Genomic DNA, 59963 nt, shown 5'->3' with positions numbered 1-59963 from the left:
GAAGCCTGAATTTATGTATATTATTGTATACGTGTATATACAGTGTTTGCATTTTCTCCTTGCGTGGTAAGTATTTTCTATTATTTAAAGAAGAATCAAAATTTTCATTTTGATTTAAAATTTCATTAGAAGAAGAGCGAATGAGTAATGTCTGAGTGAAATAGTTTCCGAAAAAGAAATGTTACCGATATTGTTTGCAACTTCATTTAAAGAATCGGTGGTAAAATTTAAAATACTATTCTGACTGTCAATACCATATGCCAGAATTTGCAAATAAATTTTGTTGAGTCTGATGATTTTACCACCCATTCTTTCCATGCAGAAAATTCCTTTAGCTAAGTTTCATAGAGAAAAACAACGAATCTAGAATCCTTTGAAAAACCCAATTTTACATGTCAAAACCGCGTAAAAATTCAAAGAACAAACACTGATAACTTCACTCCGGTTTGATTATTTCGAATTTAATTTGAAAAAATGAAAATTACATTTGCAGAATAACCAGAAGATCGAGAAAACTATATTTTATTGTCAAGTTTGGTTATTACCTTTGACAGATCAAAACAATTGTGGCTGCCAGATTTATGACAACAACAAAAGAAAATACAAAAAAAGCAATGTTATTATATTACAACCCATACTTAAAAAAGTGGGAATTTAAAAACTTAACATTGTAATCAACTATAAAAATAAAAACCGGACAAGTGCGAGTAGAACTCGTACTAAAACCGAGAGTTCCGTACCCTCGTTTAAAACTTCTACTTTTTTGATGAAAAAATATAAAGATCAACTCCAATATTTTTTGCTGTATTTTTTCTGTAATCTGCAGGTAAAAATAAATAAATAACCAATTTTCATTTCTTCAGATAAAAAACTGTGGGCGCTAGGGTAAAAAACACGCTTTTTTGACGAAATTTTTAAAAACTTTGAGTTTTTCACTGAAAAAAATATAAAGATAAAATCCAATCATGTTCGGTGTATTTTTCCTAAAATCTACACATGAAAATACATAAAATAAGGAAAACTGTAGTCCAATAAGCCAAGAATTGTAAAAACCAAGGGGGGGTACACACTTTTTTTCTAAATAAAAAAAATATGAAGATGAACTCCAATATTTTTTTCTATATTTTTTTTGTAATCTACACGTAAAAATAAACAAAAAAAAGGCCTACGCCAGTCCACTAGACTTAGAATTGAGAGAATTAGCATAGGTATAATTATTATCAAAAATTGAAAAAAAAATTTAGGTTTTCGCTCAAAACGCAATGAAGATCAATTCTAATCATTTCCACTATAATTTTTCTGTAATCTACGCGTAAAAATACAAAAGTGTACCAATTTTCAGCTCTCTAGGTAAAAAGCTGTGAGCGCTAGAGTGAAATACACGCTTTTTTGACGAAATTTTTAAAAACTTTGAGTTTTTCGCTGAAAAAAATGAATATCAAATCCAATCATGTTCGCTATATTTTTCCTGAAATCTACACACGAAAATACATAAAATAAGCAAAGCTTCAGTCCAATAGGCCAAGAATTGTGAAAACCAAGGGGGGGTACACACTTTTTTTTAAAAGAAATCTTTTTTTAGTTTTTCGCAAAAAAATATGAAGATTAATTCCAATAATTTTTTCTGTATGTTTGTTGAAATCTACATGAAAAAATAAATAAAAATGTATAACGCCAGTCCACTAGATTAAGAATTGAGAAAACCAGCAAGGGTTAAATAATTTTCGAGCTTGCAAAAAGAGATTTTAGTTTTTCGATGAAAACACCATGAAAATAAAATCTAATCACTTCCGTTATATTTTTCCTGTAATCTATGCGTAAAAACGAATAAGTATGCCAATTTTCAGCTCTTTAGATAAAAAACTGTGGGCGCCAGGGGGGGTACATGTATTTTTTTCGAAATTTTCAAAATTTTCGAGTTTTTCGCGGAAAACACTATGAAGATCAATACCAAATATGTTCGCTATATTTTTCCTGTAATCCATTTTTGAAAATGACGGGTTCCACGTCAAGTGACCCAGGTTCAAATTTGAAATGTTTGGGATCAGGTAAAAAGTTTCCACAAACAGTAGTCCTATTAGATACAATAAAAAATATCAAATATTATTAATTTATTTAAACAAATATAAAAACTGGAGGGGGTCAAAGTTTAAATTTTTGGTCTTACATGGAATATTTGAAAAATTTGTAGTTTCTTTAAAACAAAACGAAAAAACGTTTTCTATTTTGGATTTTTCTGCTGTTTTTCAACACTTTCTAATGGTGTAAACAAATGTAGAGAAAAAAAATTTTTTGACCTTAAAAAATTAAATTAAAAAATAAAATTTCATTTTTTTATCAAATGGACAGTTTTTATTTTTTAAAAAAAAAATTTATCATAAAGGTGAGGTTTTTTCCTAAAAAAAATGTATAGGTCAAAACGTGGGACAAGAACTTTTAACTAGTCAAAATAAACATTTACTTCTGCAATCCACCGCCCCTGCGCGTTGTTGGGCTGTATATTGTTTATAACAATTGAAATAAATTATTTTATGCTTTAGTAATTATCTGGATGTCATATTGGAAGAATTTGAATTGATTTAGATCATGTGCAGCAACGGAATAAGAAATTAAACGTCCTTTTTAAAAAAGTGTATTAATTTTTTAACTTTGATTAAAAAAAATTATAAATAATTAAAATCCCCAAAATTGTCCTCAAAGGATGTCTTAAGAATTTATTCCCCTTTAATTTAAGACAAAGAACACCCAAATCTGTTAAAAATTGTAAGCTGTAGACATTTTTTAATAGTAAATTGTAAAAAAATTCCACTGTGGGTCGGTGCACTGCAGAAGTAAATGTTTATTTTGACCAGTTAAAAGTTCTTGTCCCACGTTTTGACCTATACATTTTTTTTAGGAAAAAATCTCACCTTTATGATAAATTTTTTTTTTAAAAAATAAAAACTGACCATTTGATAAAAAAATTAAATTTTATTTTTTAATTTAATTTTTCAAGGTCAAAAAATTTTTTTTCTCTACATTTGTTTACACCATTAGAAAGTGTTGAAAAACAGCAGAAAAACCCAAAATAGAAAACGTATTTTCGTTTTGTTTTAAAGAAACTACAAATTTTTCAAATATTCCATGTAAATTTTTGACCTGGGTCACTTGACGTGGAACCCGTCAAATACATATGCATACCAATTTTCATCTTTCTAGGTAAAAAACTGTAAGCGCTAGGGGGGGTACATGCATTTTTTTGCGAAAAACGGCCAAAATTTGATGTTTTTCGCGGAAAACTCTATGAAAATCAACTCCAATCACGTTCGCTATATTTTTCGTGCAATCTACACGTGAAAATACATACGTGTACCAATTTTTAGCTCTCTAGATGACAAACTGTGCGCGCTACGGGGGGGTACATGGTCATTTTCCGTAACCGTTTTAATAGGGTTCCTACCGGGTACGGAACCCTAAAAAAGCTGACAATTATAAATTATTGACAATTTTTTAAAAATTATAAATTGTTGAATTTATTTATAACGATTTAAGACTATGATTAAAAAAATTCAAAATAAATACATGAAAACTTCTTACTCTTATTAAATTGAGAATTTTAATACTTTAGTTAAATTGTGTGTTCTTATTTATAGAATGTAATTATATAAAATTGTAGTGCATTACAATTTTTATTGAAAAATATTACTTTTATGGTGTAATATTAACAAAAATTATTTAAATTAAATTTTTTTTATAGATTTCCAAGTATATTAAATAATTTTAAGATAACATTGACTAATTATGTTTTTTCAGCTTCAAATATTTTTAACTTATTTTTATTTAATTTTAAAATTAATTATTAAATTAAACATTACAAGGTCATTAAAATACTGTCATTAATTAACTAATTAATTAATTTAAGAAAGTAATCAAAAATATAAAAAATTTCAGTGAAATTGACTGAATACCAATTATCTTAAAAAAATTATGCCTTAAAAATTGTTATTTGCTAGAAGCATTTAACAATTTTTGGTTTTACTTAAATATCTAAGTAATACATTATAATAATCGTAAGTTTCCTTTCCGTTAGCAAATTATCTGCATTCATTTGTTTGCTTTGAAAATTAATTTTTGTGGGTTATTGTCATTTTTTATGTTTTTTTAGAATTTTTAAAATAATGTAATTCCAAGAGAAAAATTATTACTTTTAAAACTGATTGAATTATTGTTATGAATATTCTTATTTATGAAAATAATGAATTTTCGGGATTAATTTTCATATTCGACATAATTGAATTCTTAGAAAAATTTTAAATAATATTTGATTTATTTAATTATTAATTTAAAATAGTAATAAAAAAATAATTGAAATTCTTCGATGAGTTTTATTATTTAGGAAAATAATTCAATTCATGCTTAGAGTTTAATAATTTTTTTTAATTGAATTTTCATGAACAATTTTATTATTAGTGAAAGTAATGGAATTATTGTGCAAAATAAATTGCATAACATTTTGTTAAAAAAATTGATTTTTTTAAAAGTTTTTTTTTGGAAAATTAGCGAATTAAAAGTAGTGGAAATTCTCTAAAAAAAATTTATCATTTATATTCTTTGTACAGAAAGTCAAATATATAATCATTTCTTTTCTTTCTCTATTCTTCAGAATAATTAAAATTTTCGTAATGAAAATTATTTTTAATTTAGGTATCAAATAACAATTTTTGCATAATTCAATTTTTTTTGTTACACTTTTACAAATAAAAAAGTTTAATTATTTTCAATTTTGAAAATCTGATGACAAATTTGAAATTATCATCAAAATAATTGTTAATGTTTTTTTTATATTACATTAAAGTTTGAAAATATAATATAATTTGAAAATTTAATTCTAATTAGTTTTTCAGTTATGTGTCTTAATAAGTATATTTTTTTAAAATGACTTGAAATTGTTTACAGTGCAACACAACATTCCCGCGCGCTTGCGCGCGGATAATTTGACTAGTTCTATAATAATTATAATATTTATTTTACTCTCTAAATTTAAATTAGTGATTGACTTATTGCTTTTGAATTGGTAAATTTTACTAATAAATAGTAATTTCCACTAATTTATAAAATTTACTTATTCAAAAGCAAAAAGTCAGTCACTAATTAAAATTTGTTTTTTTTTGCTTAGGGAATTTTGGAAAATCTGCCTACAGATACCTTGGATTCCGCACTCCAAGGTTATGTAGGGTTGGTATGAAAAATAAATAGAAGAAAATAAAACAAAATAAATAAAATGAAAATTGTTTAATAAGCTGGCGACCTACTGCCAGCCTTGACCCACTAAAACCCGTAACCCTTCTTTTGAAGCCCTTTACCCACCCTCGGAACTGTCGTAAGGCTTTAGCCTTCGAGGGCGGCGCTCCAACTCTGTCGCTATTGCGTCTTTGTTCTTTTCCTGCGGTTCTTTACTACCTTTATAGTTTTCCATGTTGATTATTAATTGGAATTTAACCATTTACATTGAAACTAATTTTCTGGATGATTATTTGATTTAATTTTTAAATAATGCCCTAAGTGCGAAAACCATCATGACTGAATAACGGCCCAACACTTGAAAAGTTGTCACCGAGACTTGGTAGACATTATTGGGACGACTTTTGTGGTGTTAATTGCGGTTGAACGTCGGCAGACATTAATGGCCCAATATTGACTGCCGTTTCTTACGCAGTATTGGCAAAATACAAAAAATAATATAAATAATTACATCTTTTAATTAATAACCCAGTGTGCACGTTCTGGAACTGTTCTGTAACAGTTAATGGAAATAAAGAACAGTTACAGAACGGTTCCAGAATTGTTCCGGAACGTGCACACTGGGAATCTAATTAATTTATCATATTTATACTGCTTATTTCACTCTGCTACTCTGACGTGAAGTCGAGAAAGCATAAATGTTTTATAAGCTACACTATTTACCGATCCCAATCGGTCCCAATATTATAAAACTGAAGTTAACGTTGTTTATTCGACGAAATTTCTACTTTAGCTAATTGCTTATTTTAATGTTAGCAGTCCTTTAAAAAAATTGCGAAAGGATCCAAGTCGGGGAAAGCAGTGATATCGATTTTGTCACGTATTTTCCATATTTCCCTAAAATTCAATATAGCAGCCGACATTATGGGTCCCTTCCCACCTAGTCGGTCCAATTTTAAATATATCCTTGATATTCAAGATCTTTTCACAAAATGGATCGAAATTAAACCCTTGCGAAATGCTACTGGAAAATTAATCTCAGATGCCCTGAGAGACCTTGTCATAAACCGATGGGAAACACCTAAAGTCCTCATAACAGATAATGGAACAGAATTTATTAATAATGTCCTTCGTTCTCTCGCACAAGAATACGGAATTTATCACTCGACAACTCGTCCCTTAAACACCTTAAAAAATTCCATATAAAAGATATTAAACCTTTTCTGTGTACTAATTTTGACTCTGATTTTTAGATCCGGACCATTGATAATCATTCACCCTGTCGTAATGGAGATCAACAATGTCAAGATTCTGCAAAACACCATTGTTTATCTCACTCGCCTAACCAATAAATTGGCTGTGGACCTAGATAAACAGAAGGAACTGACCAAACAGTACCCTAAGTTTCTCAAAGAAGCATCTGATTGCCTGACGGAGAAGGAAGCGGAAAATTCGAAGCTACTCGTGAAAGTCCACAAATTGGAAAGCGTAATCTAGGAATATCGTCAACCATCAGACCTCGACACTTGAGCCTCCGGAAAGTATAACCACACATAGAATTCTGACGCCCATTGAATTAGCATGGCGGTCAGAATTTTATATGTGGTTATACTTTCCGGAGACTCACTTCATGGAGTCCCGAAGACGAAAAGCGGAGTAAAAGTCAGCCGAGTTGACGCCCCCAGATCTGGCGAAAACCACCGCCACTGTGCCCGAAAATTTAAATTACTCCTCTAGTCATTCGTTTAGCGTCATTTCCGATGATTCGAATGATGACATCATAATCATCGACTCGGATACTTTTCCTAGGATTAATCGGTCTCGAGTTCTTTATACTTCAAGTTCTTCCATCCATAGTGATTTCACTATTATTCAGGAAGATCAATTTCACGGAGACCCCCCGGACAATTTAGAGAACGTGTCTGCATCCCCCAGACCTCCAACTCCCCTTGAACAAATCATAGACTCTTTATATGATATTATTACCGTTGACGTAAATGAAACCTCTGATGATCCAGATCCGGACCGCGACTCCAACTCTCTCTCAGGAAATTGTCCCTGAAAATGCCGCTAATCTTCTTGAAATTAATGTCGATGAACCGCTCTCGGACCCCTTTTCTGAAAATAACAACATACTTATCACCGGAGTTGACCTCGAAGACCCCTTGGCTAGTCCAACTGGTGATCAACCCCTCCAATCCATAGATGATCCCTCCTCTGAATCCGAAACCGAAGATTATATCGAAATTGAAGTACCGTAAACTGGGGCTATTAGGAACAAAATTCTGTTTTCGGGTGGAGTTGATTACTTGCTTTTGAAAAATTGTTGCTGCGGTAACTGGCAACACTTTTCAATGCAATAATTGTGATTATTAAATATTTTGTGAACAATAGTAGGTTGTAAGTGACTTAATGTGTTTTAGTGAAGTTTCAAACGTGGAAAACATTTGATTGCTGATGTAAGTTGTTTCATTTTTAACATCTTAAAGTGATTGTTTTTTAATAATGGGATTTCTTATGGTAAACTTTATTGAGTTCACTAAGTAATAAATACGTTTATTTTGTATTTACAGTAAGATTTTAGAAACAAAAACCAAAATTCACAAACGGCGGGTATACAAGGTGATCTGAAAATCGTATTCAAAATTGTAGAATTAGATTCAGAAAAAAATTCTAAGACAGCACTTTTTCTTTTTTTTATGAAATTCTAAATAGTTTTAAAATAAATTCAAATTAAATGAATTGAAAAGTCACGATAAATGTAAAGCATTTGAACACCATTTTTGTCATGCGGCAAACTTCTCTATAAAAAAAGTAAACAGAAGGAATGACTGACTTCTGCCTAAATGTTATGAAGAAACATTTATCAATTATTAGAGAAAATCACTTGAAGGGCAAAAGCTATTTTTATTTTCAATTACAGGAAAGAATTTAAATTGCAAAAAGATGTGCACATGAAATAAATATATAAATAAAATATTGGACTTTGTAAGGTTAGTATAAATTAGTAAAACAATATTAAAATATCATGCTGGTTGAAAGTATGGTTAACTCGTTATAATTTAAAAAGTTTTTTTTTTAAATTACACTGTGCGACACATTTTTCTCTCCCGGTTGTCTCTAGTGCTAAATGATAGTACAAATAAACAGTAATTTAACCCTCCAAGGGTTTTTGAAATAAAGCTTAAATTTATTTTTTATAAACCTTTGAACTTATGCTCATTTTTGTGAAATTTTCAAAAATTTTAAATCTTTTGCTATATTTAAGTAGAAATATGAATTAAGTAATGAGTAAAATATAAGTATTAAATAAATTCTAATTAAAAAGGTGTAATTATATTATAGTACTTAATTGGAAAAGTGATTATAAAAGCTAATTTATCGAATTTTTCTGTATTTTTTTAACAATTTTTTTATAACCATAATGTAAATAAATAATCATATTTAAATTGTTTAATAATTTTTCTTAGGAAAAAATATTCAAAACAATTTTTTTAAACAATCTATTTTTAAAATTATATATCACAAAAGGTGCAAGATTTTTTAAAAATATTATAAATTGTATCATGAACTTTAAAATTTCATAAAAATATGAAATGAACTAAGTTTGCAAAATCCTTTTGGGGTTTTATTATTGCATACATCTACTTTAATTTAAGCCTAAACTTATTTGGGAAAGAAACAATAAACCGAAAATTGTTGCACAGTGTTATAATTGACGTTTAAATCAATTGATTTTTAATATGGGCAAAAAATAAAAAAGTCAATAAACAATATATGATAAAAAATAAAACCAATTTTTGCAAATATTTTGAAAAAAATATTCCGAGACCTTTAAATGTTTTTTTTAGTTTTGTAGTACATTTATATTATTTAAGATACTGACATTTTAAAAAATAGAAATTTTGAAAAAATAACTTTTTGTGTTTTTTTGGTATTCAATTTGCAATAATGTATGACAATAATGCAATTTATAAAATTTACAAAATAATACAAAAATTGTAAATTCATTTTTGCAGATGCTTTGTTTTACTTTTATTTCACATTATTATTGTTATTTGTATTTTAGGGAAGGAATTTACCATTACATGATTGAAAGATAAAACATAAATATGAAACTGAAATTAAAGAATTGAGAGAAAAAATGGATCGTAAGAACTGTAAAATAAAGATATGCAGAAATTCAATGTAGAGAAGAGAAAAAGGTGTTCTTTAAATAATGTCCAACAGCAAGCAGAACTTTTTTTATCAACAATCGCTGTTTTCATGGACCATTAATGAATCGTTGTGCTTGTCGCAGTAAAATGTCAAGAAATTGTTATCACCATTAAATTTATTATAAATATTAGTTAATACTCATTTTTGTGTTAAATTGTCCGAAAAATTAAAAAAAATTCTTTTTTGTTAAAAAAATAAATTATAAATGAAATAAACATTATTTTTTTATTAAGCATTGATAGACAGACAGAAAAACGCCAAAGCAAACGCATAATGGTTTTAGCTATAGGCCACGAAGTCCTTAAAACGTACTTCAACAATTTTTTCTATTTGACAAGTATAACAAAGTGAACTTTAGTTTGAACTTTTAAATAAAATTAAGAATGAAATTTTTAAGTTTTTTTCTTTTTAATAGATATAATTTGAATATTTTATAAATATAATATAATACATATTATTAAGTATTTTAAATTTTCAATTAATTGTAACTTTTAATAACAATATACTATACAAATAATAATGAATTGTAATATCTGTTGTTTATTCTTGTATATCATTATTTTCTTCTTTATTACTCTTTGTTTCACGTGTGCAATTATCATTTTCTTTATTATCATTAATTTCTTCAGTCTCAACTTGTCCTTTTATTATTCTCATTATTTGGAAAATCATTTTACATTTCTAAGACACTATTCTCCTCTACATAAATTTTTTTAACATGGTTCATTTTATTTTTAACTTTCTCTAAACGTTTTTCTTTTAACAGAAGAATTTTTAATGTTTTAGAATTTATCTTTGTTGATTGCTCTTTTGGGTTCCTTATAGTACAACACGTATTATTTATTAATCTTACCAGGTCAGTGAGATCAAATTTTACGGATTTTGGTCTATTTTTTTCCACGTATGCTAGGGGAGAATGGGGAGTTATGAAGCACGCTTTGTTTATGAGTTGTAACTTAAAAAAAAAATTTCAAATTTTCTCCACTTGAATCTCTAGAGTGTCTTCAAATATGCTTACTGGTTGAAGAATTTGTATGAAATAAAATAAAATCGACAATTTTTTTCAGTTAAGCCAAAAAGCTGCTTTCTCAAGTTTTTAAAAATCATTGGGAGTTGTGAAGCACTACTAAAAATCACTGAAAATTATATTTTTTGGTAAATATTCTTTACTGAGATTTTGCATAAATCCTTTTCAATATCGAAAACCTAATCATTGCTGGTTATTATATGGGTGAACTTATCTTTTTGATTTGTTCGAGAATTTTGTAAGAATTCTACAAAAAGGAACACTCAAAAAAACTTTATAAACGAAAGGTTAAACAAATTTTCTTGAAAGATATGCAAAATATCTGCTATCAGAAAGAATCCAATTACAAAACGAAGATATTAGGTGAAAGAATATTGAGAGTAAGTGACATCTATCAAAACAATTACTATGCAAGATCTATGTCCGTGCTTCACAACTCCCCATTCTCCCCTATAAAATATTAAACATTATTATTAACTTTAAAATGTTATAATTCATTTTAACAATTTTTTAATTATTCATATTTTTGAATGTTAGAATTTATCTTACGTAAAGATGATAAATCAATCACGTAAATTCAGAAGTAAATTTACAAACTAACCTATTTAAATTGAAATGTGATTGTAAAAAGGCAAGTGCGAGTTGCATGTGCACTGAAATGGCGGGTTCCAAAAGTGGTTCTCAATCCAGTTCTTAATTCTTTTCCTAAAAAAAGTTCTCAAACTTATCCTAAAAAAGACGTTTAATCTGATACTAAAAATGTTACTCCTTAAACCAGTCCTTAATTCTTATTCTAAAATAAGTCCTCAAACTAGTCATCAATTCTTATCCTAACACCAGTCCTCAATCTGATACTGAAACTAGTCTTCAAACCAAACTTCAATTCTATTCCTAAAAGAAGTCCTCAAACTAAACCTTAATTATTATCCTAAAACAAGTCCTCAATCTGATACTGAAACTAGTCCTCAAATTAGTCCTTAATTTTTTTCCTAACAGAAGTCCTCCATCTGATACTAAAACTGGTCCTCAAACCAGTCCCCAATTCTTATCCTGAAATAAGTCCTCAAACTAAACCTTAATTATTATCCTAAAACAAGTCCTCAATCTGATACTGAAACTAGTCCTCAAATTAGTCCTTCATTTTTTTCCTAACAGAAGTCCTCCATCTGATACTAAAACTGGTCCTCAAACCAGTCCCCAATTCTTATCCTGAAATAAGTCCTCAAACTAGTCCTCAATTCTTATCCTAAAACAAGTCCTCAATCTGATGCTGAAACTGGTCCTCAAAAAAGTCCTTAATTCTTTTCCTAACAAAAGTTCTTAAACTGTTTCTAAAACTGGTCCTCAAACTAGTCCCCAATTCTTATCCTAAAGTAACTCCTCAATCAGATACTAAAACTTGTCCTCAAACCAGTCCTTAATTTTTATCCTAAAACTGGTCCTTGAACTATTCATCAATTCTTATCCTAAATCAAGTCCTCAATCTGATACTGAAACTGGTCCTTAAAACAGTCTTAAATTCTTTTCCTAAAAGAAGTCCTCAAACTGATCCTAAAACTGGTCATCAAACTAGTCCCTTATTCTTATTCTAAAGTAACTCCTCAATCTGATACAAAAACTTGTCCTAAAACCATTCCTCAATTCTTATCCTAAAATAAGTCCTTAAACGGATCCTAAAAATGGTCCTCAAGCTAGTCCCCAATTCTTATTCTTAAGTAACAGCTCAATCTGATACTAAAACTAGTCAATTCTTATCAATTCTTATCCTAAAATATTGCCTTTAAAATATTCATCAATTCTTATCCTAAAACAAGTCCTCAATCTGATGATGAAACTGATCCTAAAACTGGTCCTCAAACTAGTCTTCAATTCTTATCCTAAAAGAAGTCCTCAAACTGATCCTAAAACTGGTCCTTAAACTATTCATCAATTCTTATCCTAAAACAAGTCCTCAATCTGATACTGAAACTGGTCCTTAAACTATTCATCAATTCTTATCCTAAAACAAGTCCTCAATCTGATACTGAAACTGGTCCTAAAACCGGTCTTTAATTCTTTTCCTAAAAGAAATCCTCAAACTGATCCTAAAACTGGTCCTCAAACTAAACCTCAATTCTTATCCTATAAAACAAGTCCTCAATCTGATACTAAAACTGGTCCTCAAAATAGTCTTTAATATTTTTCCTAACAGAAGTCCTCAAAATGATCCTAAAACTGGTCCTTAAACTAGTCCTTAATTCTTATCCTAAAATAAGTTCTGAAACTGATCCTGAAACTGGTCCTTAAACTGTCCCCAATTTTTATTCTAAAGTAAAATAAAAAAAATAGTAAATAAAATAAAAAAAATAGTAAATTTTTATTCAATCTGATACTAAAGGCGCTTGTTTACCTCCCCGTTTCTGAGTATTTTTTTAAGAAACGTGAAGCAGTTTTCTATGTTGAAAACGAGTTTTCTATCTTGGAATCCGTGCTAAAAAATTATTATTATGGCGTGATGATTTGAATGTCAGTTCGTAATATATTGTGATTGGTGGAAAATATGACATTCAAATAATCCCGCCATAATAACAATTGTCTATTGCGGCTTTCAATGGCTTCCAAGATAGAAAACTCGTTTTCAACTTAGCAAACTGCTTCACACGTTTCTGAATATACTCAGAAACGGGGAGGTATACAAACGTCTTAAAACTGGTCTTCAAACCAATCCTCAATTTTTATCCTAAAATAAGTCCTTAAAGTAGTCATCAATTCTTATCCAAAAACAAATCTTCAATCTGATACTGAAACTAGTCCTCAAACCAGTATTTAATTCTATTCCTAAAAGAAGTCCTCAAACTTATCCTAAAACTGGTCCTCAAACTAAACCTCAATTATTATCCTGAAATAAGTCCTCAAAATAGGTCCAATTTTTATCGTAACACAAATCCTCAATCTGATATTGAAACAGGTTCTCAAACTAGTCCTCAATCTGATACTGAAACTGGTCGTCAAATTAGTGCTTAATTCTTTTCCTAACAAAAGTCCTTAAACTGTTCCTAAAACTGGTCCTCAATCTAGTCCTCAATTCCTTTCCTAAAATAAGTCCTCAAACTAGTCATCAATTCTTATCCTAAATCAAGTCCTCAATCTGATACTGAAACTAATCCTTAAAACAGTCTTTAATACTTTTCCTAAAAGAAGTCCTCAAACTGATCCTAAAACTGGTCCTTAAACTAGTATTTAATTCTTATCCTAAAACAAGTCCTCAATCTGATACTGAAACAGGTCCCCAAACTAGTCCTAAATTCTTATCTAAAAATAAGTCCTTAAACTGATCCTAAATCTGTTTCTTATATCAGGCCTTTATTCTTATCCGAAAATAAGTCCTCAATCTGATACTTATACGTGTCCTTAAACCAGTCCTCAATTCTTATACTAAAAAAAGTCCTTAAATTGATCATAAAACTGGTCCTCAATCTGATATTAAAAATGCTTATCTTTTTACCATAGTTTTCGATTGTTATACTGAAATAAGTCCTCAATGTGATCCTTTGACTGGTCCTCAATCTGATACTAAAACTGGTCCTCAAATCTTATTCTAAAACTTATCATCAAAAAATTTTTTAATCTGATCGTAAATCTAATACTCAAACAAGTGTTTAATCTCATATGATAACTTGTCCCCAAACATGTCCTCAATTTCTTTTTAAATTAGTTCTCAGTGATATCCTTAATCTTTTCCTGATAAAACCTTGAAGCATTTGAACACCATGTTTGTCTTGCTACAAACTTCTACATAAAAAAGTAAATGAAGAAATGACTGCTTTCTGCCTATATGTTATGAAGTGATATTATTTATTTTTTAAAGATATTCGCTTAAAATACACATTTTTATTTTCAATTACAGATGATAACTAATTATTGAAGATTTTTTTATTAAAATGAGTAAATTTTTTCATTTGAAGGTCAATATAAAAAAACTAACAAAATTATCAGATTAAAAGTATGGTTTTGTTTTAAATACGTAAAATACATAAAATTAAATATTTAGAATATTGATTAATCATAATTTGATTAAATTTGTTGTTTAAGGACAACAAAGTAGGTTTTTACATTTTAACTTTAACATTTTTTACAATCTGAATTATAAATTTTTGTATATCAACAAAAAAATTTGTAAATGAAATGGCTTATTCGAATTCGAAATATTTAACGTTTTGAAATTTTGGCGTACACGATTAGTCCAATAAATATTTTTTTTGATGCTTCAGTTTTCAAATTAATTTGCGATCCGGAAATGTCATCTATCTCAACCCAGCTATTATGTCGTTTGCATACTGCTGTATAGTGGCCCATTCTTTTTTGTGAAGCAGAATTTTTTGTGAGTTTCCTTCTTTTGGACTGCGATTCGAGAACATTGTTTATATTTCTGATAACACCTAATAGCACGTATTCGAATTCTTCATTTCCGACGAAGTCAGGAAAGCTGGATGGAATTTTTTCTAAATGAATTTTGTCATCATCTTTTTCTAATTCCATGAAGACAAATGGACCTAAGAATTGTTAGATTGCATTAAATTTTACTTTTTCATACTGGTATTTTATGTATCACAAAACGTATTCTCAATCAAACAATTTATTTACAAACATCTTTTTAAAAATTTTAAATTGTATGTAATTATTAACGTTTAATCAAAGTAGAGGAGAACGGGGCGAGGCAGCCAAGATTGCACATTTTGGTTTGCGAGGCAGTTATTTAAATAGGTTAATTTTAATATCGCGTTAGAAAGCTTGTCTTATTGGCTAAAAAATCGCCATAGAACATTTTGACGTAGATTGCACTTAAAAATTTCTACAACTCTTTTCCCAAAGGATCACATTTTGGCATTTTTGAAAAAACGTGGGGTGAGGCGGCCAACTATTTTAATAGTTAAAAAACATAACTTAAAGTTAAAATTAGTGAAACATAACAAGGTAGTTGTCCTTAACTTACTTTTATTTTGTTAGTAAACTTCAAAAATTTACATTTGAATAATATTATAATAATAACATTAATTAAATTCAATTTAACATTTTAAGGAAATATTTTGTTATTCTTACAAAATGGTTTATAAAATTCAATATTAAGTTTAAAATGTATTGGAGTAAGGAAAAAAGAGAAAACATTTAGAAGAACCAATAAAATCAACACAAAAAGACGAAAAATTTAGTGTTGGCTGCCTAACCCCACGAGTACTTTTTTAAGAAAATATCCACAAAACCCGTAATATTAAAAATATCGCAATTCCATTAACACCAACGTCTTCAGCACTAAATTCTGCATTAAAAATCACTTTACAAGAATTTTATTCGTGTAACTCTATTAACTAAAATCACCAAAATAACTCTTAGAAAAGTTACATCCAAAAAGTCTGTTTTCATAAATGATACTGTAATTGCTAAACTGCTGCAGCAATAATGCCCATCTGTTAGCAACTAAAGTAAACTACCATAAGCAGTCTAAATTATCAATAGCGCGCGATTTGAAAAAATTATGCAGAAATAAAAAGCAATTGGCTGCCTCGCCCCGTTGGCTGCCTCGGCCCATTCTCCTCTACAATGAAAACTATGCAGAACTTCTACTTTTCGGTATTAAAGGTTGACCGAATTTAGGCTGAACTCCTTTTAATTTCCTACACGGAGAAAAATGGAGTATTCAACTAACTATCTGGAGGGACAAACAGACTATATTTGAGGTTAAGTTTTTCGTAACCATCTCGGAGGGATAAATAGACACTCCGATGATTAATTTGACTCACTCGGAGGGAAAAGTTAACTATCCAGAGAATCAGGCTTGATACTCAAAACCTAACCCTCCAAGTTTGACTATCCAGTTTTCTCAGTGTAGCGGAATTTCGAAAAAGTGGTTCAATTTAACAATAAATTTGTAGCAAAAATTATTGCGTAGTTTCTATTAATTTTTTTGCGGAGTTTAAAATAAATTATTAAGGAAATTCTTTAGTAAATACGTGCAGAATTCTTTTGTAATTTCTTTCGGAATTTTAAAAAAATTATTTTAAAAATTCGTTACACCGAAGTAACGCGTAATATTAAACTCATATTACTCAGTACTAATACTTGGTTATATAACTGATATGTTACAGTTAAAAAATGTCTAATCTTTGATTAAAATGTCTACCTGATAATTTTACTATAATATTATTGTAATATTCTGTAATATTATACTAATATTAAATAGTTGTCATTTTGATAGACAATTATTTTGTTAAGACAACCATTGGTATATAATGTTATTATTTTTGTTAACATAAACATTATGGTAGTTTTTAAACTAACCGCTAGATTCATAGGTGCTAGTTTCAGTTCCCTGGCATTTGGAACATGTTCTGTCTGGATCAAAGAAGTTGAACAAACTTTGTTCGGAACTGGGATTTTCTAAAATGGTGTTCTTTAAAAAAAATTCCCTTTTTAAGTTTCTTTTTATCAGGCCGCATTTTAAACATTCTCTTCGTATTTGAGACTGAGGTAAGTTTTCGAACAATTTTTGTGATAAATAAAACGCATTTATGGAACATTCAACAGAAATTCTATCTTCATACGTAGTAATTTTTTTTTTATCCAAGTTATTAATAAGCTCCTTCAAAATAACTCCTCTTTTTTGATAAGCTTCATCAACCCCATTATTTTTCACGAACATGACTAAACTCATTGCTGCATTTACTGCTTCGAACTGAGAAATTAAGAAGTTGACTTTGAAGTTATCAACAGCTGCAACAATAAAAATCTGCAACATCGAATCGATTCCACAGGTGTTTGAAAATTCATGTTCCACGTTGTTTATTATTACATTCTAAAATAGAAAAAAAATTAATTATATGTAATAGTTTACTATATTAAGCAACGAAGGGCAAAAGGCAGCCATTATATTTTTGTTAGCGTTTGCAACCCGAAACCTCATGGTCTTAGAATTTTTTTCATGACACTTCCCTAGCTAAAAACACTATTATCTCTAACCTGATAAAATCATGATAAGGAATTCTTACCCATCGCAAAACCTTTGCTAAAGACACCTTTGTATTTGCCCTACCAAAAGCACATAAAAATTAATTGCGGACTTCTTAAAAAATTTTTCATGGGAAATTCATGACTAACCCTCGAGCGCACGATTTCGACATCTGGACTGCGCCTCAAAGGTAGGTTCAAGGACCCAGATGTTTAAATGCCACAGAAAATAAAATTTGACAGCAAGATGCTAAATATTTTTCATTTTCAATCCAATTTTATGAATATAGTTAGATAAACAATTTTAAATATTAAGAAGTAATTGATTTATAAATAAAATACTTTGAAATAATCGTATAATAAATTAAAAAAAAATTTTTAAGTTGACGGTCACCGGTGTTGGGTGTAAAAGTTTTTGAATTAAATATCAACTCCAAAAGAGAGAGGAGTTAACATAGGGGTGTAAAGTTTTAACTCACTCCACTTCAACTCCCTATTGGGTGCGACTTTTGTACAATCCCCTGGAAATTTAACTCCCTTTTTTACAGTGCACTTTTAAATATTGTTAATATTGATAATGTCCGAGGAACCCATCTCGAGAAAGGCGAAGCGCATGAGGAAATTAAAGAAACCAAAAGCTTGATTGTGATAAAAGCTAGACTTAACTGGAGTTTGTAAATGGAAAAGAAATGATATTATTATTTAAGAACCATAACTTCTTTTGCCCCAGTTTCGACAGTGTTGAAGAAGTGGTGTTTTACACCAGGGTTTATCATGTTTTATTTAGGGATAAAAATAATAACTTCTTTTGCCGTTTATAGCCAGACATTCCCCATTTTTTGGGAAATGACCATTGGCCTTGACACGACACAAATTACCAAGCGTTCTTCGTGTCGTGTCAAGGCAAGACACGACACGAATTTTTCGTAAAAATCCCTGTATAAGGGATGGTTTTTTAAAGGATTATAAAATATTATAAATTCTTGAGGATAAGACCTGAACTCATAACCATAAATATTAAAAATATACTTTAAATAATAATAATAATAATTTATGGTGAAAAAGTGTCCCACTAATTTGAAATTTACATTTTTTTAAGGTTTCCTATATATGCTAATTGGAATCAGTGGCATATTTATTGCTTTTCAGATTTAGAGAAGACTATACCTCCTGGTTAAGATTATTTCCATTTCCAAGAACTGGAACTTCCTTCAAACATCCTTGGAAAAGTACCTCTACTGAATTTTTCTTATTAATTGATTCGTCGCTTTTCCTCGTTCTCCTAACTTTTCTAGGAAAATTATCCTTAACTTCAACAAATTTTTCTTCCTTCTTCGATGCACTAATTTCATATTTTTCCATCTTTTCTTCCTTTTTTATTACTGTCGAATTTTCTAGTTTTATTGGAACTAAACGAAACATTTTTGTAGAAAAATAAAATTAAATGGGCACTAAATAAGCAAATAAAGGCGAGATTAAAGGACTAGGGACATTTCTGCGCCCGAGTTGAAACCGAGGGACCATAAGTGTCTCCGTGGTCCCTTAATCTCACTATTATCGCAATCCCCTTTGCGGATATATTGCGAACACCATTTTTTGATCTAACTACACGGAAAGTATTACATTGAAGACATGATCAGTAAATTATTTTCAATAGTAGTGAAGAAAACAGTTTGTTAATTGAGTAAAAACTGATTTATTTGCAATCGAAACATATTTCGATATATATTTAAGTGAGAGCTGACGCAATAGTACATTGTGCAACAAGTACAGAAAGAAGCTGTTTTCCGACACGTGGTCGGAAAATCTTCTTTCGTACGTGTTGCACAATGTACTTTGTGCAACACCTGTTTACCGAAAAAAAGAAATTTTTATACTTTTCTAATCAATAAATTATTTTGTGTAACAGCTATGTAGAAAGTATTTCTTTACTTGCCTGTAAAGTAGGCGAAAAGTAGTACTTTTTTGCACATGAGCAGCAAAGTAGTGGAGACCGGGGCGTAATAGCTAACTTTTCACTTTTTGTGGTTTTACTCGGATATTTTTGTTCTAATTGAATGTTTATCTTCCAGAAAAGTTACTCTGGTATCTCAGCTTTCTTTTAAGACTACAAACGTCCCGATATGACTTCTACTTTTTATTCTACAACAGTTTTTCTGGAGCAATGCAGAACTCCAAAATACGCCCCGAGCCGGGGCGTAATGGATAACTCCTGGGGCGTAATGAATAATGATTGCTAATTATTATCTACAGTTTCCAATCTTATTGTATATTGTAAATTAAGGTTCCTAGGTATTCCGTGAATGCTATTTTTATTCAGCAATACTTCTCCTATCGCTTTTTCAATAATATTCTGTTATATTGGCACTTTCTCAATTTTTTTTGTAATTTCTCATTAAAATCGTAGCTTGAAATCTACTATTTGTAAATTTTATACCAAAACTTTAAAATTTTGTTAAAAACACCTAAACATACTTAAACTATTTGTTTATACACTCGTCTTAAGACTACAATCTTGGCTATACAAGTGTTTGTTTACATCTCGTAAATTTCTCTTACAAATTTTTCCCTGACAAACTTAATACTAAATTTTGCGCCTACAGAGCGACTTGAAAATTAGGAGTACTCGCATTTGCCTGGACCACCCGTCTAATGGGTTTTCTCGCCAGTGGAGAGGGAAACTGTAGAAAACCTCTCCTGAGTACAACCGGTTTATCGACAGTCGAGTTCTAATGGTCTGTACCGGACAATAATCGACGGTGCACATCATTATACCTCGACGTCAAACCTCCCGCTCAGATTGTCTCACGTGCCGAAAAAATACCAAGCCGAATGGGCGCGAACCATGGGTACTCACCCTTGGTCGCGGTTGCACTGAGCCGCGTGGCAACCGGCGTGAGACGAGGCGCCCGGGACGCAATTTATTCTTTGAAATGTAATAACTCAAAAACAAAAAAAGGGCATTCTGAAAATTTATATGCCGTTAGGAAAAAACCTCAGCTTTCGTTTGCAATAATTTATTTTCAAAAAAACGGACCGATTTCTGGGAAATTGAAAATTAAATATTAATTATCAAAAATTAGGGTAAATTTTTAAAATATTAAAAAATAAAATTCACCATTGGAAAGAGGACGAAAAAACCTTTCAGAAACATATTCTAAAAAATTTTTCCCATTACAAGTATGTTCTGAAAAAATTCACAAAGTAGCCGGTGTTAGCAAAAATTGGTCAAATTGACCCCCCTCTACCCCCGATCTGGGAAGGTGTTTCATGCCATGATATGGCCTAGATATGGCAATTTCTACACGGGGTAGAATACCTGTTTTTACAGTACTATACACGTAAAAAACCACGTATATTACTTCGCTTCAAGTACCCGAAATGGTGTACTTTCCGAGTAGGTAAAACAAAAAAGTAATTTCGTCAACGTAGTAGCGCTAATTTTAGGTACCTTTATTTAAAAGAATATTCTTGATATTTTCTGGAATAAATTCAAAATAAAAATGATCATCTTTATCATCTTTGAAGTTGTCTTCTTCTTTATAATTCACCGCATAGTAATCAAAATCATCGTCATTATCATCATCATCATTATCATCATCATCATCATCATCATCATCATCATCATCATCATCATCATCATCATCATCATCATCATCATCATCATCATCATCATCATCGTCGTCGTCGTCGTCTTCATCATCATCATCATCATCATAATCATAATCACCGTCGTCATCATATTTTCGGATCTTTTTCGGCTGTCCTAATATTTCTCGAATCCTATTCGAGTCAGCTTCATCGTCCTTTTTGAAATTATAATCTTCATCAGGGTCGCTACGTACTTTTTGAAAGTTATAATCCTGACGTTGCCTTCTTGATGGCTGACATTTTTGTTTTAATTTACTTAACCTTTTATATTGATTACCTTTTTCTTGTAATAACTGAGAATAAAATAATAAAATTATAAAATAATTAATAATATGTGGACGTCCACATGAAAAGGGCCTATTCTGGAACTATTGGACTTATCCATATGAGTGAATTCCTTGCAAAACTTAGAGAATTTTGAGAGTATAAAGATTGTTATTATAATTTTATATATTTTAAAAGTTATAAATAAAAAAACTAAATGAGGAAACTCCTCACGATGCAACAGATGGAGGTCTAAGGATTGAATAGATGGCTTTTTGCAATACCTATTGATATTCGATAATTTTAAATTAAATGTTTATTGCATTTTTTAAAAAAAGCCACTTTCTGTCCCTTAGCGCACAATATACTATTTAAGAGTGTTAAGAAACCGAATGAATATAAAAATAAACTAAATTTATAATTGAGCGAAACCCTATTTTTATGAACGAATTTGTAAATAAACAAGTGTAAATTAAATAAATAAATTATTTAACTTAGTTCTTTTTAATGGCTACCTTCTCAGCGTGTATTCCTGATTCAAAAGTGGATCCATCATCCTGATCGATTTGGTTCAATGGAGGATACTTCAATCGATACTTATTTTTCCTTTGTATAGCTTTATCTCTTGTGCCTAATAATTTATATCAATGGAATTTATATTGGTAACCAATTAAATGTACAATATTTAATTTGACAATTTATAGTTGTCAAATTGTAAATAACAAATTTGTAAAAGTACCAATAACGGAACACTTTAAAATTTCGTCCCTATTACGGAACAGTATTACAAAAATTGAAATAAATGCAATTAAAATTAGTGGTAAGAAAATTCTAGTTATTTCAATAAATTTTACACAATATAAGAATTATTATTTCTGTATAGTATTTAATTTAATAAGAAATGTTTAATTTTCTACCAAAAAAATTGGCTTTTTAATTATCTATTAAACTAAAATTTGTTCATTGTATTTAATTCTTTATAATTAATATTTAAATTTTTGAGATAATTCAATAGAATTGTAATTACTTATTGAATCAAATAAAGTGTTCTAGGTGTTCCTTAATAGGGACATTCAATTTGGAACACCCGTACACAGAGAAAATGATCGTTCCGTAATAGGTACAGTGCAGAGTTTTATAATTTAATTAATATTATTCTTATTTCATAAAAAATAATCATTTCAGGTCTTAAATACTATTAATAAAATAACAATCTTTCAATATATACCCTAATTATTCATATTAACACTTCTAATTCCAAGATATTTATCATAGAAATTTAGTTAGGTTAAAAAGCGTTCCGGTATTGGTACCTTTATCTTATAAAAAATTTTAATTTTCTCATAAAATTTTTTTATCCGAAGTATTGGCAAAATCTAGCTAAGTAAGTTTTATAGCCCTGACTAAAGACTCTACTGTCTTTATTATTATTTTTGTACATGAATATTAGTTTTAATGTCAATTTTCATGTTAATACTGAGAAAAATATTAACCTTAAAGTGATTGAATGTGAAACTTTTTACCCTATTTTTTATCAAACTTTAATATGTATATATATGTTTGAAATGCAAACTGGACTAAATAATATATTTTTGAAAATCGAAAAATAACTTACTGTTATTCTCGATGAATGCAATTAATGCACGGCACCATTTATTTTCATTTCTGAAACATTTGGCTAAGTATGATTTGCATGGATTAAATTTCTCGGTATCAATTTGCACATTTGCTAATGGTATAATATAAGATTGGTTTTTATGCCCGGGACATTCTTCAATGTATTTTATACAAGCCCAATCCATTTTTAATATTTTAATAAGAATTTCAAGAAATAATTGAGAATCTGAATTTCATTTCGATAGTATCGATATCGTTGATAAAAATTTAATGCAATTTAATGTTACATTTCTTCGTGTAGCGAAAGATTTGGTTTATGAAATTAAAAAAAAAATATCGTTATGATAATTATCAATATATTTTTTTTGAAGATAAAGAGCCCAGAAAGAAAATTTTTTAAAAATTTTTTTAACCAAATTGAAAAACAGACTTTTTAATTGTTCGGAATCGAAAAAAGCATTTATCCAAAAATATTTCCTAGCTGAATTATTACTGAATTAAAGAAAAGTAATTGTTGTAAACAAGTATAACCATTAACAAATTCACTGTTTGGACAGTTTTTGGCGTAAGAAGGTGTTTTCTTCTGATAATTTGTGTAAATTGTAGTTATTTATAAAAGTTGTAGCGGTAATTTATAAAAATGTAATAGCGCGAATCTCAATTAAAAATTATTATTCAGTAATTTATGGAAATTTTTGCTATAATTAATAAAAAATGTTCCACATAAGTTACAATTAAAAATTTTTATTTTAGAACTCGAGGAAGTTAATTTTTACTTTCAATAAAGTAATTTTAAGTAAATTAAATAAGTTATTCAATATAATTAATTAATAATTAAATAAGCGTATGTTTCTTGTTTGCAGCTTTCGGATTTCAACATAACAGCAAGAAAAATAGTATAACAACAATCTTGTTCAATAAATGCGTTACTTAATAATTCTTCAACAATTTAAGGAAATAAAAAAATTGTCATACTTAAAAAAAATAAATTAAATTAATCGATTTCTGTTTTTAAAGTACTGTATTCTATGTACTGTAAAGTTTTTAAATAAAAAAATATAGCCTTATTCTAAAAAAGCATTTTGAAGTTGTATCAAAAAAGATGTTTATATGGTTTCAAAATACGTATATTTTATAAACGAAAAAATTTACAATCACATAACAATTAATAATAATAATAATAATAATAATAATAATAATAATAATAATAATAATAATAATAATAAACAACAAATAATAAACAAATCAAATTATAATCTAGGAAATAATTAATGTATATATGTATTATTTGGTCTTTTGGGTGTAAGTTCGTGAAGAAATATAATGAGAAGAAGAAAGTAAATAAGATGATGGAGAATCAAAAAAACCACAAGAAGAGAAGCTTTCCATTTTCTTCTAATTTTCAAGTGTACGTATGTACATGTGTGTGTTAGAGTAAGAAAGAAGAGAATATTTTATTGTCAGGTTGCATGAGTTCACACTTTAAGCCACTAAGTGATAGAAATTTGTTTCTGAAGATTCTACACTCTCATAAAGAAAAATTCTCTGTGCATCTATGGGCTTGGATTCTAGAAGGATATTAATTAAAGATTTGTTTTCAATTATCTGACAAGTTGTATCTGACATGCCTTGGAAGTAAACTTTCAAATGTGCGTCCTTTTGCTTCTATACAACATTTTGCTCTCCTGATCAAGTTCAAGCTGCATCTTTTTAACATTTCAGGAGTGACTGTTAAAAAAGCTTCTTTTATTCTCTCCCGTATCTGTTCTTGGTTTTCAACAGGTTTTGAATAAACGTGAGCTTTAACATGCCCCCAAAGAAAAAAATCGCATGGAGTTAAATCCGGCGATCTTGGGGGCCATTCTCTTTTTGTACCGAGCGCAATAATACGTTTTCCGTATAATGATCGAAGAGTCTTCAACGCCACTTTACTTCGGTGAATACCCGCTCCATCTTGCATAAATCTATACTTCCTACCTGCTGCGATTCCACTAGCTCTAACTAACCTAGGAACGTAGTTCTTTAAGAAGTCACTGTATCGTTTTCCATTCATGTATCCATTAATTTGGAAAGGACCGATCTGAAAATAAAGGAGATTAGTATCAAGAATAAAAAAGTTTAAATTTATTTACCATTAATATCTAAATTGCAGCAATATTGCTACCATCGATTTAAAACAAAAAATTTGCCTTAGTAATTTTTTGTAGTATTCGTGCGAATAAATCAGAAATTTTGTTCAGAAATCAGAAATTTTTTCAATAGGGGAGAGTGGGGCAAACCGGCCAGGTGTCAATATCTCCAAAATGGCGAAATTGGCAAAAGTGCTATTTAGAAATTTGAAACAACCATGTGTAGTATATTTTACTTTTGTTTGTGCAACGCTGGGAGTAAAAGTTTTTTTTATTTTTTTTACACTTTTACGAATTTTTTCTTAAGGAAATTCTAAGGAAATCGTGTAATATTTCCAAATATTAGGTCTTGGGTTATGAAGGTACACACCTCAGGAATATTTACCACCAAAAACTTTGATGAATTTGCAAAGCGTTTCTTTTAAACAAATATTTATTCTCAAAATGAGCCTGTGGGGCAAACCGGCCATAGGATATTTTCATTGTATTAGAGTTCCAAAAAAATTATTATTAATTAGAATGTTTTTTTCATTAAAATTTTTACTTTCAATGAAAAATAATTATCTTCCAACGAGAATTAGACCCTTTAATATTGTTTCTCTGATAATTTCAAACATTTTTTTCGGTTATTTAAAAAAATTATTTATTTAATTAAAATTCCATCCTGTATTATTATTTACATTATTACAACCATTGTTTGCATGATTCTTTATGTTTGTTGTTATTGTAGATTATAAAAATGCAATATTATAGATAAAAAACGTAGATGGCCGGTATACCCCAGGGGGTGGGGCAAACCGGCCAGTTTGCAATTTTTTAAAAAATTAACACAGCAACTAAACAATAAAAGATAAAGTTTAGGTGTCTCTAGGAAAAAGTTGCGCAATTAAATGATCTTTCTAACAAGCCATCGAAAAATGAAATCGGTTGATTCGTTTAGTCACAAGAGTAAAAAAAAATCGTGGGTATGGCCGGTTTGCCCCCTCTCTCCTAATTATAAACCACTTTTTTGTAAGAATTTTGTACAATATTCTTAAAAAATTGCTTACTAATGTTGTATGCATATTTATTAAAAATTCGTCAAATACTAAAACCGGAATCATTTGTTTTGTAGGACGCTTACCAATTGGCCATCTAGAATCCCAGCCCACAGATGCACAGAGAATTTTTCTTGATGAGAGTGTGGCATCTCCAGAAACAAATTTCTGTCACTCCAGTAGTGTTCATTTCTGTAGTTGAATGGACCTTCTCTAGCAAAACGACACTCATCGGTGAAAAGAATGTTATTTATAAAAGTGGGGTCACGCTCGTGTCTTTTTACAAGCCACTTGCAAAATTTTAAACGCCTTTTACGATCAAACCGGTGGCTTAGGGTGTGAACTCTTCTAAAGCTGTAGTCATGCAACCTGCCAATAAAATCAAACATTGATAAATAACATATTAAATATTTAATATTATTAAATATTTTATATTTTTTTAAGACAAATCTTTGGAACCTTTAACTTTCATATCTCCGCATATATTTTGATAATATTTTAATCGAACTTTAAATTTGAATTATTTTTTGACAGATTTTAAAAATTATTTTTTTAAGTTTACGAGTAAAATTTTTTAATTATTGTATTCCATTTATTATTATTATGCAAATTACAAAACTTTTTATTTTCAAACATGAATTTTTGAAAAATTTCAGATTCAAACTTTCAAAAAATTCAATTATTAACTAATTTAATAATTAATTATTGTTGTTTATAAATTCAAAATTTTTATTAAAATTCTTCGCGCAAGAATTCAATTATTTTCATAAATAATAACATTCTTTGTAAGAATTTAATTATTTTTATAAATAAAAAATTTTTTTGCAAAAATTGACAATACTTTTCAATAAAATTTTTCGAAGGAATTCAATTTTTTTTTATTTTGAATAAAATTTTTCGATAGAATCCAATTATTTTCTAAAATTTTAATAAATCCTTCTAAACAATTCAATTATTTTTAGATGTTATAGTAAAATTAATCGCCAAATCAAATTATTTTTATAAATAATAAAATTGTTCTCAGGAATTCAATTATATTCGATATAGTTTTAATAAACGTGTAAAAATTATCAAATATTTAATTATAATTATTACCAGACACAATAATTTAAAAAAATTGAAAAGAATTTTATTTAATTCAATTATTTTTAAAATTTTCATTTAAAATTATTTTAAAAAATTAAATTTGTGTCGAAAAGAACTTAAAGAAGTTCTTCAAAAAAATTAATTATTTACAAATTTCTAATAAAATTATTTAAAAGATTTTAATTTTTTATTAATAATTTTAATGAAAGTTTAATTATTTTCTATATTTTAATAAAATTCCTTGAATAAATTATAATATTTTATAGAAAACTTGAATTATTTTAAAAATCTGAAAGAAATTGTTCATAAATTTTAATTACTTTCAAAATTTCCAATTAAAATTATTAAAGAAACTTAACTATTCAAAAAAAAAATTGTTAATAAATAATTTAATTTTTTAGTAATTAGTAATAAATATAATAATAAGAATAATAATATATTACGTAATATAATTATTATTATTATAAATTATTTATTTATAAATTTATAAAAATAAACAAAAATTGTTTATTGAAAAGTTAAAGGTTCTAGATATACGATCATATAATAAATAAATTTAAATCCAGTATTATCTCTATTATTAAACTTAAAAATTATTTTAAACTGTTAATATCTATTTGAACTAACTTTGCTTCCTTTACTGTCGCCTGCGCCATGGAATAAGAAACACCATATTTTTTCGCAACTGCTCGTAGTCCGGTTCGAGGATGTTCGCGAACATATTCTAGAATTTTTTCTTCAACCTCAGCTGTTCTCCTCGACCTTGGTCTCCCTGATATATTTTTATTATCAGGTTTGATTGGTCCTCCTTCGTTAATTCGAATCATCGTCCGTGTAATAACTTGGTGCCCGGGAAATCGCTGATTGTCTGGGTACTTTTCTCTATATAGTTGAGCAGCTCTATGACAGTTACCTCCTGATAATGCATGGCATTGAATCATTTGCAAATATTCTTTTTCTGTATAAACGACCATTTCGTATAATGTGTCAAAAAAAGAATGAATGTTTTGTCACAATAACAAAATAAAAGAATACGCCAACGTTTACTTCACTTTAGTAATGTGAATTAAGCAGTAACTGAGAGAATATTAAAAAACTTTATAAATCCATATTTTAATATTTGCAAAAATTTGATTTTTTTATTTCAAATATACTTAGAAAAAAATATAAGGAAGGGTGCTGAGCACGACTAATTGAACTATTGTACGCTAGACAATGAAAGAAATTTATTTTATTTGTCTCATTGTTCAGATATAATTTATTTCTCAAATTTTACTCTGTTGCAAGTATTATTATAAAATTTCCAACTAGAATTGCAACGGTGTTACCATATAACATTCCCAATTATAATATTTTTCTAAGTTGAAATGAATAAATAGGATAAAAGGCTTAAAGAAGATTTTGATTAAATCTTAAGTATTTATTTAATTAAGAAGCAAAATATAGTACAAATATTCAAAAATAATAAATTTATATTCTGAATTTTCTTTTGACTAAAAATATAAAAACCTGCAATGTACTGCTCCGCGTGGCAGGGTGCGCAGGCATAATAATAACAGTTATTACTATATTTTTTAAACCAGAATTTAAATATTGTCGATTTTCGGGAACTGTTTTGTTATACAAAGATTATAAATGAACAAAAAAATTTTCATTTTCTTCTCAAATTATCCAAAAATTTTGTAATACATTTTTTGAATTCGTCTGTTGATAATTTCTGCGTACAGTTTTTAAATACATAGACTGAAATAAAAAATTGACTTTTTAAAAAAAAGGTTTGAAAAAATAAAATTTGAATTGCTTTAAAAAAAGAATATTTACTCGACTGTTTAAACTTTAAAGGTAAGTGAAAATAAAAATTAAATTAAATCAACACATTTTGCAAGTTATACAGAGTTAGCTTTTCTTTACTTGTACAATTTCAATAAAATAAATATTAATTTAATAAAAGGAACAATTAAAATAATTACAAAATTAATAGTTTTTTTATAGTTATTTTGATAATTTAATTATAAAAATCAATAGATTAAAAAAAATATATTTTTAATAAAATTGTTTCAAAAATTTTGATTTTTTTTAAGAATAAAAATTGATAAAATTAAATTTTTATTATTATTATTGTTTTACAAAATGATTAATTTAATTTGTAGGTAATTAAAATAATTATTCAGTTATTAATTACAATATTAATTTAAACAATCATAACTAATTATTTCATATAATTAATAAAATTAATTAATTTTTTTTATTCAATTTTATGAACTTCGTGTAATTAAAAATTTAATATTAAATAAAATAGGTAATTTCTATTACTCCTATTATTCTATTAACAAAAAATTTTATCTTTATATAAATTTATAGAAATTTCCCTGGCCTAAAAAATTCCCTGACTTCCCTAACCGTTAGATACTCTGAACAACATCGTTTATATTATTAGCTAAAATGTTAAGAAATTTAAAGTCATTTTCAAATTTCAATATTTTGAAGTTAGTTATAACAAACGAATTGCAATATTGTATTATTTTCAAAAAAGTTTTTTCATATTTACGAATTGTGTTTGGACATTTGCAAAATGTATTGTTTAGTACATTGGGTGACTGAAAAAACTGTTAGTGTTGTGAAGGAAAGTGAAATTCAAAAAAAAAATCAGGATCAGGCAACTGTTAAATGGGGAAATAAAACCTATAAAGCAAAAATTGTGGCAATTCATAGTTAGTATTATTGAGGTTAAAATGTTATTCTCATTTCATTTATTTCCCTTTCAATTACTTTAAAAATGTTGTAATTTTATATTTTACTTTTGATTATTATTCAATTCTATAAAATTTATTAATACAAAAAGTTTCCAATTTTTTATACATATCGAATCTGTCCTGAACCTTCTTCTTAAATCTACAAAAAAAGTTTTAAGATAATTGCTTTTTATTTCACAATTTTATTCCATGTCTTCTATTCTAACAACCAAACAATCTTTTTCACATTCAAACTTTAATATTTTCTACTTTTCTCTTACATTTCTTTTTAAATGCTTCATGTACCTGTTTTTTATGTTATGTAAATTTCTTTAATAATTTTTAGATGACGCAGAATGGCTTCAAAGCCTTATTGTCAATAAACATGGCATTATTATTGATAATACGTGTGAATCAAGTAACACTGGTAAATATTTTAAGATCATTTTTTATCTAATACGTACAAAAATAGTGCGCTCTTATAGTCAATGAAAGCGTCATTTCATGTTATTAGTCATCAACAAGAAATGTTAAAATTTAATACAATTTAATTATTTATAATTATCTTAACAGATGCATCGACCTCAACAGAGTTATTTCAGGAGTCTTCATTCTCTGATTTGGAAACTAATTTATCAAAATTATCGATAGTGCAAGAAAAGGATGTCATTGAATCAAGTGAAATTGTTTTAAACGAAGAGGAGCGAGAAAAATTAAATCGATTTATAAATAATGCAAAGAAAATGACCACAACTATTTTATCTTTTAAATTCGGCAAAAAAAGACTTAAAAAAATGGCTCTATCTGCGAAGAATGACTATGAAGTTATACCAGAGGAAACAATTAAAGCTATTGAGGGTATTAAAATAATTATTTTTGTGTATTTATATGTATTTTTTTTTAAGATTCATAAATTAATATTTTTCTATTAGATTATGTATTGGAAAATTGTAAAGAAAAAATAACAAGAGATAAAATGCGTAGGAGTATTACAAAATTTTGTAACAACCTAAGAAGAAAATGATTTGTGCCGTATTCTGTTCTATACGCAGGTCTATTTCTATACGTTTGACTCACTCTTTTTTTTAAATTCTCTAATTTTAGTCACAATAAAATATCAACAATATTATTTAATATATATATATATATATACTTTCAAATAAATAATTCTTTTTTTAATTCTAAAAGTTGATTAGAGAATTTATAAAACATCTTATCTAAATTTATTGTGTTAAGACTTTTTTATGTCTCTATCCTTGTCAATAAATTAAAAGATATTAACAATAAATCAAACAATTGGAATTTTTTTAAAGTTACTTTTTAATTATTTTTTGTAATACTTAAATTCTCAAAAATATGTAATTACAAAAATTAAGAGCATCCGGGAATTGTCGCTCTCAAAAAGTGGTTTCTCGTCTGTCATTTTATTATATATAGAGGTGAAATTTTTCGATTTACTTAAAGGAGAGCTTACTAATAGAGAATATTTTTAAGTTTTGCAAGTAATTTTTGAAAAAAATATTAAAAAAGAAAGTTGAAAAGTTGAATTTTTGGAGAAAGTGAGCGACAATATGGCGGAGAGCACACACACAAGTGGATTTATGTGTCAATGGTCAAGAAGATAGCGCCAATTCAAGCTGGTGGCCGAGAATGGATATAACGAAATGTCTCAACCACAAATTACTCCACTTTCAATAGCTAATAAAATAATTTCCACGCAAAATTATTGCAAAAACGGAGAGGGGAGTGCATTAGAGAATCTTCCTCTATTACCCCTCCAAATGTTAACCGGAAATATTTTATTCATTAAAAATAAGACAGCGATAACAAACCGTTCAAAACCCCCTTTTCCAAATGTTTAAACAATTTTAAAAATAATTATTTATCAATATTTTTAAAAAGTCCAAGAGCAGCATGTATCACAGAGCATTTATCTATATTTACCAATCATCCCGACTCAAAATATTCCATTCTTTTTAAATGAGACAGCGATTATCAAGCCTCAAACACTTCCTCATTTTTATTATCAAGCTAGTCCACAAATACGTCTTCATTTTTATTATCAAACTAGTCCTCAAATTCGTCCTGGTTTTGATTATCAAGATAGTCCTCAAACACGTCCTCATTTTTATTATCAAGCTAGTCCTCAAATTCGTCCTCGTTTTTATTATCGATCTAGTCCTCAAACGCGTCCTTATTTTTATTATCAAGCTAGTCCTCAAACGCGTCCTCGTTTGTATTATCAAGCTAGTCCTCAAATGTGTCTTTTTTTTATTTTTGAAGCTAGTCCTCAAATACGTCCTCGTTTTTATTATTAAAACTAGTCCTCAAACGCGTCCTTATTTTTATTATCATGCGAGTCCTCAATTACGTCCTCGTTTTTATTATTATAACTAATCCTCAAACGCGTCCTCATTTTTATTATCAAGCTAGTCCTCAAACGCGTCCTCATTTTTATTATCAAGCTAGTCCTCAAATACGTCCTTATTTTTATTAACAAGCTAGTCCTCAATTACATCTTTATTTTTACTAGCAACATATACCTCACTCGCTAACGCTCGTTCGGTTGTATTTAAACTTATTAGTTTTTACTTATTTTTTTTTTTTATTTGAACTAAGTAAATATTTACTGGACATAAATATTTTAATTTATGGTATCTATTAAATAGTTATTTGAACCAAATACAAATTACTTAAGTCAATTAAATAGAATAATTTAATTTAATAAATATTGCTTTAAATCAATTATAAAAATTACTTGATTAAATAATGCATAGTTTTTAATTAAAATAAATATTTATTTGCATCAATAAAATAATTTTTTTGAAATAACTAAACTTAGAAGGTTAGATTTTGAATGTTAGCCTGATTCTCTGAATAATTAGTAAGAAAAGGGCGAAGATACGTCCATTCTTTTCTTACTAATAGGATTTTCTGTAGGTAATGATCAGGGTGTTTTTTTGAAATTTTTACTGCACTATTCTTACGCATGTCACCGTCACCAATATTGTTACAATATATATTGTAACAATATTGTTACAACAAAGTCTAGACTTTGGGTTTTTGCAAGTCTAGACAATATAGTTGTATAATAATATAAATTTTTCTTTCTAAACCAGAATTTGAACATTTACAAAATTAAAACCTTATAGTGGTTAGAAAATGTAAAAAATTATTAATATTTATAAAAATATAAATTATTTTATTTAAAATCATTGTGTAATAAGACAAAAATTATGAAGTGACATTTACAAAAAATGTCATTGTACATTATACGAAATGTTATTTTTACGTATTCTCTTACTAAACCTTTCATTTTCGTCCGCTATCCTGGATTCGCCATTTTGTATTTTTAAAAAGTGACTTTGGATTCATAATCAGTGGAATTTTACTGAAAATCAGTTGAAAAGTACTAAAATATCAGTCATTCTTCACTGATTATTATTTTATTGTGATTTATTTATTAATATTGTAAATTTCTGTCAAACAAATAATTTTACTAAAAGTCAGTTGAAAATTACACTTACAGTAGTGTTTCATTCGAGCAACACGATCCGAGAAACGAAAAAAAAAACGATTTTCTTTTTGTTTTGATAACCAAGCTGTCATGTTCGCTCGTCTTATTGAAGTAAATTTTCATAAATGTTTATTTACATTATTCGAAGATAATTAAATCTTAAAAAATTACTATAAAAAAATTCTAATAATATTAGTTTTTAAAAATATTATAATGTTATTTTTCGAAAATAATTGAATTTCTTAAAATAATTCTTATATCCTAATTTACCTTTAAAAATTTTTTTTAAATTTTTGGTAATTCAATTATTTTCAAAATTTGCAATTAAAATTCTTCAAAAAATTGTAACAAAATACTTGAAATAAATTAATTATTTTCAATTAAATTTTGCACAATTTCAACTATTCAAAAAGGTTTCTATTGTAGACATATTTGAAAAATTTAATTGTGTTAAAAAATTATTCAAAGAAATCTAAGTATACTTATTTCTAATTATCTATAACTTAATCTATTGAAAATTTAGAAAAATTACATCAAGAGGACAAAACTTTGTTCTTTCGTCTACTTTTGAATAATGTTTAGAAAACTAAATTTTTATTAATGTTTATTAAAAAATTATTTTATACCTAAAAATGTTAAATTTTTTTAATTTAGGCATGATTACAATCACAGGCACACAAAAAAAAAGTTGTCTGTTCATTGAACAAGACCTACATGTCTTATAGTATTTTGGCCCCCTGAATACGAACATGAAGTCAGAATTGCTCCAGCACCCTCTGTTTTTTTTAAATCGAAAAAACTACCCTTAAGTCTAAAATTCAAGAATTAAAGTAAAAAAAAATAAAAACACGGCTTTCTTCGGAGTAGAAGAATATATTTGTGCGTTTTCTTCTTTCAACAACTCAAATAATGTCAAAATTGCTCCACCACCCCTGTTTTTTTAAATAGGAGAAACTACCCTTAAATCTAAAATTCAAGAACTAAAGTCAAAGAATGAAATAACCACTTTTTTGCGAAGTAGAAGAATATATTTATGCGTTTTCTTCCTTCAACCACTCAGAAATATTGTCAAAATTGCTCCACCACCCCTGTTTTTTTAAATGGGAGAAACTACCCTTAAATCTAAAATTCAAGAACTAAAGTAAAAAAATATGAAATAACCGGTTTTCTTAGGAGTAGAAGAATATATTTATGCGTTTTTTTCCTTTAACCTCTCAGAAATAATGTCAAAATTGCTCCACCACCCCTGTTTCTTTTAAATGGAAGAAACTACCCTTAAATCTAAAATTCAAGAACTAAAGTCAAAGAATGAAATAACCAGTTTTTTTGCGAAGTCGAAAAATATATTTATGCGTTTTTTTCTTTCAACAATTTAGAAATAATGACGAAATTGCTCCATCACCCCCTGCCCTTAAATCTAAAATTCAAGAATTATAGTAAAAAATGATATAACAGGTTTTTTCCAAAGTAGAAGAATATATTTATGTACTTTTTAAAAAAGCATCAGCATTGCTTCATCACCCTCTTATTGATTTATATTGAAAAAACTACCCCTTTAAGTATGAACCCAGAGTATACTAACAACAATAAAAACAATTAGTTTTAGACAAAAGCATACGTTCCTTTATTTTTGTTCTCATAACTAAAAAGCAGAATCAGAGTTAATTTATCATTATTTGTTGTTGAAAGAAGAAAACGCATAAATATATTCTTCTACTCCGAAGAAAACCGGTTATTTCATTTTTTTTCACTTTAGTTCTTGAATTTTAGATTTAAGGGTACTTTCTTCGATTTAAAAAAAAGTAGGGGTGGTGGAGCAATTTTGACATTATTTGAGTTGTTGAAAGAAGAAAACGCATAAATATATTCTTCTACTCCGAAGAAAGCCGTGTTTTTATTTTTTTTTACTTTAATTCTTGAATTTTAGACTTAAGGGTAGTTTTTTCGATTTAAAAGAAAACAGAGGGTGATGGAGCAATTCTGACTTCATATTCGTATTCAGGGGGCCAAAATACTATTAGACATGTAGGTCTTGTTCAATGAACAGACAACTTTTTTTTTTTAATAATAAAAATTTAAAATAATTATTTTTAATTTTTATTATTTAAATACACAATTAAAAATAATAATAATACTCCGCAAAAAAGCCCAACTAATAGAAAAATAAAAAAGTAGGTTAATTTTAAATTTAGATCCAACTATTACAATGTTATAGATTTATTAAGTAATATATAACAAGTAATATTATATATATTTCTCTAAATAAAGATGTCTATTGACTTTTTAAAATTGATTTTCTTAAAAATTTCTTTATTAAAAGTATTAATATTTAAATTTTATAGTAATTGCTGTTTTAAAAAATCAATCCGGGAATATTTATTTTTGGTCCGGGAATTTAAAAATAATAATTCACTAGACACCTTGAATTAATTTTTAACTTGATATAATAATTTTAATTCACTAAAATGAATTTAATTTTAGTTTTTAATAGAATTAATAAAAAAGAATTTAAATGTTTTTGGATATCGATTTTTTTCAAAAAATAGGTTATTATTGTATTATTTTTAGTTGTCAGTTATGGGAAAGTCGAGAAGCAGTCGAGAAGTTCGGTCGATGACAATTAGAAAATTAGACGATACGATTTGACAATTAACAAAAGAATAAACAAGATGATCGTTTGAAAACCAAAGACGATAACCAAATAATCGCTCGAAAAAATGAAATTCGCGGATCGAAGTGAAACACTAACTTACAGAAATATAAGTCATTTTTCACTGATTATCCATTTAAAAAATTATTGTTGATGTCTGCCAAACAAATACAGGGTTGCCACGGACCTGGAAAACCTGGGAAACCCGGAATTGTCATGGAATTTTTTTTCAGTCATGGAAAACCTGAAAAATCTGGAATTGTCAGGGAATTTTATAAAGCCTGATACTAAAAGCTCAATTTTTTGTATTTGAGTCGTAAAAATTTCAAGTTTTCAAGTTGACATACAACTTTTTGATTTTAAATTTAGTGCTTACAATTGAAATCAATATGGCATTTCTAAATTTTAGTTTCTTTTGGTCTCTATCTTCCTTTAAATAATTTTTAAATTAATACATTTTAGAAACCCCAAAATGTTATGAAACTGAAGCTACCAACTTTTATGCAATGAAAATTTTTTCTTTTGCTAATTGTTATTTAATGTAAGAAGCCCTTTAAAAAACTGCAATCGAAAAAAATTGCTTCTGAAGCAAGGAAATAATAATTTAGTTAAAATTTCGGGATATTTGGAAAATCTACGAAAAAATAATTAAAAATCACTAATTTCCTTGCCTTCCTTAGATCCTCTTACAATTTTTTTAAATGACTTGTCACATTAAAATAAATAATTTGTAAAAGAAAAAATTGCTTATGAGGTGAGGAAATAATAATTTTGTTTAAATAATATATGGATTTTTCGAAAATCTGTGTAAAAAATCAAAATTAATAATTTCCCCGACTTCGATCTTTTAAAATTTTTTAAAAGGCTTCTAACATTAAAATAAATAATTAGCAAAGAAAAAATTGTCATTGAATAAACGTAGGTAACTTCAGTTTCATAAAATGTTATTAAAATGCTTTTTAAAATACTGGTTTAATAATTGTGAAAAATTCTAAACTTAACTAAATTTTTAAATTTAAAAAGATTTGCTCCTCATCTTTCTTCGGAGCGTATCTCAAATAACCTTACAAATTTTAACTTAATTTTTTGTTAATAATGAAATTAAAAATTAATAACTTATTTTGTTAACAATTTACTTAAAGGATTTTATACTTTTTGTCGTAATTAGCTAAAAACATACCAAAACAATTTTATTTCTGGTTTGGAATTTTTTAAGAAATGGTCTGGAAAACCTGGAAAAGTCATGGAATTTTAAAATCGATGTCTTGTGGCAACCCTGAAATAAATAAGTAAATACACAAGTAAATAAATAAGTTCCATTACAACACAGACAGCGCAGCATTAGCGAGTGAGGTATTTACGTATATTTAAAAAAATTTCAACAGACACTACGTGCATCAACGAACCTTAAAAAATTCAACAATTTATATTATCAATCGTTTATTAAATCTATACATATATGTGATTTGTGTATATGTAGGAGTTTATATCTGCATATGAGCAGTATACATGTGTATGTAATTTATGAACATGTGTGAGTATACATGTACATGTGATTAGTGTATATGTGTGAGTATACATGTGTGGGTGTTATGCGCGCATGCTTGATATTCATAGAACACTACTGCGCATGCCTGATATTCATAGAACACTACTGCGCATTCCTCACATTGATAGAACACTACTGCGCATGCCTGACATTCATAGAACAATAGTGCGCATGCCTGACATTGATAGAACACTACTGCGCATGCCTGATATTCATAGAACACTACTGCGCATGCCTGATATTTAAAGAACACTACTGCGCATGCGTAATATTGACAGAACACTACTGCGCATGCGTAATATTGACAGAACACTACTGCGCATGCCTAATATTGACAGAACACTACTGCGCATGTGTAATATTGACAGAACACTACTGCGCATGCGTGGCACTAATAGAACACTACTGCGCATGTGTAATATTGACAGAACACTACTGCGCATGCGTAACAGTGATAGAACACTACTGCGCATGTGTAATATTGACAGAACACTACTGCGCATGCGTAACATTGACAGAACACTACTGCGCATGTGTAATATTGGCAGAACACTACTGCGCATGCGTGGCACTAATAGAACACTACTGCGCATGTGTAATATTGTCAGAACACTACTGCGCATGTGTAATATTGACAGAACACTACTGCGCATGCGTAACAGTGATAGAACACTACTGCGCATGTGTAATATTGACAGAACACTACTGCGCATGCGTAACAGTGATAGAACACTACTGCGCATGCGTAACATTGACAGAACACTACTGCGCATGCGTAACATTGACAGAACACTACTGCGCATGCGTAACATTGACAGAACACTACTGCGCATGCGTGACATTGTGAATATGTATACATTTGTGTTAATATTATTTTTAAAAGATATACATATATATACGGCTAGGGTCGGTCGGTCGGTCGGTCGGTCGGTCGTTCTTCAACTTAATATAATAAGAGATTATCATGCGAGTCCTCAATTACGTCCTCGTTTTTATTATTAGGGCTAGTCCTCTATTACGTCCTCCTTTTTATTATCAAGCTATTCCTCAATTACGTCCTCGTTTTTATTATTAAAACTAGTCCTCAAACGCGTGCTCATTTTTATTACCAAGCTAGTCCTCAAATACGTCCTCATTTTTATTATCATGCGAGTCTTCAATTACGTCCTCGATTTTATTATTATAACTAATCCTCAAACGCGTCCTCATATTTATTATCAAGCTAGTCCTCAAATACGTCCTCATTTTTATTATCATGCTATTCCTCAATTACGTCCTCGCCTTTATTATTAAAACTAGTCCTCAAACGCGTCCTCATTTTTATTATCATGCTAGTCCTTAATTACGTCCTCGTTTTTATTATTAAAACTAGTTCTCAAACGCGTCCTCATTTTTATTATCAAGCTAGTCCTCAAATACGTCCTAATTTTTTTTATCATGCTAGTCCTCAATAACGTCCTTGTTTTTATTATTGAAGCTAGTCCTCAATTACGTCCTCGTTTTTATTATCAAGCTAGTCCTTAATTACGTCCTCGTTTTATTATCAAGCTAGTCCTCAAATGTGTCCTCTTTTTTATTTTTGCAGCTAGTCCTTAAATGCATCCTCATTTTTATTATCGATTTAGTCCTCAATTACGTCCTTATTTTTATTATCAAGCTAGTCCTCAATTACGTCCTCGTTTTTATTATTAAAGCTAGTCCTCAAACGCGTCCTCATTTTTATTATCAAGCTAGTCCTCAAATACGTCCTCATTTTAATTATCAAGCTAGTCCTCAAACGCGTACTTATTTTTATTATCAAGCTAGTCCTCAAATACGTCCTCATTTTTATTATCAAGCTAGTCCTCAAATGTGTCCTCTTTTTTATTTTTGAAGCTAGTCCTCAAATACGTCCTCGTTTTTATTATTAAAACTAGTCCTCAAACGCGTCCTTATTTTTATTATCATGCGAGTCCTCAATTACGTCCTCGTTTTTATTATTATAACTAATCCTCAAACGCGTCCTCATTTTTATTATCAAGCTAGTCCTCAAACGCGTCCTCATTTTTATTATCAAGCTAGTCCTCAAATACGTCCTTATTTTTATTAACAAGCTAGTCCTCAATTACATCTTTATTTTTATTATCATGCGAGTCCTCAATTACGTCCTCGTTTTTATTATTAGGGCTAGTCCTCTATTACGTCCTCGTTTTTATTATCAAGCTAGTCCTCAATTACGTCCTCGTTTTTATTATTAAAACTAGTCCTCAAACGCGTGCTCATTTTTATTACCAAGCTAGTCCTCAAATACGTCCTCATTTTTATTATCATGCGAGTCTTCAATTACGTCCTCGATTTTATTATTATAACTAATCCTCAAACGCGTCCTCATATTTATTATCAAGCTAGTCCTCAAATACGTCCTTATTTTTATTATCATGCTATTCCTCAATTACGTCCTCGCCTTTATTATTAAAACTAGTCCTCAATTACGTCCTCGTTTTTATTATCAAGCTAGTCCTTAATTACGTCCTCGTTTTATTATCAAGCTAGTCCTCAAATGTGTCCTCTTTTTTATTTTTGCAGCTAGTCCTTAAATGCATCCTCATTTTTATTATCGATTTAGTCCTCAATTACGTCCTTATTTTTATTATCAAGCTAGTCCTCAATTACGTCCTCGTTTTTATTATTAAAGCTAGTCCTCAAACGCGTCCTCATTTTTATTATCAAGCTAGTCCTCAAACGCGTACTCATTTTTATTATCAAGCTAGTCCTCAAATACGTCCTCATTTTTATTATCAAGCTAGTCCTCAATTACGTCCTCGTTTTTATTATTAAAACTAGTCCTGAAACACGTCCTCATTTTATTATTGAAGCTAGTCCTCAAACGCGTCCTCATATTTATTATCAAGCTAGTCCTCAAATACGTCCTCATTTTTATTGTCAAGCTAGTCCTTAAACGCGTCCACATTTTTATTATTGAAGCTAGTCCTCAAACGCGTCCTTATATTTATTATCAAGCTAGTCCTCAAATACGTCCTCATTTTTATTATCGTGCTAGTCCTTAATTACGTCCTCATTTTTATTATTAAAGCTAGTCCTCAAACGCGTCCTTATATTTATTATCAAGCTAGTCCTCAAATACGTCCTCATTTTTATTATCATGCTAGTTCTTGATTACGTCCTCGTTTTTATTATTAAAACTAGTTCTCAAACGCGTCCTCATTTTTATTATCAAGCTAGTCCTCAAACGCGTCCTCGTTTTTATTATCAAGCTAGTCCCCAAATACGTCCTCATTTTTATTATCAAGCTAGTCCTCAAACGCGTACTCATTTTTATTATCAAGCTAGTCCTCAAATACGTCCTCATTTTTATTATCATGCTAGTCCTTAATTACGTATTCGTTTTTATTATAAAAACTAGTTCTTAAACGCGTTCTGCATTTTTATTATCAAGCTAGTCCTTAAACGAGTCCTCATTTTTATTATCAGGCTAGTCCTCAATTACGACCTCGTTTTTATTATTAAAACTAGTCCTCAATCACGTCCTCATTTTTATTATCAAGCTAGTCCTCAATTACGTCCTCGTTTTTATTATTAAAACAAGTCCTCAAACACGTCCTCATTTTTATTATTAAAAATAGTCCTCAAACGCGTCCTCATTTTTATTATGAAGCTAGTCCTTAATTACGTATTCGTTTTTATTATTAAAACTAGTTCTTAAACGCGTTCTGCATTTTTATTATCAAGCTAGTCCTCAAACGCGTCCTCATTTTTATGATCAAGCTAGTCCTCAAATACGTCCTCATTTTTATTATCAAGCTAGTCCTTAAATACGTCCTCATTTTTATTATCGTGCTATTCCTCAATTACGTCCTCATTTTTATTATTAAAGCTAGTCCTCAAACGCGTCCTTATATTTATTATCAAGCTAGTCCTCAAATACGTCCTCATTTTTATTATCATGCTAGTTCTTGATTACGTCCTCGTTTTTATTATTAAAACTAGTTCTCAAACGCGTCCTCATTTTTATTATCAAGCTAGTCCTCAAACGCGTCCTCGTTTTTATTATCAAGCTAGTCCCCAAATACGTCCTCATTTTTATTATCAAGCTAGTCCTCAAACGCGTACTCATTTTTATTATCAAGCTAGTCCTCAAATACGTCCTCATTTTTATTATCATGCTAGTCCTTAATTACGTCCTCAATTTTATTATTGAAGCTAGTCCTCAAACGCGTCCTCATATTTATTATCAAGCTAGTCCTCAAATACGTCCCCATTTTTATTATCAAGCTAGTCCTCAATTACGTCCTCGTTTTTATTATTAAAACTAGTCCTCAAACACGTCCTCATTTTTATTATTAAGCTAGTCCTCAATCGCGTCCTCATTTTTTTATCAAGCTAGTCCTCAAATACGTCCTCATTTTTATTATCAAGCTAGTCCTCAATTACGTCCTCATTTTTATTATTAAAGCTAGTCCTCAAACGCGTCCTTATATTTATTATCAAGCTAGTCCTCAAATACGTCCTCATTTTTATTATCATGCTAGTCCTTAATTACGTATTCGTTTTTATTATTAAAACTAGTTCTTAAACGCGTTCTGCATTTTTATTATCAAGCTAGTCCTTAAACGCGTCCTCATTTTTATTATCAGGCTAGTCCTCAATTACGACCTCGTTTTTATTATTAAAACTAGTCCTCAATCACGTCCTCATTTTTATTATCAAGCTAGTCCTCAATTACGTCCTCGTTTTTATTATTAAAACAAGTCCTCAAACACGTCCTCATTTTTATTATTAAAAATAGTCCTCAAACGCGTCCTCATTTTTATTATGAAGCTAGTCCTTAATTACGTATTCGTTTTTATTATTAAAACTAGTTCTTAAACGCGTTCTGCATTTTTATTATCAAGCTAGTCCTCAAACGCGTCCTCATTTTTATGATCAAGCTAGTCCTCAAATACGTCCTCATTTTTATTATCAAGCTAGTTTTCAAATACGTCCTCATTTTTATTATTAAAAATAGTCCTCAAACGCGTCCCCATTTTTATTATGAAGCTAGTCCTTAATTACGTCCTCATTTTTATTATTGAAGCTAGTCCTTAAACGCGTCCTCATTTTTATTATCAAGCTAGTCCTCAAATACGTCCTCATTTTTATTATCAAGCTAGTCCTTAAATACGTCCTCATTTTTATTATCGTGCTAGTCCTCAATTACGTCCTCATTTTTATTATTAAAGCTGGTCCTCAAACGCGTCCTCATTTTTATTATGAAGCTAGTCCTTAATTACGTCCTCATTTTTATTATTGAAGCTAGTCCTCAAATGCGTCCTCATATTTATTATCAAGCTAGTCCTCAAACACGTCCTCATTTTTATTATTAAGCTAGTCCTCAAACGCGTCCTCATTTTTATTATCAAGCTAGTCCTCAATTACGTCCTCGTTTTTATTATTAAAACTAGTCCTCAAACACGTACTCATTTTTATTATCAAGCTAGTCTTCAAATACGTCCTCATTTTTATTATTAAAAATAGTCCTCAAACGCGTCCTCATTTTTATTATGAAGCTAGTCCTTAATTACGTCCTCGTTTTTATTATTGAAGCTAGTCCTCAAATGCGTCCTCATTTTTATTAGCAGGCTAGTCCTCAATTACGTCCTCGTTTTTATTATTAAAACTAGGCCTCAAACACGTCCTCATTTTTATTATCAAGCTAGTCCTCAATTACGTCCTCGTTTTTATTATTAAAACTAGTCCTCAAACACGTCCTCATTTTTATTATCAAGCTAGTCCTCAAATACGTCCTCATTTTTTTTTATCAAGCTAGTCCTTAATTACGTTTTCCTTTTTTATTATTAAAACTAGTTCCTAAACGCGTTCTGCATTTTTATTATCAAGCTAGTCCTCAAACGCGTCCTCATTTTTATGATCAAGCTAGTCCTCAAATACGTCCTCATTTTTATTATCAAGCTAGTCCTCAAATACGTCCTCATTTTTATTATCGTGCTAGTCCTCAATTACGTCCTCATTTTTATTATTAAAGCTAGTCCTCAAACGCGTCATTATATTTATTATCAAGCTAGTTCTTAAATACGTCCTCATTTTTATTATCAAGCTAGTCCTCAAACGCGTCCTCATTTTTATTATTAAAGCTAGTCCTCAAACGCGTCCTCATTTTTATTATCAAGCTAGTCCTCAATTACGTCCTCGTTTTTATTATTAAAACTAGTCCTCAAACACGTCCTCATTTTTATTATTAAGCTAGTCCTCAAACGCGTCCTCATTTTTTTATCAAGCTAGTCCTCAAATACGTCCTCATTTTTATTATCAAGCTAGTCCTTAAACGCGTCCTCATTTTTATTATTGAAGCTAGTCCTCAAACGCGTCCTCATTTTTATTATCAAGCTAGTCCTCAAATACGTCCTCATTTTTATTATCGTGCTAGTCCTCAATTACGTCCTCATTTATATTATTAAAGCTAGTCCTCAAACGCGTCCTTATATTTATTATCAAGCTAGTCCTTAAATACGTTCTTATTTTTATTATCAAGCTAGTCCTCAAACGCGTCCTCATTTTTATGATCAAGCTAGTCCTTAAATACGTCCTCATTTTTATTATCAAGCTAGTCCTCAAACGCGTCCTCATTTTTATTATCAAGCTAGTCCTCAATTACGTCCTCATTTTTATTATTAAAGCTAGTCCTCAAACGCGTCCTTATATTTATTATCAAGCTAGTCCTCAAATACGTCCTTATATTTATTATCAAGCTAGTCCTTAAATACGTTCTTATTTTTATTATCAAGCTAGTCCTCAAACGCGTCCTCATTTTTATGATCAAGCTAGTCCTTAAATACGTCCTCATTTTTATTATCAAGCTAGTCCTCAAACGCGTCCTCATTTTTATTATCAAGCTAGTCCTCAATTACGTCCTCATTTTTATTATTAAAGCTAGTCCTCAAACGCGTCCTTATATTTATTATCAAGCTAGTCCTCAAATACGTCCTCATTTTTATTATCATGCTAGTCCTCAATTACGTCCTCGTTTTTATTATTAAAACTAGTCCTCAAACACGTCCTCATTTTTATTATTAAGCTAGTCCTCAAACGCGTCCTCATTTTTTTATCAAGCTAGTCCTCAAATACGTCCTCATTTTTATTATCAAGCTAGTCCTTAAACGCGTCCTCATTTTTATTATTGAAGCTAGTCCTCAAACGCGTCCTCATTTTTATTATCAAGCTAGTCCTCAAATACGTCCTCATTTTTATTATCGTGCTAGTCCTCAATTACGTCCTCATTTATATTATTAAAGCTAGTCCTCAAACGCGTCCTTATATTTATTATCAAGCTAGTCCTTAAATACGTTCTTATTTTTATTATCAAGCTAGTCCTCAAACGCGTCCTCATTTTTATGATCAAGCTAGTCCTTAAATACGTCCTCATTTTTATTATCAAGCTAGTCCTCAAACGCGTCCTCATTTTTATTATCAAGCTAGTCCTCAATTACGTCCTCATTTTTATTATTAAAGCTAGTCCTCAAACGCGTCCTTATATTTATTATCAAGCTAGTCCTCAAATACGTCCTCATTTTTATTATCATGCTAGTCTTCAAATACGTCCTCATTTTTATTATTAAAAATAGTCCTCAAACGCGTCCTCATGTTTATTATGAAGCTAGTCCTTAATTACGTCCTCATTTTTATTATTGAAGCTAGTCCTCAAATGCGTCCTCATTTTTATTATCAGGCTAGTCCTCAATTACGTCCTCGTTTTTATTATTAAAACAAGTCCTCAATCACGTCCTCATTTTTATTATCAAGCTAGTCCTCAATTACGTCCTCGTTTTTATTATTAAAACTAGTCCTCAAACACGTCCTCATTTTTATTATTAAGCTAGTCCTTAAACGCGTCCTCATTTTTATTATCAAGCTAGTCCTCAAACGCGTCCTCATTTTTATTATCAAGCTAGTCCTCAAATACGTCCTCATTTTTATTATCAAGCTAGTCCTCAATTACGTCCTCATTTTTATTATTAAAAATAGTCCTGAAACGCGTCCTCATTTTTATTATGAAGCTAGTCCTTAATTACGTCCTCATTTTTATTATTGAAGCTAGTCCTTAAACGCGTCCTCATTTTTATTATCAAGCTAGTCCTCAAATACGTCCTCATTTTTATTATCAAGCTAGTCCTTAAATACGTCCTCATTTTTATTATCGTGCTATTCCTCAATTACGTCCTCATTTTTATTATTAAAGCTAGTCCTCAAACGCGTCCTTATATTTATTATCAAGCTAGTTCTTAAATACGTCCTCATTTTTATTATCAAGCTAGTCCTCAAACGCGTCCTCATTTTTATTATTAAAGCTAGTCCTCAAACGCGTCCTCATTTTTATTACGAAGCTAGTCCTTAATTACGTCCTCATTTTTATTATTGAAGCTAGTCCTCAAATGCGTCCTCATTTTTATTATCAGGCTAGTCCTCAATTACGTCCTCGTTTTTATTATTAAAACTAGGCCTCAAACGCGTCCTCATTTTTATTATCAAGCTAGTCCTCAAATACGTCCTCATTTTTATTATTAAAAATAGTCCTCAAACGCGTCCTCATTTTTATTATGAAGCTAGTCCTTAATTACGTCCTCATTTTTATTATTGAAGCTAGTCCTTAAACGCGTCCTCATTTTTATTATCAAGCTAGTCCTCAAATACGTCCTTATTTTTATTATCAAGCTAGTCCTTAAATACGTCCTCATTTTTATTATCGTGCTAGTCCTCAATTACGTCCTCATTTTTATTATTAAAGCTGGTCCTCAAACGCGTCCTTATATTTATTATCAAGCTAGTCCTTAATTACGTCCTCATTTTTATTATTGAAGCTAGTCCTCAAATGCGTCCTCATATTTATTATCAAGCTAGTCCTCAAACACGACCTCATTTTTATTATTAAGCTAGTCCTCAAACGCGTCCTCATTTTTATTATCAAGCTAGTCCTCAAATACGTCCTCATTTTTTTTTATCAAGCTAGTCCTTAATTACGTTTTCCTTTTTTATTATTAAAACTAGTTCCTAAACGCGTTCTGCATTTTTATTATCAAGCTAGTCCTCAAACGCGTCCTCATTTTTATGATCAAGCTAGTCCTCAAATACGTCCTCATTTTTATTATCAAGCTAGTCCTCAAATACGTCCTCATTTTTATTATCGTGCTAGTCCTCAATTACGTCCTCATTTTTATTATTAAAGCTAGTCCTCAAACGCGTCCTTATATTTATTATCAAGCTAGTTCTTAAATACGTCCTCATTTTTATTATCAAGCTAGTCCTCAAACGCGTCCTCATTTTTATTATTAAAGCTAGTCCTCAAACGCGTCCTCATTTTTATTATCAAGCTAGTCCTCAATTACGTCCTCGTTTTTATTATTAAAAATAGTCCTTAAACGCGTCCTCATTTTTATTATGAAGCTAGTCCTTAATTACGTCCTCATTTTTATTATTGAAGCTAGTCCTTAAACGCGTCCTCATTTTTATTATCAAGCTAGTCCTCAAATACGTCCTCATTTTTATTATCAAGCTAGTCCTCATATACGTCCTCATTTTTATTATCGTGCTAGTCCTCAATTACGTCCTCATTTTTATTATTAAAGCTAGTCCTCAAACGCGTCCTTATATTTATTATCAAGCTAGTCCTCAAATACGTCCTCATTTTTATTATCATGCTAGTCTTCAAATACGTCCTCATTTTTATTATTAAAAATAGTCCTCAAACGCGTCCTCATTTTTATTATGAAGCTAGTCCTTAATTACGTCCTCATTTTTATTATTGAAGCTAGTCCTCAAATGCGTCCTCATATTTATTATCAAGCTAGTCCTCAAACACGTCCTCATTTTTATTATTAAGCTAGTCCTCAATCGCGTCCTCATTTTTTTATCAAGCTAGTCCTCAAATACGTCCTCATTTTTATTATCAAGCTAGTCCTCAATTACGTCCTCATTTTTATTATTAAAGCTAGTCCTCAAACGCGTCCTTATATTTATTATCAAGCTAGTCCTCAAATACGTCCTCATTTTTATTATCATGCTAGGCCTTAATTACGTATTCGTTTTTATTATTAAAACTAGTTCTTAAACGCGTTCTGCATTTTTATTATCAAGCTAGTCCTCAAACGCGTCCTCATTTTTATTATCAGGCTAGTCCTCAATTACGACCTCGTTTTTATTATTAAAACTAGTCCTCAATCACGTCCTCATTTTTATTATCAAGCTAGTCCTCAATTACGTCCTCGTTTTTATTATTAAAACAAGTCCTCAAACACGTCCTCATTTTTATTATTAAAAATAGTCCTCAAACGCGTCCTCATTTTTATTATGAAGCTAGTCCTTAATTACGTATTCGTTTTTATTATTAAAACTAGTTCTTAAACGCGTTCTGCATTTTTATTATCAAGCTAGTCCTCAAACGCGTCCTCATTTTTATGATCAAGCTAGTCCTCAAATACGTCCTCATTTTTATTATCAAGCTAGTCCTTAAATACGTCCTCATTTTTATTATCGTGCTATTCCTCAATTACGTCCTCATTTTTATTATTAAAGCTAGTCCTCAAACGCGTCCTTATATTTATTATCAAGCTAGTTCTTGAATACGTCCTCATTTTTATTATCAAGCTAGTCCTCAAATACGTCCTCATTTTTATTATTAAAGCTGGTCCTCAAACGCGTCCTTATATTTATTATCAAGCTAGTCCTCAAATACGTCCTCATTTTTATTATCATGCTAGTCTTCAAATACGTCCTCATTTTTATTATTAAAAATAGTCCTCAAACGCGTCCTCATTTTTATTATGAAGCTAGTCCTTAATTACGTCCTCATTTTTATTGTTGAAGGTAGTCCTCAAATGCGTCCTCATATTTATTATCAAGCTAGTCCTCAAACACGTCCTCATTTTTATTATTAAGCTAGTCCTCAAACGCGTCCTCATTTTTATTATCAAGCTAGTCCTCAATTACGTCCTCGTTTTTATTATTAAAACTAGTCCTCAAACACGTACTCATTTTTATTATCAAGCTAGTCTTCAAATACGTCCTCATTTTTATTATTAAAAATAGTCCTCAAACGCGACCTCATTTTTATTATGAAGCTAGTCCTTAAGGGGGGCGCCTACTTTATCGGGTCAAAAAAATCGATTTTTTAAAAGTTGTCTTAACTGAAAGTACAACTATAAGAGAATATGCTCTTAAAATATTACGTCAAAATACAAAGTATTTTTCGAGTTACAGCTTGTAGAACGCAATAAAGCGCGTGGACTGGCGCTTGGCCTGGCGCGCGATTCCACTCGCGGTCTCTAATACTTTTCATAATTTGTTGCGCTTATCTACTATTACACCTACCATTAAAATTACCATTTATCAGTAAAATGTCTTCTTATCCAAGAGCTACACATAAAAAAATAGTCGTTTATCGAGGCCGCGAAACAGCATTTATATATGTTTTTCAATCTTTAAACGCGTTTTTCTCAAAACACTGTTTTTGTAGTTTGCGTACACGATAGACAAAAATCTAATCAACCGATTAAAGTCTATTTGGGCTTGTTTTGAAGATAAAGAGTGTCTCTTCTGTATGAATTAAATTTGTTTTTGATAGAGTTAAATTTAATGCTTTCTTTTAAAGAAAAAATGAGATTTTTTTTGGCAAAAATTAAATTTTTTTTTAAAAGTCATGTGAAAATTTCAGTTTTTACTTTCTATTGAAATCTTTTGATTCATACAGAAGGCAATAATGTATATTTAAAGAAAAAATTTTGTTTTTTTGTTTTAGATAAGAATTGTGGGCCCTAGGTTGTACGCAATGGGAAAATTTCAGCAGCGATGCGTTATATATATGGCGTTTATTTTATTATTAAATTCTATTTTCATTTAATGAAAAAATTATATTTCAAAGGTTTAAATATATAAGAAAACAAACACTAAATCTCGCATCGATTTATTTAAATGTGTTTGAGAAAAAAATTCCTGAAATGTACGCAGTTTTTTACCTTCTAAAGTAGGCGCCCCCCCTTAATTACGTCCTCGTTTTTATTATTGAAGCTAGTCCTCAAATGCGTCCTCATTTTTATTAGCAGGCTAGTCCTCAATTACGTCCTCGTTTTTATTATTAAAACTAGGCCTCAAACACGTCCTCATTTTTATTATCAAGCTAGTCCTCAATTACGTCCTCGTTTTTATTATTAAAACTAGTCCTCAAACACGTCCTCATTTTTATTATTAAAGCTAGTCCTCAAACGCGTCCTCATTTTTATTACGAAGCTAGTCCTTAATTACGTCCTCATTTTTATTATTGAAGCTAGTCCTCAAATGCGTCCTCATTTTTATTTTCAGGCTAGTCCTTAATTACGTCCTCGTTTTTATTATTAAAACTAGTCCTCAAACACGTACTCATTTTTATTATCAAGCTAGTCTTCAAATACGTCCTCATTTTTATTATTAAAAATAGTCCTCAAACGCGTCCTCATTTTTATTATGAAGCTAGTCCTCAATTACGTCCTCGTTTTTATTATTGAAGCTAGTCCTCAAATGCGTCCTCATTTTTATTAGCAGGCTAGTCCTCAATTACGTCCTCGTTTTTATTATTAAAACTAGGCCTCAAACACGTCCTCATTTTTATTATCAAGCTAGTCCTCAATTACGTCCTCGTTTTTATTATTAAAACTAGTCCTCAAACACGTCCTCATTTTTATTATCAAGCTAGTCCTCAAATACGTCCTCATTTTTATTATCGTGCTAGTCCTCAATTACGTCCTCATTTTTATTATTAAAGCTAGTCCTCAAACGCGTCCTTATATTTATTATCAAGCTAGTTCTTAAATACGTCCTCATTTTTATTATCAAGCTAGTCCTCAAACGCGTCCTCATTTTTATTATTAAAGCTAGTCCTCAAACGCGTCCTCATTTTTTTATCAAGCTAGTCCTCAATTACGTCCTCGTTTTTATTATTAAAAATAGTCCTCAAACGCATCCTCATTTTTATTATGAAGCTAATCCTTAATTACGTCCTCATTTTTATTATTGAAGCTAGTCCTTAAACGCGTCCTCATTTTTATTATCAAGCTAGTCCTCAAATACGTCCTCATTTTTATTATCAAGCTAGTCCTCAAATACGTCCTCATTTTTATTATCGTGCTAGTCCTCAATTACGTCCTCATTTTTATTATTAAAGCTAGTCCTCAAACGCGTCCTTATATTTATTATCAAGCTAGTCCTCAAATACGTCCTCATTTTTATTATCATGCTAGTCTTCAAATACGTCCTCATTTTTATTATTAAAAATAGTCCTCAAACGCGTCCTCATTTTTATTATGAAGCTAGTCCTTAATTACGTCCTCATTTTTATTATTGAAGCTAGTCCTGAAATGCGTCCTCATATTTATTATCAAGCTAGTCCTCAAACACGTCCTCATTTTTATTATTAAGCTAGTCCTCAAACGCGTCCTCATTTTTATTATCAAGCTAGTCCTCAATTACGTCCTCGTTTTTATTATTAAAACTAGTCCTCAAACACGTCCTCATTTTTATTATCAAGCTAGTCCTCAAATACGTCCTCATTTTTTTTTATCAAGCTAGTCCTTAATTACGTTTTCCTTTTTTATTATTAAAACTAGTTCCTAAACGCGTTCTGCATTTTTATTATCAAGCTAGTCCTCAAACGCGTCCTCATTTTTATGATCAAGCTAGTCCTCAAATACGTCCTCATTTTTATTATCAAGCTAGTCCTCAAATACGTCCTCATTTTTATTATCGTGCTAGTCCTCAATTACGTCCTCATTTTTATTATTAAAGCTAGTCCTCAAACGCGTCCTTATATTTATTATCAAGCTAGTTCTTAAATACGTCCTCATTTTTATTATCAAGCTAGTCCTCAAACGCGTCCTCATTTTTATTATTAAAGCTAGTCCTCAAACGCGTCCTCATTTTTATTATCAAGCTAGTCCTCAATTACGTCCTCGTTTTTATTATTAAAACTAGTCCTCAAACACGTCCTCATTTTTATTATTAAGCTAGTCCTCAAACGCGTCCTCATTTTTTTATCAAGCTAGTCCTCAAATACGTCCTCATTTTTATTATCAAGCTAGTCCTTAAACGCGTCCTCATTTTTATTATTGAAGCTAGTCCTCAAACGCGTCCTCATTTTTATTATCAAGCTAGTCCTCAAATACGTCCTCATTTTTATTATCGTGCTAGTCCTCAATTACGTCCTCATTTATATTATTAAAGCTAGTCCTCAAACGCGTCCTTATATTTATTATCAAGCTAGTCCTCAAACGCGTCCTCATTTTTATTATTAAAGCTAGTCCTCAAACGCGTCCTCATTTTTATTATCAAGCTAGTCCTCAATTACGTCCTCGTTTTTATTATTAAAACTAGTCCTCAAACACGTCCTCATTTTTATTATTAAGCTAGTCCTCAAACGCGTCCTCATTTTTTTATCAAGCTAGTCCTCAAACGCGTCCTCATTTTTATTATCAAGCTAGTCCTCAATTACGTCCTCATTTTTATTATTAAAGCTAGTCCTCAAACGCGTCCTTATATTTATTATCAAGCTAGTCCTCAAATACGTCCTCATTTTTATTATCATGCTAGTCTTCAAATACGTCCTCATTTTTATTATTAAAAATAGTCCTCAAATGCGTCCTCATTTTTATTATCAGGCTAGTCCTCAATTACGTCCTCGTTTTTATTATTAAAACAAGTCCTCAATCACGTCCTCATTTTTATTATCAAGCTAGTCCTCAAATACGTCCTCATTTTTATTATCAAGCTAGTCCTCAAACGCGTCCTCATTTTTATTATCAAGCTACTCCTCAAATACGTCCTCATTTTTATTATCAAGCTAGTCCTCAATTACGTTCTCGTTTTTATTATCAAGCTAGTCCTCAAATACGTACTCGTTTTTATTATTAAAGCTATTCCTTAAACGCGTCCTCATTTTTATTATCAAGCTAGTCCTCAAATACGTCCTCATTTTTATTATCAAGCTAGTCCTTAAACGCGTCCTTATTTTTATTATCAAGCTAGTCCTCAAATACGTCCTCATTTTTATTATCAAGCTAGTCCTCAAACGCGTCCTCATTTTTATTATCAAGCTAGTCCTCAAATACATCCTCATTTTTATTATCAAGCTAGTCCTCAATTACGTCCTCGTTTTTATTATCAAGCTAGTCCTCAAATACGTACTCGTCTTTATTATTAAAGCTAGTCCTCAAACGCGTCCTCAATTTTATTATCAAGCTAGTTCTTAAGTACGTCCTCATTTTTATTATCAAGCTAGTCCTCTAATACGTCGCCTTTTTTATTATCAATCTATTCCTCAAATACGTCCTCGTTTTTAATATTAAAGCTAGTTCTTATTTTTATTATCGAGCTAGTCCTCAAATATCTTCTGATTTTATTATCGACAATGTCCTAAAGTACTTCCTCTTTTTATTATCGTTCTAGTCCTTAAATACGTTCTTATTTTTATTTTAAAACTTCTCAAAAATACGTCCTCAATTTTAGTATCGAGCCGTTCTTTAAATTTGTCCTTATTTTATTATTTAGGTAGACCTTTCTTCGTCAACAAGAATTGCACGTTTTATATTTTTTTCTATTTTTCCCTGTGTCTTTATTTCTTTCTCCTTCTTTTACTTCAAGAGCCTGTCAATTTTTAGCCATTTAATTATCAAAGACATTTTTTTATTTCTACTATTTTAGATCTTACACTGCAAAAAGAAGTATCCTAATTTAAGATGTTTTGGTAGAAATTTTTTTTGTTTCTTTAAATATCTTAATTTAAGATGTTTAAAGTATCTTCGTTACGCATTTTTAGCATATTTTTTTGAAAAAAGTTTTGAGGTTAACTTTGGACTTATATGTAAAATACTTCACGAATCTTAGTTTTTAGTGAATTACATTTATTTTTCATCTTACAATTCACAACTAACTTATCGCTAAACATCTTATTGCACCAGAAATATCTTAATTTAAGATATTTTAATTAACTAGCTGAAGAAACTTACATTTCTGAGATGGGAAAAATATTTTTATCACTGTTAAAATATATAAAGCATCTTAGATTTCTATAAGATACTTTAGAAAACATTTTATTTTAAGGTGTAAGATACCATTTTTCCATCTTTCATTTTATTTTTAGATATTTAAAAAGACACCTATTTCTGCAATGCACTTCAAACATTCAATTATTATCTTTAAAAATAACAAAATTCTTTACAAAATTTGAATTATGTTCCTAAAAGAACAAAATTCCCCTTTTCTTTCTCTAGAGTGGTTAAAATAAATGACATAGTTAGACTGTTTAGGATGAATTTTTCACAAGCTTTACTGAAGATTTTATGGATATATTATCAATTCTATGGATTTAAAAATTTTTTTAAAGAAACAAATTATCTAAAATTATCAAGAATAATTTTTGTAATTTTAATAATCTAAAATAAATTTAGATATCAAATTACTGGAAAAAAATTGGTACCCCTGAACAAAGCAAATATAAATAAAAGCACAAAAGGAACTCCGCTAAACGATTTAGAGGAAAGATTGTTGCCATTAATATAAAGCGAAAAAAAGGATAGCGCAAATAATTCAACAAGTGTGAGTAAATACTTAAAATTTTTAATTTACTTTATAATACAACTCATCTAAATTAACACCATACTTTTTAGAAATTTAATCATTCCGAATGGTAATAATTTAAAAATTATATAAGTTAAACATTAAATAGTTCATTACAATTAAAATTCCACTTTCTTACCAATTTAAAAATTAAATTTTTTAAATTTTAGCACATATTTTCAAAATATTATCTACCTTAACACTTTTTTAAATAAAAATTCCCTAATTAATGGAATTTGTAGTTTAATTGTTCTTTTTCTTACAGATTGTCATAAAAAGAGAGCGGAAATCACCGTTAATTAAAAGGGCTACTTTGCTCCATGTCATCAGGAGATGAATCTGATTCATTTGAATCACCACCATCAAAACAAGTAAAGGTTAGGCATAGTTTAATTAAATATAAATTTTTAATTTTTTAAATAGATTTTTCCAAACTAACTACAAAACAAAATATTCCTATAAGCTTTATTTTTAAATAAAGTCGAGTTTAAAAATAAAAAATTATTTTTTTAGCAAATTATTAATTAAGATAAAAATAAAAAATTTTGATTCCCAAAAAATGTTGGAAATTTTGTTTTATAGTTAAGGGCAATTAAAAAAAATTGCAGAAAAAAAGGATTTTTTATTTAACAATTTTTTAGTAATTGAAATTTTATATGATTATGTTTTAAATTGTTGTATTGAAAATATATGTCAAGTTTAATTATTATATTAAATTGAAAATTATTAATCCTAGACTATCATCAGTGGCCAGCAACCTGCTCGAAAACTACTACCGAAGAGTGGTGGAAGTGTTCTCCTCGACCAGCTGAAAAAGTTATCAACGCAGTCGTCAACGTCACCAGAAACGTCAAGACCATCTTCCTTTTCAGTATATATAAATATACTTTTTAAAAACTTTATTTTTATTATTGACAATTGGTTATGAGCACTTTAGGAAGTGTTTTTTTAAGCCTTAAGGAGTTAAAAAACAATAAAAGAAAAATTGTTTTTTCTTAAATTCTAAAGTGCAGTAGTACCTCGAAAAACAGGTTCAAATTCTGATACTAACTCCCTCTTAATCATTATTTCTTAAATCATATTTCCTAAGACAAAAGTCGACTCTTCCTTTAATTTCATTAAAATTCTTTTCAGTAATTTAAGTTTAGATAAAATAAATTAAAAAAATAAAATTAAAATATAACTGTATTTTTATATTTATTTCAGTACCAAAATCGAGATATGACTGCAGAATTGAGGGCAATGCATGAGGAAAATTTGGCAGTTTTAAAAGAAATTTCTTCAACCCTGTCAAATATTTTATTAGTTTCACTGGAAACCCTTGAAGTTTTAAAGCAAGCCAGTGTGGAGGGCAAAAAAATTTAATTACTTTTACATTAATTATAACTTTAAAATTTTCAAAATGATTTAAATTTATTTAAAAATAAAATGAACGTTTATTTAAAAATAAAATTTTATTTTCCTTTAATAATTAAATTCCAACTTTGTCTTTTTTTAGTTTTCTTCCTTCTGTTAATGTCGAGTCAATTCAATTTCGTTCTCTTCTTTCTTCTAGAACTTTCCATTCCTTATAGTCAGAAATTTTTTAAATTAATCTTTTCTTTATATCTTTAAAAGTGACTTTTTCATTAAAAATATATTTTTTTAAAATCTTTATAATACAGTTATAAAGTTTATAAACACTAAAAATTTTTATTTTGAAAGCTTGCTATTTTATTATATTAATATTTTATTATTGCACGTCACAATTCTTGTGTCATAAATATAAAAAAATTAAAATTCTATAAGAAAATTAAGGAAAACAAAATAAAATAGAAAAAAGTTAAAATTCTATAAGAAAATTAAGGAAAACAAAATGAAATCTGTCGTAATAAAATTGCAGAGCAGCAACAGTGACTTAATACCTTCTGGTAAAGAAGAAAAAAATTGGAGAATAAATTCTGATGCAAAAATTTCAAAATCGTTCAGCAACAGCGACAATCTCATCGTTAACGTCAGAGTCAGCGTCATCCTCTATATATATATTGTTTTACTCTTTGGACAAGAAAAAAGTTTTTCATTTTTACACCTGTTTTAGGCAAATAAAGTATCACTTTTTACACATAAAACCCACGAGGCTTTAAGCCATTCAATCAGCGAGAGTTAAATGTTGTTCTTAACTGTTAAAAATCTTATTTGTATTTTTTTATGTATTCATCTTTATTTTATTATTTTTTATTCATTAAATTTTCCAAAATATATTCAATTTATTTCAAAAATAAAATTTAAAAACTATATAATCTTATTATTAACTTCTTCTTTCTCTCCTTCTTCAATAATTGTCTTCTTTTACACATTTCGATTTTTTCTGACAAGATTCGTTTTCCTTCTGTTACGTCTACAATTTTTTTCATTTTATTTTATTAATTTATAAGTCAATTCTCGGTTTTACGATTTTATTGATATTCGAAGCGAAGAAAGTCTCCATGTTTTCTGAAAAAGTAATATAAATGCACTACATTTTTTAAATTGACTACATCTTATTAAAAATTAATTATTTAAATGTAATATTATTTTTTAATTATTTAATTATTTTCTCTTGTGTAAACTGTTATATTTCAATGCATTTTTGGGCCCCCCAAAACAGTGTCGCCTCTACCATTGTGGAATATTTATAGGTCCACGAGTTTCATAGAAGACAGACGGGTCTGGACAGGACGAAAATGACTTAGACGAGTTTTGCTGAAATCGCTTAATTTATATTAAGCGATTTCAGCGAGACTGAACTACAAAACGAAGATTTTGTAAAATAAAAAGAAAAATATATAATTGCAAACGTATTGAAAATACTACTCATCGTGAGAAGAAATTAATTTATTTAAATTCAATTCCGAGTGATAAAGAGCTTAAAAAGAAAAATTTTGTTTATGCATTTTTTTTTAAGTTGATAATTTTACTGACTTTTTAAGGTTCTAATACAGAAACCAAGAATGATAAATAACCTAAAAAATATGGGAAAATTTTTAAAGATTCTAGAAAAAAAGTAGAATTTTAAAATACAATTTTTTTTTGTTGGTAATGTAGAAATTCGCAAATATCTACAAAAATAGTCGTGGAAAATGTCAAAAGACATTAAAAATTTCTAAATACTTTAAACAAAACATTTTATAATAAAAGGTTTTTTTGTGTTTTAAATTTTGTGAGGAAAATTATTTCATTGATTATCATATAATATTTTTAGATAATTAATTTAAAAAATTAAAGAAAATATTGAAAAAATATTTATCACAAACCGTTAGAAGCAATTATTTTTGCTTTATACGTTTTCCCGTACCAAACCACAGTCGCCAAATTTTGATTCTTTTTTACAATTTGCTCCTTTCCAACAACACTTATAGATTTTTTAGAAACCCACTGGACAAGACAAAACATATTGATTTTTATTTTTGTCTGTTTGAACTGCCTCTATAAATATAATCAGAATATTATGCAAGATGCAATTATTCTTTTATTTTGATAAACTTCATAGTTTATTGTTTACATTATTGATAAATGTAATTTTTATTATTATTATATAACAAACCCGTAATGTACTGCTCCGCGTGGCAGGGTGCACGGGAATAATTGTAATAATTATAATAAAATAATGTAACGTAAACACAAGTTTAAAATGTCACTTAAGTTTTGCACGGCAGAAGAAAAGACAGCCACTCCTTCTGTTTACTTTTTTTATAGAGAAGTTTGCCGCATAACAAAAATGGTGTTCAAATGCTTTACATTTATCGTGACTTTTCAATCCATTTAATTTGAATTTATTTTAAAACTATTTAGAATTTCATAAAAAAAAGAAAAAGTGCTGTCTTAGAATTTTTTTCTGAATCTAATTCTACAATTTTGAATACGATTTTCAGATCACCTTGTATAATGGCACTATTAGGACAATATTAGGACAATATAAAGACAATTTTAGGACAATATTATTTTACTATTAGGACAATATAATGGCAATATAAAGACAATATTATTGCAATATTAGAACGAAATAATAGCAATATAAAGACAATATTAGGACAATATTATGGCAATATTAGGACATAATTATATATATGTAATGGCAATATTACTACAATATTAGGGCAAAGTAATGGCAATATTAGGACAATATTAGGGCAATATTAAGTTAATATAATGTCATTATTAGAACAATATAATAGCACTTTTAGGACAATATAATTGCAATATAAAGACAATATTAGGACAATATAATGGCACTATTCGGACAATATTATGGCAATATAAAGGAAACATTAGAACAATATAATGGCAATATAATGTCAATCTTCGGACAATATAATGGCACTATTAGGACAATATAAGGACAATATAATGGCAATATTAGGACAATATAATGGCACTATTAGGACAATATTAGGACAATATAAAGACAATTTTAGGACAATATTATTTTACTATTAGGACAATATAATGGCAATATAAAGACAATATTATTGCAATATTAGAACGTAATAATAGCAATATAAAGACAATATTAGGACAATATTATGGCAATATTAGGACATAATTATATATATGTAATGGCAATATTACTACAATATTAGGGCAAAGTAATGGCAATATTAGGACAATATTAGGGCAATATTAAGTTAATATAATGTCATTATTAGAACAATATAATAGCACTTTTAGGACAATATAATTGCAATATAAAGACAATATTAGGACAATATAATGGCACTATTCGGACAATATTATGGCAATATAAAGGAAACATTAGAACAATATAATGGCAATATAATGTCAATCTTCGGACAATATAATGGCACTATTAGGACAATATAAGGACAATATAATGGCAATATAAAAACAATATTATATGTCAATAAAATGGCAATATAAAGGCAACATTAAAACAATATAATGGAACTATTAGGACAATATAATGGCAATACAAAGACAATAATAGGACAATATTATGGCAATATATTGTCAATATTAGGACATTATTGTGTATATGTAATGGCAATATTAGTACAATATTATGGCAAAATATTGGCAATATTAGGACAATATTATGGAAATAGAATGGCAATATAATGTCCATATTATAACATTATTGTAGTTATATAATGGCAATATTGTGGCAATGTAATGGCATCAAATTCATTGTCTTTAATATTTCGTATCATTATGTATATTCAATTTTTATTTCACTAATTTTTCCCCACAAGAAATATATATTCAATATCAAGTGTATGAGTATCATTATATTTTCGTTGTTTGTAAAATAATAACCTCACTTTTTGGGATCTCCTTAATAAAATTTCTCGCATGTGGGGGGAAAATGTGGATGCTTTTATTACAGCAAAACTATACTCGCTTTTACGGCAAGGGTTGACATTTACGTTGAAGGGCTTCCTCCACATACCGACCCTTTTATTATGGAACCGGATGACTATAACTACCTAACGTGACGACATTAGCAGTGCCTGCTTGCCATATACGATATTATTATCATTATTACTGCACATAATGGAATTAAGAAGCAAAGAGACACATTCAAGAAGCAAACTTATAACCAATGAGTGTGTTTGTCTCTATTGTAACCGCGCGCTAAGTACGCACCAATGTTTTAAACTTATTTTCAAAGTTTTTTAAC

General features: G+C 29.1%; 1 protein-coding gene and 3 long non-coding RNA genes across 5 annotated transcripts; 2 read left to right on the top strand and 2 right to left on the bottom strand.

Moving 5' to 3' along the window:
* The first annotated feature begins 7801 nt into the window (after window positions 1-7801).
* Window positions 7802-9418, top strand: LOC122499635. The gene is made up of 2 exons (XR_006301351.1): window positions 7802-8213; window positions 9290-9418. It is a non-coding gene; the product is annotated as an uncharacterized LOC122499635 (long non-coding RNA).
* Window positions 9419-24278: 14860 nt separating this feature from the next.
* Window positions 24279-28324, bottom strand: LOC122499617. Its single transcript, XM_043608065.1, has 3 exons — window positions 27858-28324; window positions 26231-26513; window positions 24279-25058 (listed from the first exon to the last, which is right to left on the bottom strand). Exons 1-3 carry the CDS (start codon window positions 28202-28204, stop codon window positions 24576-24578), a joined length of 1113 nt encoding a protein of 370 aa, XP_043464000.1. The 5' UTR covers window positions 28205-28324; the 3' UTR covers window positions 24279-24575.
* Window positions 28325-29510: 1186 nt separating this feature from the next.
* LOC122499647 lies at window positions 29511-55112 on the top strand. Of its 2 annotated transcripts, XR_006301356.1 has the most exons (5): window positions 29511-30389; window positions 30536-30820; window positions 54139-54286; window positions 54573-54684; window positions 55044-55112. It is a non-coding gene; the product is annotated as an uncharacterized LOC122499647 (long non-coding RNA). The 2 variants fall into 2 exon arrangements; XR_006301355.1 differs by having other exon boundaries at window positions 29511-30820.
* A 997-nt stretch (window positions 55113-56109) lies between these two features.
* LOC122499644 lies at window positions 56110-58159 on the bottom strand. The gene is made up of 3 exons (XR_006301354.1): window positions 57870-58159; window positions 57580-57751; window positions 56110-56779 (listed from the first exon to the last, which is right to left on the bottom strand). It is a non-coding gene; the product is annotated as an uncharacterized LOC122499644 (long non-coding RNA).
* Between the last annotated feature and the right edge of the window lie 1804 nt (window positions 58160-59963).

Source organism: Leptopilina heterotoma, unplaced genomic scaffold (genome assembly GCF_015476425.1).
Source record: "Leptopilina heterotoma isolate Lh14 unplaced genomic scaffold, ASM1547642v1 Lhet_17, whole genome shotgun sequence".
In the NCBI taxonomy this organism is placed as follows: Eukaryota; Metazoa; Arthropoda; class Insecta; order Hymenoptera; family Figitidae; genus Leptopilina; species Leptopilina heterotoma.
Note: the sequence above shows the minus strand (reverse complement) of the source record. Positions and strands in the feature narration are given on the sequence as shown.

Coding starts and splice junctions, on each gene's coding strand:
- LOC122499617 (XM_043608065.1), bottom strand. CDS start 28,204: ATGGTCGTTTATACAGAAAAAGAATATTTGCAAATGATTCAATGCCAT. Junction 26,514..27,857: donor GCGACAGTAAAGGAAGCAAA/GTTAGTTCAAAT, acceptor TTTTATTGGCAG/GTTGCATGACTACAGCTTTA. Junction 25,059..26,230: donor GGATTCTAGATGGCCAATTG/GTAAGCGTCCTA, acceptor CTTTATTTTCAG/ATCGGTCCTTTCCAAATTAA.